The 60,948-nt window shown below is 35.3% G+C and overlaps 7 protein-coding genes and 1 non-coding gene across 10 annotated transcripts; 5 read left to right on the top strand and 3 right to left on the bottom strand.

Moving 5' to 3' along the window:
• Positions 1 to 7,668: 7,668 nt before the first annotated feature.
• Positions 7,669 to 11,929, bottom strand: MLO11 (protein). Its single transcript, NM_001281084.1, is given in 15 exon segments — positions 7,669 to 8,426; positions 8,534 to 8,594; positions 8,699 to 8,766; positions 8,863 to 8,898; positions 9,005 to 9,178; positions 9,276 to 9,316; positions 9,396 to 9,445; positions 9,756 to 9,850; positions 9,946 to 10,020; positions 10,343 to 10,431; positions 10,602 to 10,662; positions 10,887 to 11,003; positions 11,248 to 11,483; positions 11,569 to 11,626; positions 11,734 to 11,929. Coding segments are annotated over 15 exon segments (1,752 nt in total). The 5' UTR covers positions 11,857 to 11,929; the 3' UTR covers positions 7,669 to 7,958.
• A 7,976-nt stretch (positions 11,930 to 19,905) lies between these two features.
• Positions 19,906 to 19,977, bottom strand: TRNAP-AGG (transfer RNA proline (anticodon AGG)). The gene has a single exon. It is a non-coding gene; the product is annotated as a tRNA-Pro (tRNA).
• A 4,182-nt stretch (positions 19,978 to 24,159) lies between these two features.
• LOC100233062 (MLO-like protein 3) lies at positions 24,160 to 28,932 on the top strand. The gene is made up of 16 exons (XM_002275324.3): positions 24,160 to 24,682; positions 24,760 to 24,817; positions 24,914 to 25,019; positions 25,122 to 25,173; positions 25,246 to 25,362; positions 25,550 to 25,610; positions 26,683 to 26,771; positions 26,907 to 26,981; positions 27,078 to 27,166; positions 27,268 to 27,317; positions 27,407 to 27,447; positions 27,530 to 27,703; positions 27,793 to 27,828; positions 27,936 to 28,003; positions 28,106 to 28,166; positions 28,285 to 28,932. Exons 1-16 carry the CDS (start codon positions 24,557 to 24,559, stop codon positions 28,633 to 28,635), a joined length of 1,554 nt encoding a protein of 517 aa, XP_002275360.2. The 5' UTR covers positions 24,160 to 24,556; the 3' UTR covers positions 28,636 to 28,932.
• Positions 28,933 to 30,366: 1,434 nt separating this feature from the next.
• LOC100854914 (uncharacterized) lies at positions 30,367 to 31,635 on the top strand. Of its 2 annotated transcripts, XM_010655243.3 has the most exons (3): positions 30,393 to 30,733; positions 30,809 to 30,882; positions 30,958 to 31,635. In XM_010655243.3, the coding sequence occupies exons 1-3, from the start codon at positions 30,503 to 30,505 to the stop codon at positions 31,379 to 31,381; spliced, it is 729 nt and encodes a 242-aa protein (XP_010653545.1). In that variant the 5' UTR covers positions 30,393 to 30,502; the 3' UTR covers positions 31,382 to 31,635. The 2 variants fall into 2 exon arrangements, with proteins under 2 accessions (XP_019076984.1, XP_010653545.1); XM_019221439.2 differs by having other exon boundaries at positions 30,367 to 30,733; positions 30,809 to 31,635.
• Positions 31,636 to 35,236: 3,601 nt separating this feature from the next.
• LOC100256842 (peroxidase 21) lies at positions 35,237 to 36,695 on the top strand. Its single transcript, XM_002275252.3, has 5 exons — positions 35,237 to 35,316; positions 35,449 to 35,597; positions 35,683 to 35,871; positions 35,950 to 36,115; positions 36,213 to 36,695. The coding sequence occupies exons 1-5, from the start codon at positions 35,238 to 35,240 to the stop codon at positions 36,614 to 36,616; spliced, it is 987 nt and encodes a 328-aa protein (XP_002275288.1). The 5' UTR covers position 35,237; the 3' UTR covers positions 36,617 to 36,695.
• A 1,771-nt stretch (positions 36,696 to 38,466) lies between these two features.
• On the top strand, positions 38,467 to 40,926 carry LOC100267116 (L-type lectin-domain containing receptor kinase VIII.1). The gene has a single exon (XM_002275208.5). It carries the CDS (start codon positions 38,682 to 38,684, stop codon positions 40,809 to 40,811), a length of 2,130 nt encoding a protein of 709 aa, XP_002275244.1. The 5' UTR covers positions 38,467 to 38,681; the 3' UTR covers positions 40,812 to 40,926.
• Positions 40,927 to 47,233: 6,307 nt separating this feature from the next.
• LOC100241470 (DNA-binding protein S1FA) lies at positions 47,234 to 50,052 on the top strand. The gene is made up of 2 exons (XM_002279897.4): positions 47,234 to 47,423; positions 49,518 to 50,052. Exons 1-2 carry the CDS (start codon positions 47,370 to 47,372, stop codon positions 49,731 to 49,733), a joined length of 270 nt encoding a protein of 89 aa, XP_002279933.1. The 5' UTR covers positions 47,234 to 47,369; the 3' UTR covers positions 49,734 to 50,052.
• Positions 50,053 to 50,965: 913 nt separating this feature from the next.
• On the bottom strand, positions 50,966 to 56,351 carry LOC100246592 (cell number regulator 8). Of its 2 annotated transcripts, XM_059739072.1 has the most exons (4): positions 56,219 to 56,351; positions 55,665 to 56,124; positions 54,249 to 54,451; positions 50,966 to 51,360 (listed from the first exon to the last, which is right to left on the bottom strand). In XM_059739072.1, the coding sequence occupies exons 2-4, from the start codon at positions 55,939 to 55,941 to the stop codon at positions 51,118 to 51,120; spliced, it is 723 nt and encodes a 240-aa protein (XP_059595055.1). In that variant the 5' UTR covers positions 55,942 to 56,124; positions 56,219 to 56,351; the 3' UTR covers positions 50,966 to 51,117. The 2 variants fall into 2 exon arrangements, with proteins under 2 accessions (XP_059595055.1, XP_002279879.1); XM_002279843.4 differs by having other exon boundaries at positions 55,665 to 56,220.
• Between the last annotated feature and the right edge of the window lie 4,597 nt (positions 56,352 to 60,948).

Raw genomic sequence — 60,948 nt, forward strand, 5'->3', positions numbered from 1 at the left:
TTCTGCTCCTTTGGCGAAGGGCAGCGGAATAGAACGGCGCTGATTGCCCATTCTGAGACAGCTAAATACATATATAGCTTCTCCTTTGGCATGGGGCTGCTCAAGATGGGCGGATGCATAAGACAGTGTTTAATTCTTTCCAACGCGTTTTGGCAATTGTCCGTCCATCCCTGCGTTCCAGCTTTTCGTATCGCTAAGAAGAAGGGTCGCAACTCGTCAGTGAAGCGGGCTATAAAACGTCCTAACGCAACGAGCTTGCCTGTGAGGCGTTGTAACTCCTTTTTGTTCCTGGGAGGAGGTGTCTCCATGACTGCTTTGACTTGATCCGGGCTGACTTCTATGCCTCTTTGGCTGACCATAAATCCCAGAAATTTGCCAGCACTCACGCCAAAGGCACATTTGGAAGGATTTAGCTTCATGTCATACTTTCGCAAGAGGTAAAATACTTCTTGTAAATGGAGGATATGCTGCTCTCGAGTTTTGCTTTTAACCACGATATCGTCAATGTATACCTCGACCGAGCGGCCTATCAGAGGTTTGAAGATTTTAGTCATCAATCTTTGATACGTGGCGCCAGCGTTTTTGAGTCCGAATGGCATGACTTTGTAGCAATAGAGGCCGTGTGGCGTTATGAATGCTGTTTTTTCTTCGTCATCCGGAGACATGGGAATTTGGTGATAGCCGGAGAAGGCATCCAAGAAAGAGAGCATCCCTTGCCCGGAAGTGGAATCCACAATTTGATCTATCCGCGGTAAGGGAAAACTGTCTTTTGGACATGCATTATTGAGATTGGTGTAATCAACACAGACTCGCCATTTGCCCTCTTTCTTTGGTACCACTACTACATTTGCCAACCAATCCGGATAAGATACCTCTCTGATGAATCCGGCTTCCAACAATTTGTTAATTTCTTCTTGGATAACTCTTTGTCTATCCGGGTGAAATCGTCTAATCTTCTGTCGAATGGGTCTGGCTGCTGGAAAGACGTTAAGCTTGTGAGAGGCGATAGAGGGATGAATTCCCTTCATATCCGAATGTGTCCATGCGAAGATGTCATGGTTACTTCGAAGGATATTCTGTATGCTCTGGGTTTCTTCTTGTGTCATGAGGGAACTGATGTTTGTGAGGTGATCATTCTCTTCTGAGATTTGGATTGTTTGTAAGGGATCTGCTACCGGGGGATCCTTGTCCACCGGACCCAATAATTGCTATTGGTCGCGCGCAATGCTAGGTTCAGGGGGAGATGCATCTTCCTGGTTAGCGACTGCTTCACGTGCTATTTGGTAGCACTGGCGAGCGGCTAACTGGCTGCCATACAAGTCAGTTTGCCCTTCATTGGTGAGGAAACTCACCATTTGATGATATGTGGAGGGGATGGCTTTCATGTAGTGAAGCCATGTGCGTCCCAAGATGATATTGAAGGGTGACAATTCTTGCACCACCGAGAATTGCACGTTGAGAGTGACTGGTCCAGCTCGAACCGGCAGTATAATGTCTCCTAAGGATGTTGTTGATGATCCGTTGAATCCAGATAAGATTCGTCCGGGGTTTTCGAGACCCGCGAGACTGTGTCCCATATGGCCAATGACTGATGCTTGTACTAGATCGGCTGAACTGCCTGGATCAACCAAGATACGTCTTACATCAAAATCTCCTATTTCTAGAGAGAGGATGAGGGCGTCGCGATGTGGCTGTAGCGTCCGGGTGGGATCTACTGGTGGGAAAATGATTGTCCCATCTATGGGGCGAGGGCCCTCTCCAGTAAGACCCGGCCGGATGGAATTAATGCGCTCGCGTATTGACGCGGTCCGCAGCAATTTCTGCCTTTTACGCCTGGAATCGTATTCCTCGTCAGACGGGCCCCCATTGATATAGTTTATCACAGCCTTGGGGGCGACTGGGGCCCTCGGGGCCTCAGAGTTATGATGCTGAGATACGTCCCTTCCTCCAGTATCTGAGCGGAGGTACTGTTTTAAATGTCCTGCTTTGATGAGCCTTTCAACTAGATACTGGAGGGATCGACACGTCTCTGTTGTATGACCATGGTCTTTGTGGAAGGCGCATTTCTTGCTGCGGTCTCTTATGGATGGGTCCGTTTCGAGGGGTCTAGGCCACCTGAAGTCGGACAACCCTTGGATCATTGGGAGAAGTTTTTCGTATGATACGGATAGGGGTGTGGCGGGCGGCCTATTCGGACGACTCGGCCCGTCCTGTCTTCGGTCAACTGGTTTTGGACGGTCTGGAGGCTTGGCATGCCTGTCCGCGTTATCTCTAGAAGCCCGTCCGGCAACCAAAACTTGTTGAGTGGCTGCACGCACGTCATCTTCGAGCATTGAATATTTGTTAGCACGTCTGAACAAATCGTCCATCGTTGTGGGAGGCTTTTTTGCCAGTGATTCAAAAAATGGAGTGCCTGGACAAATGCTTCTCTTGAAGATTTGTAGGACAGCATCCATGCTGCAAACCTCTATTTGGAGTACGGCTTGGCCAAATCGTTTCACAAATTCCCTCAAGGATTCGTTGTCTCTCATTTTTATGTTCTGGAGGGTGCTGATATTCTGCTTGTGTCGAGCAGAGCACAAGTACTGTCCCACGAATGCTTCAGAGAGGTCCCTGAAATTGTCAATAGAGTTAGGAGGTAGGCGATGAAACCATGAGAGGGCCTGCCCTTGAAGGCTGGCAGGGAATACTTTGCATAATAATGCTTCGTTGCCAATATCGAGCGTCATAAGCTGTCGATAGTGCATGATGTGATCGAAGGGATCGTTGGTCCCATCGTATGTGGAAAACTTTGGTACGAGGAATCCTCTTGGGGGCTCGTAATGGGTGATATGAGAGCAAAAGGGCGTGGAGAGCATGTCATCCAGCCTTTTGCTGATGGAGCCAATGGGTGGCTCGTTTGGGAGGTTTCTCCCAGCTGGTCGTTCCGCTAGGTGTGAATGAACGTTCCGCATCGCTAGGGTGACCATGGGGTCACGATGCGGAGGTACGTTCTGCACTATGGGAGCGATCATAGGATCGGGGCGTGGCGCCCGGGTTGTGGCTGCTGGTGGCCTTGATCTCCCAGGCTCTTGTGGGCCTAGTCTTGCGCGCATAGAACTTGACAACTGTGATTTTCTATCACGCTGTCTTTTTGCTGAGAAATGAGTGGAATCTGAGCTTTCCTCACGGGGAGCTCGAGGCATGGGTGTGCGTGGCTCATGGGGCCTTGCGTTGTACGTTCCTGGGATAGCTCCTGTTGACCCAGGATATATTGATTCTGGCTCTGGCTTTGAGTTTGCCACCTGGCCTTTTGAGCGCTGACGACGAGGAGGTCCTGATGTTGAGGCTTGAATGCGTAACACAGCGTTTTCTTCCCTTAACCTCTCCGTCTCCTGGAGGAGAGCTTTTAGCTGTTTTTCGCTTGCCAACTGTCTTTTTTCGATGGCTTGACGCCATTCGTGATTATCTTCTTCCTCTCTACCAGATGATCGACTTTGGGAAGGTGTGGCCATCTTTGCCAGTGACTGAATCAAAATAAAAAGTAAAAGTTTCCCACAGACGGCGCCAATGTTGTCGCCTCGCGTATCCGATGGTCCACGTTGCTGCTATATGGATGGACACGTGATTCTCAACACACAAGGGGTTCTTGATTCAGTGGTTGTACCTGCAAAAGGCATCCGGACAGGGTGTCCGGACGCACCCTCCGATGGTTTTATTAGCCATGGTGAGAAAGAGATATATAAATCAGTTGGCTTTTTTCTAGGTATCAAGAGGTTACCAGGAGATCCCCTTTCTTCTTCGTGCGAAGGTATATATATCCAGCTTCAGGGGTACTGTTCCTCTCATTAATGGTGAGGAGATCTTTTCTGTTGTGATGATGACAATAGGTGTTAGTAGGAGCACTATCATCCTATGAATGGCTGTCAGAGACTATGGTAGGTGATGCGGCCGTCAGAGATCGTGGGAAGCGATTATGCAGAATGATCGTGGGAAGTGACTTGCTGTCACTTCCTCTTGTCTTCTCATTCTGCAGGTGATGGGATGTGGGCCATGGCTGCTTGTTGTGGTTGCGTGTAAGACTCGCTTTACTTTAATTGACCATCCAGAAGATTTATATCCGGATGGCTCATGCTGACTATCCGGATGTGTTGTGGAGACTATCCGGATGTGTACGCTCTGCCAGCGTCGTTTGCTCTTCCTTGGATAGGAGAAGATGAAACGTCGTTTGCCTTTCCTTGAGGCGGTCCGGATAGGATGTCTACACCATGCATATCCTTAGGGGAATCCGGATAATGATGGTCCGGCTGATAACACGTGCCACGCGTCACTATGAGCTGCGTGCCACGTGTTTCCCAAGGGGAGGGGTCCCTACAGGCATGATTAGTAGAAGATTCAGATTGTTCTGTCCTATGAATGGTGCTCTATGCTACTTGCTACCCTCACTAATTCTAAATGTGTTGGAATGATCGGTGGGCCAAAAAATTATTTTGAAAAATATGCTTTTTTCTCTTCTTTTCTGTTCTGGTTTGTATAATTACAGATTATTTAGGCTATAATTGGTTATTGGAAAATGCTGAGGAAAGATGAAAAGTAGCATTTTGCATTTCATCCATTAGGATTTGTGTATCCAAGGAAGGTAGGTTTTTAAGGTGGCCATTGGAAGGATTGCTTCTAATAAAGTAATAATAGGGCAAGTTGTCATCCATTCTGTTGGTGTAAGAAATTATCATATTCGTTTAATTTTTTTCGATTTTTTTTAATTTAATTATTAAAATAAAGTATGATATATAAATAAAGAATATTACAAACATTTATAATTTATTTTTATAAAAAGTAATATTTTATTTAGGTTAAAAAGATTGAAAAATAAAAAAAATCAACTAAAATATTTTTTTATTTGAAATTATTTGTACTTGGGGTGGGATTGGACAAGACAAAGTAATACCCAAACCCACCCCGAATCTGTCTTAAGTTTTTAAAAACACTTAATAAGAGATTTTCTTAAAGGATACTTAATTTACAAAATATTTTTACATACATGTTGTTAAACACACTTTAAGTTTTTTTTTTTAGCATTTACTTCTAGAAACTTAATGCGTTGGTTTGATATATTTTATTTTATGTTTTCATATGTTGTTGTTTTAAGCTATGCTATGACGAGAAATTACTTTAAATTTTTTATTAGCATATCATAAGGTAATTTCATTGAGATTTCTAGAGATTTATCGTAATTACCATTGTTTCAAATTTCTTTAGTTAACACTCCTTATATAAATGTATTTTGTTTATAAAATTTAGTTTTTAGGGAGATTTTAGATAAAAAGATCTAGGTGAATGCATTTAACAATTAAAGACAAAAAAAAAAATTATATATAAAGTATATTTGTAGGGATGGTAAAGGTGTGAATAAAATTAACCATATTTCTATTAGTAAAAAAATATTGTATACAATATTTCTCATATTGTTAATTGAAGTATCTCTAGGGATGCTAACTATGAAATTTGAAATAAGGAGGTGTGAGTGAAATTAAACCATCTTTCTAGTAGTAAAATAATATTATATAAAATATTTTCATAGGGTTCTTTATGAAAGTATTTATATGAATGTATCGAAATAGGCCTCTTTATAGAAGTATTTTTATGAATGTTCTAACAAGAGAAGGAAAAAAAAAAATGAGTAGAGATGATGGTGATGAGATAAATTTCTTTTTGGGTACGTGCTCCTAATGGAACAAATTTAATATAAAAATAAAGATTAAGAGTAAGTTTGATTTTTTTTTTTTAACAGAAAATCTTTGTATGTGATTTTATCTTCATATTATTACATCGACACATTTATGAAATTTTTGTTTACATAATAAGTATTAAAACTTTTCCTTGTAGTTTCAAAGTTTAGGTTGAGATTTATGAAAAAGTCAAAGAGCATGAAAGATTCAAAGATTATAAAAGTAGTTTTGATTAAAAGTAAAATCAATTGTTCTTTAGTTATAACATAATTATGTTAATATAACATGTTGCATACATTTATTGGATTTTAAAAGTGGGAATCATAAAATAATTAAATATAATAAGATTGTGGTGCACTCAAGGGCTGAGCCTGCATAAGGGACAAAGGTATGATGGGACTAAGACATATAACAAAATTATAGCACAAAAGAAATCCATGTCATAAATGCTGTGATTGAGAAGTACGTTAAGTGACTACTTGATTATGATGTATTAAAAGACTTACGTAACAAGATGTATGAAGAAGTCAAATACATAATAGAAACATACCACAAAGAGAAAAAGATTGATTTGATGTATTTTGGTAGAAGGTGGAGTATATAAAATATTTCACGAGCTATTAATTTCTTATAAATATTTTTAAAAAAAAAATAGAAAATATGAAATGTTTTAAAGTAGTATATCGGTAGCGTAATGGAACGATTGCTTGATTAGAATCGAATCTTTCATTTACAAAAAGCGGTAGCGGTAGGAGAGTCAGCACGACAGCTATGGCAATTAATTTGCGGTGCATGGAAAATGGAAAATGATACAACGAGCGTCTACTGAGGGCACCATCCCGCAGCCAGCAAAAAAGGCCGCCCTTAGTGGTTTCTAGTTCCCAAAATTCCACGTCAATGCCCATTTCAATTTTCATCAAACTATTCCCAATCTCTATTGAAAACGATTTGATTACTGTCAAAGCGTTTATTTTTATACAAGTCGTAATATCTAGTCAACGATCCAATGGGAAAATACGAGCCTCTTCCATCACACAGGATAAGCACTCGTGAGTTCGGTCCACCGTGAATCGACCGATCTCTCTGCGACTTTTGGCACCAACAAACGGAAAAAAACCAAAAATACCAACCTGGATTCCACAACTAAGCATATGGTTTTTAGATTGGGAAATTCATGAGAGAGAATAAACTGTAACGTAGAGTTTTTTCTAACCAAACTTCTAGACATGGCCCAGTCCATTCCACGGGATCAAGATTGCACCTGGGTTTTCTAGACCTCAACTCGACTCAATTGCAAAATATTAAAGGTTGTTTGGTAATTATATTTCAACTGTAAAAATATGATTGATTAATTTTGAAGTAAAAATAATTATCGAAAATAAAGTGAAAAATTATTTATAAATATATAGAAATGTCTTCAAAAACCAAGTAGGCGAAACTGATTCTTTAAGAAATATTTTTTAAAATAATATCAAACAAGTCCTTGGTTTTCAAATTTTAAAAATATGGTCAGAAAGGTTACCAAAATAGAAACTGAAAGCTGCCCAAATTTTAAAATAATATCAAACAAGTCTTTGGGTATGGACTTATTTGTTTATAGTTCTAAATTATTATTTTATCATACATTTTGTGGATTGGCAAGGGGTATTATTTTTTATTAGTTCTTCTTTCTTTTTTGTGGTGGTACGAGGCGGCCTTTGTAGAGCATAATCATGTCATTTGAAATCAATTGGCCTTTGGTTTAGTCAAATTATGCCTCCTTTTAAGCTATTCTACATCCCACCAAATCATAAAAAACTGACACAATCTAAAAGTAAGTACAATCCCAAGCTAATATAATTTTAAGAGCTAATACAATCTCAGCAATACATACAATTTCAAGCCACTATTGGGCCCACGAGTGAACACAGGAAGAGATGGTAAGAGCATTTGCTTCATAATATGTTACACGGAGGGACCATGGTGAAAGCATTGGCTTGATTTTGGGCATTTAGTTGATTCTTACACGAGAACTCATGTAAGAATTTGACTGCTCACAATTTATGATATACGGTACAACGAAATTTAAAACTTACAGAACTACAAGAGTTACTTTTCAGAAAAATTCGTTGCCCACAGCTATACGAGTGATCCTCAAAAAAAAAAAAAAATACAAGGCCAAGGTGCAAGTTCAACATTGTATCCACTATACAACCAGGGATGGGTTTTGTTGTCATCTTTGCTTCCTCAATCCAATCTTCATCACTCTATTCAAGTTCTTGCTCTTTTATCGAATGAAAAGTCCATGGGCTGAATGTCAATTTCGTGCTGAGCATTGTCAGCTTGAGGAGCTGGCATGGTACGGGTCAAGATCCTATGATTTGTGTCCCTCCCCTCTTCTTCTGGACCAGGATTTCTATGATGTTCTGACCATGATATATCCTCACGGTGGCGATACTCGTCTGTCTCCGGACCTTCATTGTCAAAATTGGACATTCTAGGAGATGTTTGAACACTGTCGAGCTCACTGCGGTGGTGGCGGAGTAGATGAACAGGGGACATGCCATGTAAGGGGGTGCCTGGCCTACTTGAAAAGGGAGTGCCTGCCCTACTTGATACAGGGGTCACAGCGCTTGATTGCTTGCTCTGTTTTATGTGCTTCCTTGCAGCGTGGTGCCAGTTTCTCAGAGCTTTCGCCACTCTGTCATTGAAGATGGTGGGCTTCATGGTAGATCCCATCTAACATAAAATCCAATGTTGTTAATCTACTAGTCATGAGGAATAAGGGTTTTTGTTTTTGGTACATACAAGAATATAACAAAGCCTTATGTATGTAGTAATCTCACCTGTGTAACCAAGGCATACAGAGGAAGAGTCACATAGCTGCAGAGTATTTGTACTATGACTCTGATAAAATTCAAACATAATTGTATCAGGAAGATCATTCTAGGCACAGACTACAAATTTCAATGAAGACTAGTCGTTTAAAAATTGGGACGGCTTATACTCACCCCATTGATATGCGGATGACCACATCTTCTATCCTTTCGTGGAAACAAGATTTCAAGCCAAACTCATACTGCAAAACAAATATAAAAAAAGAGAAGTGGTCAGATATTGTTGAAGTAAGTAGTCAATCCTTGCAAAAACGACAATGAAGGGCGCAATAATTTACCCAGGTCCATGCAAAGAAGGCAACCTGGAATGCGTTCTGCAGGCCACAAAGAAAAAACAAAATCACAAAACAACTTAGTCATTAATAAACAATATATAGAAATCAATTGTTGGAGAGTTTTACATGTACGTGAGGAACTTACCTGAAAGAGAACAAAGTTAATCAGGTAGAGAATGAGACGTGGCTGGTTGAACCAGAAAAGATCATCACCAGGCTCCACCACTGGGGTTCCTTTTACCACCTCTCCTCTCTCCTGTATTCTCAGCCCCATCTTTGTTATGATAACTTGTAGTTTTGTCCCCACCATCAGGATGATCTACAGTATACCCATTATCAACAACCGTTAGATTTACCTTTCTGGGACCTTTGAAGAATTTTTAAGGGAAGATCCAAGGGTCAGAACTGATGCTTACAATTAGTGGGATAAAGGGTAACCATAGATAAGAATGCCAACCTGTCCAGAAAAAGGACATTATTTTAAGGACATTTCCAAATGAAGTGTTACAAGAATTATATGAGTAACATTGGCTTACCATGGGTGTTGAATAGTAGGAAGAGTACAGCACAGAACCAGATTATTGGACTGCAAATGTGAAAAAAGAATTCATCAACTTTAATATTAACTAACAAATGAAATTGCAAGGTATTTAATTATATTGTATTTTGTAGTTCATGCGCCATTTGGTCAAATTTATTTTTTCTTAGTCTATTTGCTCTTGTAAGAACTTTGTAAATATATGCCAGCTGGTTGCCGCAAGACTCCCAGTCAAGAGATTGGAATGATAAATTATGGGGTCAGGATCGCTAGGAACTCTTTTCCAAAAGAAAAACAAAATCATGAATTTAGAGGCTAGTCCAATAAGTTATAGGCTTAAAAGTTAAAGGGGGCCAACCTGATACCGACTACAACTTTGAAATCCTCCTCGAGTGATCTCTTGATGTATTTCTGGAAATCAAATCTAGTATGACTCTCGGGTGCCAAATGTGCCTGAAAAAAAGTTTATACAGGTGTGAGCGCTAGCTTTCTAATGACCATGATGATGATGATGTTGGCATTACGATTGAATGTTATTGAGGACTCACAATGATAAACCCATGGCGCAAGGTCAAGTAATCAACTTTGGGAACTGATCTGACAAATTGTCTGAAGAAACACACCTGCAAAATTGAGGCAAGAAGATGGAGTACTCTCCCATTAACAACTGTGGGTTGAATATTTCAATTTTATTTTCCAGATGGACATTTAATCTGTAGTTATTTCCATAGCTAATGAGAAGTTGACTAGGTTACTTTAATTTAGGGGCAAAAGCTAAAGCAACAGTGCCCAGAAAGTCTACAATATTTTGATGTAAAGTTGACTATGATGATCAAAAAAGTCTTTGTTTGTGAAGAAGGCTATCTACCAGAGGTATTTGATGATCACTACAAGAACCATGACTAGAAAATACTACCAAATGGTAAGTTAGTTTTCAGTTCTTACAATCCAAAGGAGAACTGGGGAGGTGCTCCAGGAGTGCAAATGCCTTCTCCCAAATGAGGTGTCTCTTGCAAACCTAAATCTCTCTGGATCTGCATGTGAAACGCATGTAATCATTTCTTTTTGTTAGCATTATAGATATGGTGAGAAACATGGAGAGGAAAGAGCCTGCCCTAATTATAACTACATATTAGCTTTTTGACTCTTGAACAGAAGCTACAATTCAGTAGTCGTATCACTAGGCCTAAGAAGTGAAACTAACCGTTTGCGAACCGGTACTCGGCTGTTCTTGTTTCCATTTCCCACGCCTTCCACTTCCTCATCTGCAGCATACAAATTCAATTATTGTCTTCTGATTATTACATTAGTTTTATGTTTGAAATTCTTCATAAAGTTGACCATTTCTAAAGCTTGAGAGATCTAATAATATGTTATTTGATTTTCAACCAAGAAGAAAAATAAAATGTTCAAGCAAGAAAGAAAAAACTAACGTAATTTTTAGTCTTTGATTAGGTAAAAAGATAGTGAGAGAGAGAGAGAGAGACACCTTAGCTCTGCCCAAAGCCAATGTGATTATACAATAAAGTACGTGGAAAACAGCAAGAACGAAGATGAATATGTGAAGTTGGTGGATCCCATAATTGGAGACAAACGGGACTTTACCCTGCAAAGAAAAATGCACCCAAACACACCCTACAGTTAATTAGTTTATTAACGACCAATTACTACAGTATTTTTTACTAATCAGCAATCGACTATTCACCACTAGAAAAGAACAGTACTGCCAAAGAGATGACCTAAATGAGAGTAACTGATTTCTATTTTACCAAAAAAAAATATTGATTTCCTTGTTTGTTTATCCTAACTTCTGTTTTTTTATTATGTAAGCAAATAATAATTGATCATACCTCTCCACATTTGTCATCTCCCGCGGCCGCTAACACACGTCGATTACTTCCATCGGAATCTGAAATTTCAAGAAGCCTTCTCTTGCCATAATCTTCTTCATTAGAAACATACTTGATTTCTTGTTTCTTCCCACATGGGTGCCAGGTTGCTGCAATCTTCTCTGATATGCATATTCCCGCAATAGTTCCTTGTCCTACCGTTAGGAGCAGCGATATGAACCCCAGTAGCATAAGTTCTGTAAATGAAAGAGAGAAATCATAAACCATATCTAATTTAAACTAAAAACAAAATATACATGGCATTATGAGAGAGCCGCCCACCTGACTTAATCTTTTCAAGTGCTTCATAAAGAGCTCGTTTGTTTCTCTTTGTTAGCCACTGCAAAGAGTTTTGAGAATTTATATACATCATGATTAATTCAAAGCGTGATTAAAGAACCCAGCTAAACCACTGCTAAGAGGCTTCATGTGTGTACAAAGCTTTACCTTTCCAATTAAGTGAAGGATGTATTCGATGATAATTGATATCAAAACCAGCACAAAACAGACCACTGCAACCGCCCAAGTCGGTGTTTGCTCCAAAGATCGATCCTTTGATCCCTTAGCCATATCCTTTCTATATGGCCTGCTTCCTAAAAAGTAGTAATTTGCAGTTGTGTCACTCGAAATGATTGTGCAATATGCATATCCCCATAGATTATATCTATATATGCGGAGAGAGGTGTTGAGGGAGGAAGGGAGCCAGTGGTTGTGGTGGCGGAGAAGTGGGTGACTTTGACTTTGGACGTGCTAGGGATATTATTGATGGACGACTGGACGACTGAGATTGGTTGTTTCAGAAGTAGCCTCATATGATTATGGGATTCATACGCAAAGAAAAAATGATTTTTTTTCATATACGCAAATGATTTTAATCGATTTGGTCTCCTTTATATTAAGTAAGAAGAAAGAAATCCTGTATGTTTCTTGGAAATTTTTTTTTTTTTAAATAATAATAATAATAAATAGATTTAAAATTAATAAATTATTTTTATATGTTTATTTAACTTATTTTAAATATATATATATAAAATTTTAATTGATTTTAATATTATATTTTCTTTCGTATATTTTATAATGAAACCTGAGAAAATTATTTTTAAAAATTATTTCTTTTCTTTTTTCTGTACTTTCCATGAACTAAACATCACCTAAAGTTTTTGATAACGAATTTTGTTTACTTTTCCGGCATTACTATATTTCTAAATTTCATTTTCCAAACAATTGGTGACAAAAAAACAAATATGAATACCGAACTTGGAATCTTGGGAATATGTGGGTCTGAATTAGTCCAACCATTTGTTTACAAGTCAGGTTTATCCTGAACCATATATGGTTGATTAAGCTAGGTCACACCCATCTCCCACATCAACTAGAACCACCATATTAAAATTATTTAGGCAGTTCTTGTAGAGATGAGTCATATGATATCACTAACCACCCTATCTTCAGTCACTGTATATATTATAATAACAAAGGATAATTGATGGGGATTGGCCCAGAACATAATGCCGAATCTGTTGGCTCCAACCATATGAAAACAAAGGAGAATTACAATTAGAAGCTGTCCCGTTAGAATTTTTGGGCCTGTCTGCTGCCTAAATAAAATCATATTAACAAAAGAATCATATTTACAAAAATATCCTCAGAAACAACGAATATATACAAGTGACTTTTTTCCTTCCATTCAAACGTCACGGGAAGGGGAAGGGGAAGGCAAAATGGATTAGTTAATGGAAGAATGAAGCACTCATGAACCTTCCTCGGTGCAGGGAAACCAAACATATGGGTGGGAACAGGCCTGTGATGAGGAATTTACGCATCACCAACGCTGTGCTTTTGACTTTGATTTCTACTCTCTGCTGACCTCGTCGTCCTCAAGATTGAACGCATCATCCCTCCCTCCAATTTGTCTCTACAACGTGACCAAGCCAACCCTAGATATATACTCATAAACAGTGACACAAGCTCCCAAAAAAACTTATATTCTTAGCAGACGGTCATGGACAGGCTTTATTTTATGGAAGACAACAGTCGCATAGTGGAGTGCAAGACCCACCGTTGTGGTGGTTTTTCCACCGGAGAGCACATAATTATACTTTTTTATGCCGACCGAGTCTTTTGTCATTTAAGATTGCGTGCTCTAAATTCCTCTCAGTTGTCACTGGTATAACTGTTTTTTTTTGGTCTTTTAAGTGTCATGACTGGGAAAATTATTAGGGATGAAATTAAAGTTTGGTAGGCATTCTTTTCAACTAAAGTATGCGGTGGGCATATTCATTTGTAGAAATTTTATACATTGGGCAGTACGGGCAGCGAGGGAGTCACAAGACTCATAACCCTTTCATAAGGGGTTATGATAAGATTGGACCAGCAAGCCATTGATATGTTTTGTTCCCTAAATGGTGCTATCACCATGCATGAGCCCCAGCCCATTTTTTGAGTGATAACTACCCATGAGTTTGGTGAATTCATGATCTTCTTTGAACAAGCAGATGTTTTCCTAGAATGGAAATAGGCTATGGTATATATATAGATTTTACTCAAATTAATTTGTAGGCATGAGTGGCCCCACCTCATGATCTTATTCTAATGGAATGCTGCCAAGAGGGACCAGCGAATTGCCTACACTGGACCCGATTAAACGAACCCATCCACTTGCATATATGTAATGAAATCCGCCATCAAAGGAATTTGGTTGGTACGGTGCAACTTCTAGAAAGCTCACAGTACTGTATACAATTTCCCTTTTTAATTTGGTTCTAAAAAGACCCAGAAGAAAACAAATTAAGATAAATTAATTGGAGGCTTCTAAGAAGGAAAACTCAAGCCTAGCTCCCATCCCCACCTCTACGTAGAAAAACTGTCTTTTTTTTTTTTTTTACTCTACTGTTTATTATCATCATCATTGCACCATTTTTTGGATTTGTAAAACGTGCCTCTCTTTTACTAGCAGCTTCCAAGAGAATAATCTATGGCTAAGGACCGATGAAGGCCTGCAGCCAATTGTTGGGCTGACTTGATCGTCGGGTCACATTCTTTGCTTAGTAGGCTGAGAATCTCAATTACCTTGCCAGGCACACACCACATTCCTTTGTTTTTTTTTAAAGCCCTTTTATAATATTTTCAAGAGCTAGCTTGTCGCTGCGACTCGGTCTGTGTCTGACTTTCAAGTGCTAATCACCTTTTAATTAATAAAAGCCGTGTCACCCGTTTCAAATGATATTATTCCCTAATCATGATGTTTATATAAAACTTCTCATGCTCTTTGTCTAATTTCATATGCCGTCCTATACCAATATTTTGGGAAGAGGATGACATGTTTGGTCTACAAGGAAAATATAGTCTATCTTAAACAAAGCATGGCACTGAGAATAGCTCTTAAGCCTTTCCCACGACACTTCAATTTTTTTTCCCTGATTCTTTTAAATGGTCGGAAATTCATGGTTGGCTTGGGTGGTAGTCGTATGCTGTGTGGAAATGGGACTACTTCCCTTGTACACATCATATGATTCATCACCACATGTGGCAAGGCCATTGACTACGAAAAATGAAGACATTGCCTAACTAAATCTGATACAAAGGTCGGCATTGGATGGCACGAGAGGGTTGATTTATAATATAAAGCAGTGCGAATGGTAATAAATGCACATCCACGACCCTCTGTATTACTCAACAATGGAAACCACCTCCACCATAGCTGGCCTTTGGCTTTGGAGCAAAAGTCTATTCCATGTAGCCTGCAGGCAGCCACGGAAATGTGACCCCAAAAGTGTTACCATTGCCACCCCACGTGCACCCATTCCTATTCAAAGTCTATTCATTCAAATCCACACTAATAGGACGTAACAAATTAAAACCCCTGTCTCTGTGTTTTGAAAGAATGAAAATTTGATTCCTAAGATAATGACTACTGTTTCGTAATTGTTTTCTAAAATAATTTTTTTATTCTTTAAAATAAAATAAAAATAGAAAAGTTTGTTCGATAATGAAAATTCATAAAATAGTTTATTATTTTAAAAAATAAAAAATTAAATGTTTTCTAATAATATTTTTTAATTGCTTTTAACCACTTTCATTTATTTCTTTTTAAAATATGAAATATGATTAAAAATAAAACATTAAGTATAAAAATTATTTTTTAAAATGTAAAATTAAAAAATTAAAAATATTTTATATTTCAAAAAGAATTTTATTCTATAAAACATCATAACAATTTTCAAAAATTATTTCTCAAATAAAACTTAAATTTTTCAACATATTTAAGAGAGTAGGATGTGAGCAAGGGAAAAGAAAGGTTACCTAAATAACCTTCTTTATTACAAGATAGAACTCCAAACATAGGAGAGGATCCAATCAAGAAGGAAGAGTTAGGAGAATTCCACCAAATTGTCTTCTTTTGCAAAACTTCTTTTTGGCTGAGGAGTTTTATGGCATGTGATTTTTAATTTCTTTCTACAGTTGCATGAGTGAGCCCTTCAATTGATTATTGAGTCGAGGGGTGAAGAACGCGTGCTTGTTAAATAAAATGGATGGCGTACACGGAGGTGGCAATTTCAACTCTTAATGCCTATTGAAATCGTAGGAAGCCGTGTGGGTAGTAACGTCTAACAATTTTGAGACCAAAGAACAACTCTTCATAACTTTGGGTAGACTTTTGGTGTCATCTGTGAGGTGACTTGTATGCATGCCAGCGAAAAACAAGAAAAGCGAAGGTTTATTTCAATGACAATTTAATGAGGGCTTTAAAGCTTGGTAGGTTTTGTCATAGCTTTTTTGTGAACGTTGTGGTGTACAGATTTTAAATTACTTTTGAAAATTCAACCACCATGGACTTGAAAGATTCAATTGGTACAAGTTGAGAGGAAATGATGTTGTTTTCTAATTTTAAAAATATTTTGAAATTTTGTATATGGTATATGCGTGGTATTTTATGATTCCAAAATATAATTTTATTCAATAAAATATTTAAGAATTGTTTTCCCTTTTGCAAATAAACTATTTTTGAAAATATTCTTAAATCAATATCTCATTCCCTGATTTGTTTTTTCAACCACTCATTTTGAAATTAAGGCTATTGAATCGGTTAAAGAAAAGGGAAAAAACATGAAGGGAAGAAGGGAGAATTGTAAAAATAAAAATGTGGTTTGGGATGATAATGATTAAGAAATATCATTTACCTCAAGAATTTTTATAAACGACGAAATTTATCATAGAATAATTTTACTCTTTAAACGTGGTTTTCTGTATTATCTATAAATAACTTTATTACAATGATAATGACAATAAATCAATAATGCATTTCCAAAAAATTATTTAACAAAGTTTTATTTTAAAAAAATAAAATAAAGATAATAATATTATTATAAGAAATTAAATTATTTGAAATATTTTTTTTAAATCAAGATTTTTTTAAAGAACTTAATAAAAAAATTAATTTTAATCTCTCTTAAATAAAAATAGAATGAAATATTATTTTTCATAACCACTCAAATTATATATAAATATTCAATTAAATAACATATAACTATTCAATTGAACAACACATGACTATTCATTTGATAATATAACATGTGAAATTTTTTTTGTGTTTTTTAAAATAGTGCTTTAATTTTAAGAATTTTTTTTTAAATTTTGAAAATTTTTATATGGTATATGCACGGTATTTTATGATTCCAAAATATAATTTTATTCAATAAAATATTTACGAATTGTTTTCCCTTTTGCAAATAAACTATTTTTTAAGAATTATTTTTAAAAATATTCACAAATCAATATCTCGTTGCCCTGATTTGTTTTTTCAACCACTCATTTGAAATTAAGGCTACTGAATTGGTTAAAGATAAGGAAAAAAAAGAGGGGAAATTAAAAAAAAAAAAAAAAAAAAAAGTGGTTTGGGGATGATAATGATTAAGAAATGTCATTTATCTCAAGAATTTTTATGAATAATGAAATTTATCAATTTATCATAAGATAATTTTACCCTTTAAACGTGGTTTTCTGAATTATCTATAAATAACTTTGTTACAATGATAAAGACAATAAATCAATAATGCATTTCCAAAAAATTATTTGACAAAGTTTTATTTAAAAAATAAATAAAATAAAGAAAATAATATTATTATAAAAAATTATTTTATTTGAAATATATCTTTTTTTTTAAATGGAGATTTTTTTAAAGAACTCAATAAAAAAAATTAATTTTAATCTTTCTAAAATAAAAATAGAATGAAATATTATTTTTCATAACTACTTGAATTATATATAAATATTCAATTGAATAACACATAACTATTAATTTGATAATATAATATGTGAAAAATTAAAATTAATTAATTAATTAAATTGTGTTGTAATGTATTGTAACGTTGGTATATTTATATTATAAGTATAATGTATAATGTATTTATATTGTAAGTATAATGCATTTATGTTATACAATAAAAGTAATAATTCTATAAATGCATATTTATACCCTATTAGTATTAGAATTAACACTCCATATCATAATATTAACATCATTCATTTAATGCATTGAAATTGTTTAATTATATTTATATATATATATAAACTACAAGTCTCGTAAATTTAAATTAATACTTCATTTGATTTAAAAAATGATTCATAATATAAGTATATTATGAAATATAGTGTAATAATATAAAACTATCACTTTTATAAATAAATAAAATCAAAATATTCTTAATTAGGTTTTGTTGTAATATAAGTATATTTATATTGTAATTATAATATATTTTTGTTGTACCTATATTTTTTATAATAAATAATTTAAAAAATTAAAAAGTGATTAGACATTCTCCATCATTTTCTTATTCTCGTAGATAATCTAAATAAAAAATTAAATATTCTATTTTTCTTGAACTCAATACAAAAACATGATTTATCAATTTAAAATTCAAATATATATATATATGAAAAATTCATCATACTTATTTCATAAATATGAAACTCGTTTTATTTTTAATAAAAGTAAAAATTAGAATAAAAATAGAAATATGTAGAAAGATACATTAAATGTTATTTTGAAAATATTTTGTAGAAGTATTTTGGTTTTAAATAGCAAATTATATTATCATCATATATAATAATTTGTAAAGGTTAAAACTCAAATTTTTGGTTTAAAAATTGAATGTTAATTATTACAGCTAATGTGGTCATGACCAAAAAAAAAAAGTGAAATGCTTTGAATTTCAAAAAATTTTCGGACATTTATGACATTTCAACCTATTATTATATGAAATGAACTTGGAAAATAATTTTCTCTTTTTTATCCTACCTAAGAATTATCAAAGTAGATGACCATTTCTGGTCATTATCACCCACATTAATTTTCTCTAAAAAAATATTGATATTACAAACTAGATTATTGTCTAATTTTTATAACATTGTAATTCTTTGAGAAAAAAAAAATTATATCCTTATATATTTATAGTGAAAATAATATGGGTGGAATAAAAAAGATGGAAAGAAAAAATGGAAGGAAATTGAAAAAAAATAGAAACAACATTATATATATGTAAGTATGTATGTATGTATGAATGCAATGAAACTTCATCTAGCACTTTTCTAAATGCAACTATCATATTTATATGGATTAATTAATTTTATAATTTTATATATAACTCATATGACATGAGACTATATAAAACTGAAAAACAAGATTGAAAAATTAAATTGATAATAAAGCCAAAAAAATAGTTTAATAAAAAATAAAATCTATGTATCTATATAAAGAGTCACACTTATGGATGACTTTAACATGATATAAAAAAATATTATCTCCAAGGCAAACTTTAATATTTGCATTAAATTAATGTTTTAAAGTTACAATTTTAATAAAATGTATAGAAATCAAAGTCATATGACCTTTTCAAGGCACAGAGTGTCATAAAATAATTTTTGTCGGGTCTTTTTTTAAAATATCTTTAGAATGGTTTTTGTGGTGTCATAGATTTGAAATATTAATTATATTTTATTGTTAAAAAAGAAAAAGAAAAAAAAAAGACTAAGATAGAACCTTGACTCATAACTTTTGACTTTTGAGGCCATTCCATAAAATAAAAAAAATAAAAAAAGTAGTTGATTAAAAGGGTCGGTAAAAACCTATTTTTTTAAAATTTAATCCTTTATTTATTTATTTATTTTTATCTTATTTTGATAAAAATACGTTTATTATTTTCTTATAAAAATAACAATTTAATATATATATATAAATATTTGAAATGATAAAAAAAATTTATGTAAAAAAATAAGTTCAAGTAAAAACATAAGAAGGGTTAGATTTACAATTTGGAGATTAACTATCCTTTTAACCAAGTATTTAAAAAAGAAAAAGAAAAAAAGCTGAACGATATTGCAAAAACATTTGGGCCGGGCTTTATAGGGTTTAGGGCTTGGACTGATCTATGATATATTGTTAGTTAGGCCCAAGAAAAACCAAATGAGTGCCAAGCCCTCATTGAACGTGGGCCTGACATGGGAAGGTAAGTAGACCCAAAGTGCAACATAATTTTGAAGTGGGCCGGAAACCAGGCCAACTGGAGCAGTTTATAGTTTGTACTACACTATTTGCAAAAAACTTCGCAAACTTAAAAAATGGGGGCATTCCGAGAATTGAACTCGGGACCTCTCGCACCCTAAGCGAGAATCATACCACTAGACCAAATGCCCACTTGTGTTTCCAACAGTGCTTTAAAATACCTAAATATTTTACTTTAATTCGTCTAAAATGTAAGTCAAAATTTTAAAAGGAGAAAGTCAATACCAGGTCTCTCAATATGAAAAGGTCCCAAAAATTATTAATTTTTCACGACTATTCGTGCACTCACTTTTTCCCAATCTTCATTTGAAGTAGAAAAGGATGGTTATATACATATAATCACCAAAATCTTGTGTTATCATGACAAATATTATTTTTTTTAATAAAATATATTCAATTATAAAATCATCTTTAATATTTTGTGCCACGCTTGAGCTAATTTTGAGCAGCTAGTAAAAGGTTAACTAGAAGAGGATTGATGTGAATTGAGCTTACTCATATTTCTCAATATATTAACTTTAGTCTTATGAAGAGGCTTTTGGCCATTAGGATATTTTATATCAATGGACAACAACATTTTTAGTTGTTAGAAAAATGTTTCATCAAATAAAATTGGATTACATTCATAAGATTTTAAGGAAAAATGTAATAACATTTTTTTTTAATGTAAATATTATCTGTTTTAGTTTCAATGACACTTATGCTTTTAAAGTATGTTTACATGGTTAAAATAACTCACATCATATAGGATATCAAAATGTAATTAACTCTTTCTTTCTATATGCAATTTTGATAAGAGTTTAGCGAACTCGTTTCTGCCTTGAGGCCAATAACCATTGATGTTTTTGTTAACCACATGTAAAATGTCTTGTGTAATCAGGTAGGCTAACTAGTATATATCTTTTCTTTATTTTAATGTGTAACTAATTTGCATGTTAAGGGCCTTTTTTTTTTCTCTCTTCTTTGCTTTTCCTTCTCTTTAAAGCAAAACTGCTTCTTAGAGTTGGCTTTTGCAATTGCAATTTATCTTTGACTTCTTACTTTGAACTCAAATAAGACCTTTTTGTGGTTAAGCGACTTTGTTCCAAGTCTTCCTATTCCCTTTGCTTCCCCAATTGAAGCCCTTAAAACCTAAGTACTTTTTTTTGTTTGATCAAATGATTGATTTGGATTTAGAATTTCTCTTTACTAGGAAGAGAGTGTGGATCGGGTGTCCTCTTGGATGTTCTTTGTTGTATCATATAAAATTGTGAGATCATTTAGATAGATATGCACTCATACGGAGTCAAATAAAAAATTGCGAGATCATTTAGATAGATAAATACTCCTATGAAGCCAAGTTGTTAGGAAATAAACCTCTCAAAACACCAAATTAATGAAGCAAATAAAAAACAAAATAGTGCAGACAAAATCAACACATGAAATTTATGTGGTTCACCCAAAATAGGCTATGTTCATAGAGCTGTTGCAAATCTTCACTATCTCCCAACCCAAAACTCAATTACACCCAAAAAAAAAAATGATAGTTCTTTAACTCAAGAGAACTTCACTTTTTCACTCAAAGAGTTGTATCACTCTTTTTCTCTCAACTTTGAGATGGAGAGAATGAGGAGAAAGACCTCTATTTATAGGATCCTACTACCACCAAGTTTTCATATAGATCACACACTATTGCCAATATATAAATGATAATATATGATTCAGACTTACCTGTATCCATAATTTCATCTTCCAACATTCTTTATATATATATATCATTCACACACGTATGGTTGTGAAATTCTCTGTGCATATTTTGTGTCCTACAATCAAGGATTTTCTAACCAATACTATTAAGGATTAACTTTAATACTATTTATAATAATTTGTTTCATTTTATATGAATATTATCATTTATGGGTCCAAGAGACTCCATAACTTCAAAACGAGTCTATATAATTAAGAGTAGTCTACTATATATATAATAACATGAACTTCTTCTAAGATAGGATATAAAAAAAAATGTTTTAAAATTCTTCATGTTAGATCTTAAATTTTAACTTTTTGTATAAATAAATTTGTTTGATAAAATATTAGTCATATCATAATCATGCCAAACAAATTTAGAAAACCAACTAACAGGATGATACATATAAAATATGGGCTTGATAACATTTATGCATTTCATGAGAGAACCTCCCTATCTAACCAAAACATAATTCATTTCATACCTCCTCCTCCAGCTTTCCAATAAAACTTTTCAAAACAAATTTGGAGAAAAGAAAAAAGAAAAAGAAAAAGAAAGGAAATTCGTGAAAGAAAATTAATATTTTTTAAAACAACATCCCATTGAAATCTAATTAAAAAATGCTACAATTTTTATTATTTTAGTAAGTTAATTATTTTTAAGTTCTAAAGTCTAACAAGAAACTTGCATGTCACTCAATAGACACCACAAAAGTATGGTAGTTACTCACTTAGTTTTTTATTCTAAATTATTTTTGAAAATTAATAATTTTTTTTTTATATACAAGACGTTAAATTTCAACCGATTTGGAGTTTGTTTGAATAATGACAAAATTCAACGAAGTTATAAGAAATTAATTAGAAGCTAGGCACACTCATAAATATATTACAAAGAAATCAATTACTATTTCAAACAAAATTGAAAAAACTTCTACAAATCAATATTTTTTATCATTCTAATCGGGGTAGAAATAGGATAAAAGTTAGTTTCAAGAAGCAAAAATAAATTAAAAAGCAATGTTTGATTAATCAATTGGTCTATTTCTCTTTTAAAATTAAGGCCATGTGTTCAATTCCTTATTATGTGCCCCTATATATAAGTCCTGGTTGAATCCGCCGGTGATTCTAATTTCTATTTTATTGACATCGTTACGTTAGGTAACAAAATTCCAACACTAAGAAATTAAAAAAAGAGTGCTTTAATAATAGATCCGGCATCTTTTGGGGTCCTTACATGACACTAGTTGATTACAACTTAGAACAGAAAGGAAAGTGACTGCTCCATAAAAAAACAACTGTGATGATAATGAATATATATTTTTTTAATGGGCTTTCTTGACTAGTACGTTTAACCGTTTAAGATTGTCATATCAAAACATGACTTTTTCAAAGTCCTCCGGTTTGCGAGGAGAGGAATCCCAGTTTCTTCATTGCATTAATTTAATTTGGAACCAATATTCATGAGTTCGGGGCCCATTTTTGAAACACGAAAATGGGCGTTTTAACCGAATTCACATTGATTCCTTGTTACATCTTGTGGGACCCGACGTCGTCCAGATATTAGGACGACACCTTGGTTTACTGCATGCACAGTAAACTCCCGGAACGGTCATACAAAGTCTAATAATTATTTTGTTAAGACTTATAAATATATACTTGCCACTGGACTAAATTATTTTCATTTTCTAACCGGACAAAATGTATGGTTAATTGGAGGAACGAATAGAAAATGAGATTGAAGTTAAGACTTAAAATAATTGTTGATATAAAGTAAATTGGAGTCGAATCCTTATTACGTTGTATCTCTCAAAACTTTTGCCTAATGATAGGGAACTAGATGAGTTTCTTCTTTATACAAAGGATGTCAAAACGGGTGATTCAGGCATGTCCATTTGAATATTAAGTTAGACAAAGATATGTCAGGTTCTTTTAAGGAGATAATGAGTAGGCCAGTTTCAACATGCGTACCTTGTTAATATTTCAGGAGGGTTTTTATAGTGTTCAGGAGAAAGCCACTTTAGTGTTAACTAAACACTTTGACATTCTCTGAAATAATGACTGTCCTATAGGTGGCAGAACAATCATTATAACGTTGGGTAATAAGTCTTGAAGATTGATTGGATGGTTATGTCCGTTTAAGGAGTCCGATCCTACTTATTGTCTAGCCTCATGATCGGGATGGAAAACCTCGCATCCGGACATATGTGACACGTGGATTGACACGTGGAGTGGAGCTCCTACGATAATTTCTATATTCTCAAGTCAAGTCAATGACTCTTTCTTTGTAAGGGCACAAATAAAATATATATTTTATATTTTAAAGATGTGTTTTTTATGGTGGAGAATGAGAATCAAAAGAGACAAAATTCCAAGATTGGAACTAAGGGAAGCTGAGGGTGAAGCAAGCTGAGGGTCCCACATTTGTTAGTTCCACATCAATTACGAATAAATGATTCATCAAGTTGTCAGAGATGAATTGTCTGCGTCGGTTTGGTTGGGATTGTAACAGATTGAAACTCAGAGATGATTGTAGGCCGTGGGACTGGTGGATTTTAGTGGCGCGTGGACACTTGATTTCCCTTTGATCGTCAAGACTGTTCCTCACTTCCCCCACCATTGGAACACGGGGGACGCGATGAAGCCATGGTTACACACATAGAAAAAATTTGGCCGTCAGTCTGCACAAAATTTTTATAGGTGAGAGATTTCAGCATTTCACAAACGGGGAAAACTTGACTACCTTCGTGTCAATACAGTTGATTTAATTCCCACTTGGACAGAAGATCACGGCCCTGCATCAAATGGGTCCCATATGAAATGACTGATCGATCAAAACATCCATATGATTGTATGATGATTTCTGTGTCAGAAGCTGACGCCTAGTGTGAATTGCGGAAAGAAAGAAATAGTTTTTCCGGTTTGGTTATATATATATATACACACAAGTTCCCCATGTTGATCGTGTTTTCAGCGTAGGAAATATCCATGGCGACTGGAAACAACTCCGTTCGCTCTCTGGAACACACCCCGACGTGGGCATTGGCGGTTGTCTGCTTCTTCTTCATAGCCATTTCCATTGTTCTTGAGCACTGTATCCATCTTCTCACCAACGTAAGCAATTCAGTTGAAACTTGTTCCTTTTTATTGTTATTTTGTTTGAATTTTCTGCTGATGGGGAGTTGGTGCAGTGGCTTAAGAGACATCGGAAGACTGCGTTGTGCGATGCCGTGGACAGACTCAAATCCGGTGCGGTTCAGATTAGGGATTTTATGTGTTGGCTTAGGTTTTGGTGTGGGGACTGACTGGATTTTGATTTTCTTGTACTGTTTGGATTCGATGCAGAGCTGATGCTTCTGGGGTTCATGTCTCTACTACTAGCAGTAACTCAAGAGCCTATTTCCAAAATCTGCATACCACCCAAGTATGCTGACAAGATGCTTCCCTGTCGGTAAGAGACTGAAATCCAAAATTCAAAAGTACAACAATACCAGCACATGGCAACCCAATTTATTGGAAATTTGTATGATGATGTGTTATGGCAACAATATAGGCGACTGGTTGAAGATCAAAGTGCAAATACTACTGATCCTTGCACGTCTAAGGTATGTATATATGTCTCTAAGAGGGGAATTGGTTTGATGATTGAGTATTGATGACCCAAATGAAATTTTCAGGGTATGGTTTCTATAGTGACCCAAAAAGGGATCCAGCAGCTTCAAATCTTCATCTTTGTGCTGGCTGTCATGCAAATTGTTTATAGTGTTCTCACCATGGCTTTGGGCAGGCTTAAGGTAAAATGCTCATGTTACATGCTGTCTAAATTTAATATTACCAACAATATTCTGGACTTGCAGCTAGGGTTTAGACTCTCTTTCTCCATTTCCAGATTTTCTTTTTCTTCTTTCCATTAGAACACTTTTGTACCATGCTCTCCGTCAAATGTAGAGTTTCTTAATTTTCTCATTTTCATTTCTCTAGATGAGACGTTGGAGTGCTTGGGAGAAAGAAACACAAACAACAGAGTACCTCGTTGCCAACGGTATGTTTAAATCTATTTCGATGCAAATTGTTGGTCGGTTAATGGCTTGATACGCATTCATAATTTGACCACCAAGTAATACAGTATGAATTTTAGTGTAGCGTGCTCCGACCTTCCCAGGAAAACCCGCAAGGTTGCAAGAGCTTCACTTGGGCATATAACCATTAATTAAACTAATGTGTTTCATAAACTCTAAAGTGAAAGCAGAGACTTCATGAACATTTCTAGATCTCTCTTCCACACCAAGAATTTGGAGCCACAATGACAGAAAATGTATGGATCTCTTGTCCTCATATGTATTGAAATCAGAATATGAAGGGGCTGTGGCCATAGAAGTGGACCAGGATATTAAGATTTCTTGTAAAAAATTCCACGGTTCTAGAGGGATGATGTGTGTGTTTGAAAAGCGCTTCTTGGCCCAAAATGATAGCTTAGCTTGACAGGAAAATGGATTCTAGGAATTCCTGAGTCCTAAATGGGGTGCAGTTTTTTTATTCTGATATTTTGTTAATCAGCCCTTACCACGTTTCCAATGCACCGGACCAAATTACTCAACGCCCACAAGTGGGTCACATTTTTTTATTCTGCGAGGGTTATCTAGACTCTAGAGACATAAGAAGGCGCGTGTACTCACGCGCATCGCCACGTGTGATGTTGCCTTTTGAAAACATTTTGCTTGTTTGATTTGATTTTTTTTTTTTTTAATTTTTAAATCCTTTCTTGCTGCCCGTTTCACTAGTTTCGATTTGACTATGACGGTCAGGCTGAGTAGTTCCTCAGGTCAACTCGGTTGCCGGCTCTTTAGGATGTTGAATAAACGAAAACCAATTTATTTGTATTCTATATGATGCATTGACTATTGCGTGTCCGTTGTCCGCGTTCTTTACCTGTATATTTGTTTCTCAATAAAAATTGCTGCGTGTTTAGTACGAAAACTACGTTATTGTCGCATCACTTTCATCAATGTAGAAAGAAAAATCTGAATTTTCATGTTTCTCCAGGGAGAAAATTATGCAAGAACCTACGAATTTTTTGTCTGGGAAGTTTTATAATTCATCTTTGTATTCGTCAGATCCTAATCGATTCAGATTCACGAGGCAAACAACTTTCGGAAGACGGCACATGTCTTCTTGTACAGAAACATCCCTTCAATTGTGGACAGTGAGTTGCACATTCAGCAGAAATGAATTACTAATCAGTTCCTTGAATCTGCAGTAATAAATAGTTTGATAATATAGAAGTTTTAACAACGTACTTCGGATAAAATAATAATAATGAGTGTAATTAATGATGCAGAAATGCTTCTTCAGACAGTTCTTTCGATCAGTGGTAAAGGTGGACTATATCACTCTGAGGCATGGTTTCATCTCGGTAACCATTTCTATGTCTCTCAAATCCTATCTTCCTAATGAATGAAAAGGGAGCTTCATGGATTAACGTCGACCATATGTTTCATGAATATCTCAGGCTCATTTGGCACCCAATAGCAACTTCAATTTCCAAAAGTACATACGACGATCACTGGACGAGGATTTCAAGGTCGTAGTCAGCATCAGGTTGTAGATTTAAATACTAAAATATTTGTGGCCATATCTGCATTTTTCAAATTGCCTTTCTCTAACTCTCATAATGTGTATTTTTGAAAATCCTTTGATAGCCCTCTGATGCGGTTTATTGTGGTTATCTTCTTGCTCCTAGACGTACATGGTAAGTATGGTTGCTTACGTTCAAGACATTTATTATTTGGATATTTTGTAGTATGGTGTCATAAACTCTGTTTGAACTCGATTAACCAGGTTGGCATGTGTATCTCTGGGTGTCCTGCGTTCCTCTTTTGGTAAGAATAAATTGCTGCAATGTAATTTAATTCATCTTTTCTTCAATCTTTCAATCACCAGTCCATTTTGTTGTCTTTGTAGATAGTGCTGATTCTGGGAACCAAACTGGAAGTCATTGTGGAGAGAATGGCCCTTCAGCTAAAACATCAGAACTATGTAATCAAAGGAACTCCTCTGGTTAAGCCCAATGACAATCTCTTCTGGTTTGAGGACCCAAGATTTGTTCTGACTCTTATTCATTACACTCTTTTTACGGTAATTTTTCTCCATAAACCAAGTTCTTTGTCGAATATTGGTGGATCATTATTGAACTAACGCATACTACCTTTACTGGTTTGTTTTAGAATGCATTCGAGCTGGCCTTCTTTATCTGGGTTTCAGTGAGTATTCGTTTGTTCATTTATTCTTTTAAAACTCAATGTATTAGCAATGATTTAATATTCTTCATTAATTTGGTTTAACCTCTGATTATGTCCTTGATCTTCAGATAGAATTTGGGTGGGACTCTTGTTACCATGAGCACACGGTGATCACTGCCATAAGAGTGGCGTTGGCGTAAGGGCTCATTAATTAGCTACTACGTACAGTGTTAATGATTATGTATTGATTTCCAAATTTTAATTTCCAACTACTAATTCCAACGTTTTGACTCCTCAGTGTGACAGTTCAAGTCCTTTGCAGCTATATTACACTTCCCCTGTATGCACTAGTGACACAGGTGAAGCATTCTTGAAATCAGTGGCTTTATCACCACCGCCCGTTCGTGCATATTGTCAATTTTCTCAGTATGAACATAAATTCGATTTTTTTTTTTTTTTTTTTTTTTGGGTTTACAGATGGGATCACAATACAAGGGTAAGGCACTGGAAGAGCAGACGGCCAAAATCATAAAGCAGTGGCACGCGGAGGTAAGGGAAAGGAGGAAGAGGCAAGAACAGTCGTTACAATCTCCTCGGACATCTTGGACGACAGAATGGAGCCCCAGGAGGAGTAGTGTGACTGAATCTTCATCGCTTCTACGACAATGTAGGCTAGGAGGAAGCCCTACTAGCAAAGGAGAAATCGTGGAGGTGGAAGAAGAAGAAAGTGTAAGAAACGAGGCTGCCTGGTCAAGGTTTCGGTCTATGGCACCCATGCTAGAATTGCCAGCAGTGAAGCGAGATGGGAGATGGAAAGAAAGAGAGTAGGAGGAATGGCAGGGAGGTGAGGTTTGTTTGGGATTGGGCAAAAGCGAGCTCATGGCTAAAGCAAGGCATATGCGTGGCTTGGGCGCATCATGGTATTGGGCGTGTTTCTTGGAAATCCATGTACAACAAGGGCAGTGAGTCAAGCCGTGGCTGGGTTTCTCTCTATATCTTTACAAATATGTGTGCATCCATGAATGACATCCATAAACTGTAATAATTATATACACACTATTATTTGATCCTATATATATTAAGACAAAACAAGAACTGATGGTGATGTCATAAGGGATGGTGAAATCTTCCTAGTCTCTATCAATTTTTTTTTTTTTTTTATTTGTGGGGTTTCTCCATTATTCTTGCACTCACACACTTAATATTGTATGAAAAATAATTGATTTGCCAATTTGTCTTCTCCATTATCGTTTTCTAATGAATACCCATTAGCATATGATGTGAATTCTTATACTATATATATATATTTTTTTTCCAGAGGGATATATGGGCGGATTTTACACTTGACTTGAATGCTATTACATGTGGCTGCTACCCCATACCGTAGTAGCTAAGAACTAATAATTTTTTTTATATGTAAGTAATTAAGTTGTATGTAAGCACAATGGGTGACCTATCCCGAACCCGTTCCATTGTTTATGATCTTATTTGTTTTTTTTGTTCTTTAGAATAAAAAATTATTTTTGAAAATAATTATAAAACAAAGCTTAGTTTTTTTTAATTAATAGAATTAATTGTTATATGTCAAGGGTGTAATTAAAAGGGTGTTCGGTAAATAAATTTAATGACTTAATTTAAATCATTAAATAGATTAAATATATTTAATAAAGTAAAACTTTAAGTGAAAAATAACTTTAAATATTAATTCAAAATAATTAACTTATTTTTAATCTCAAACTCTTTTTATCTTATTTAATTATATTTAATAAAAATATGTTTTACAACTACAACTCTACATTCACAACTCATTTTTTATAAAATATATTTTTGTAGTTAACTTATAAAAATATTTAACAAATAAATTTATTACTTAAAATTAGTGAAAATAAAATATTAGTTAAATTAATTAGGATAAATATGTAAATCAAATGAAATATTAAATTAATTTTAACTAACAATCTCAATATTTAAAGTAAAAAAAATCAATGATAAGTTTTAAATTAATAACTTAAGAACAATTTAACTTAAATTAATTTAAATTATTAAGTAATAAGTATTTAATTTTACCAAATACCAATTAAATTATTTTTATAAAAAATATATTTATAAAAATTAAATAGTAAAAAAATATATAAATCTCTAAATAATTTTAATTATCTATATATATATATATATATTTATTATTATTATTTTTTTCTTTCATGCTTTTGGGAATAATCTTTTTGTTTTCCTAATTTTCAGAACTAGTTTAACCTGATGCGGCAATGCCCGGAGGAGTGAGATGGAGTGGCCCCCACATTTGGGCAGCATTGAGGAAGCCTGTTGAACCTTGGGCTCAAATGGCTCATCGCATGTTGGACTGGAGTCGTTTGAGCCCAAACAATTAGACAAAGCACAAAGTCTGCCTGGTCCAGGCCCAAATCTCTTCGTACTTGTCAGTTGTCAGTGATTGGATGCCCCACCAGATGGGGGAGTAGGATCGAAGAATAAGGGCAAAAGAGTAAATTAATACGCAAAAGAAGTGGAAATGAGGAGGAACCTGAGTCATGACCACATCCTCCCACTCTCCAAAGCCTCCCCCACTCACTTTTCATATTCATTCTCTCTCTTCTTTCATCACCACCACAACCATCCTCCTTATATTCACAATTTCATCTCTCTCTCTTCCCCCCTCTCTCCCTCTCTCTCTTTCTCCATGGCCCAGAATCACTCTCTCAGCTTGCTTGTAGCAGCCATGGATGGTCTCTGGTTTAACCAAGTCATTCTTTTCTCGAACCCCATGTCACTACTCAGCCCCACTACCCTCAGAATTGCACCACAAACTACCTCATCAGATTCTCTTTTGTATTGCTTATCCGACCTTTCTGCACCACCTCCTTCAGAAGAAGAAACCTCAGCTTACTTATCCGCAAGCCCTCTTCCACAGGTAATAAAAAGCCACTCGTGTCTCCAAACTTAAATTTGACACTCTTGTTGAATGACGTTTCCTTTTTATATATAGTTAGTAGATGAGGAAGATGATCCCAAGAATCAAGGTGAAGACAAGGAAATGAAGCAGAAGGAAAGACCCAACAGGTTGAATCTTATGACAAGAAAAACCCGCTCATTTTCATCATCACCTGCCACTAAAAAACGTGCTAAAAATCACAGATACTTGGGTGCAGTGACAAGTTTACCCAAAACCATGAGCTGCAAGAGCTTGAGGGAGCTAGAACTTGAAGAAGTGAAGGGGTTCATGGATTTAGGTTTCAAATTCAAAAGAGAACACTTAAGTCCACGGATGATAACCGTAATCCCTGGCTTGCAGAGACTCGGAGGATACAACAATGAACAGGAAACTGAACTATCAGATTCCACTCAATCAGCTAATTATAAAGATGATAAAATCGAAGAAGAAGAAGAGGAGGAGAGAGCTGTAGTGAGGCCGTATCTTTCTGAAGCCTGGTTAATAAAGAGACCTGATTCGCCATTACTAAACCTAAAGATGCCAAGGGTGTCTGCCTCTGCTGACATGAAGAAACATCTATGGCACTGGGCTAGAACTGTGGCATATGTAATTCAGCAGCAATCTTGAAAGTAGTTCATCCTCCCACAGAGAATAACTACAGAGATGCATATGCTCATGCTGTGGAGATCAAACAATCAATCCGGAATCAAGAATCTCTTTCAAACACAGCTGCAATTGTAAAAAGGAATAAAGATCGATGTGAAACAAAGTGTGCAAATGTATTTTTGTTACTGTTTACCTTTCCTTTCCCCTAAAAAGGAACGGAATAGAATGTATTTTTGTAAGTAAAGCAAATCGGAACTTAAACCCCCTTTGTTCTACTTTATCTTGCTTTCCTTCCAAACTTTTAAGCCTCCATTTGAATCTCAGAAACAATGAGAGCAGAAAAAACTAAAATCCATACAAAAGCAATTTCAAGGATTAATTCCTTTGTTCTTTTCCGCCTCTCAGAATCCAAACAGATGAGCATGAAGGGATAAGGCAACAAAAAGAGAACGAACACGTCCACAAGATTAAAGGAGTCCCACCAAGTTGAGGGTGAGAGAAAAAAAAAACACTAAGCTATGATTTACAAGATAGCTTTTAGCACAAGGCAAGCACCCCACGATATAATTCCATGTTGCTTTGTCTCGATGTGGCCGCTGAGAGTGATTCATGTGATGGCAAGAGTTTTGTTGGATTGGGGTACGTAGTGGTAATCATCTTCCAACCAATTGAAGTATGTGATAATAGGGATCACAATTCACAAAGGATGGATGATGAACAACTTGTGTGGGGAGTTGGCACTACCCAAACGTATCCTCGTCCCACCTTATATCACAAGCAATGTTCTTCACAGGTTAGAAATGAGGCCCATATGAAGCCCATCAACTTTTTCTTACTAGAGGTGTTCCTTCCTTCCAACATAATTATCACATCCCCATTCTTACATGTGGCAGGGTCAATTTTTTGCTGGACGTGACCTCCTGTTGCACTGGGCATTCCCACTTAAGCTATAGGACAGAGATGTTTCGAAGCTAGCTTGTGGATTCCGGAGCTTTTCGGCCGTGCTTGGTGTTGAGAGTGGATGACAACTGGAGGTTCGGGTCACACCATCCCAACCCCTCACGTGTATTTATTTCCATCTCCATAAAATAATAATAAAAAAAATAAACAGGGTGGAATTGGCGTAATAAATTCCCATACTCATTCCACTTGCATCATGTAATTTTATTTTTTTTTTCAATTTTTTTATTTTTAAAAGTTTAAATTTTATTAAAAATAAAATAATTAAATATTATAAATATTTATAATTTATTTTTATAAAATCAATATTTTATATATGTAAAAAGGTTTTAAATAATAATACTAATGGGATAAAATTGTATACGACCATTCCAAATCATCCATAGTTTTTTTAAAAAAATTTAAAGTTGTTTCATTTTTATCCTAAACTTTGTAACTCATCCAAAAAATATGTGTGGACCTATATTTTTTTTCATGTATGTTCACTTAGAGGCGAAACTTAATAAAAAATTGAATTTTAAAAAATTAGAATCATCATTTATTTTTATTTATTTAAAAAAAATTAAAATAAAAAATACAATCCTAAGTAACTCTTTTGTAAAAAATAAAAAATAAAAAATGTGAAAAAAAAATCAAAATCCCAAATGCCAGATGTTAGATTATTTATATGAAATGTATCACAAGATAGTTTTTTTTTTTAAGCCCTAATTGTATCTTTATCAAATAAATAGAGGAAATTATCATAATTGATCAATTAATCATGAATATTAAGAGTATAATTCTAATTATTATACATTTAAATATAAATATCTTTAATTTAAAATTTGAATAATTTAATAAATAAATCATTTGCTCATGTTACTCTCATCTAAAGTCGAATGCAATCCCGCCTACGGTTACCTCCGACAGCAAGGCGGATTGATCTGGGCTCGAGAGCTCGGCTTCGGCCCAAAAATTCTCTGACAGGTGGGGACCGGGCTAAACTTACATCTTTACGGCGACAACTCTTCTCTCATTGGGCCGGAGGAAATATCTATTTCACAAAAGACTGATGCTGGGAACACAATGGGCATGCAACCTGCCAAAGCAACATGGACTCAATTATCAGCACAGGATTAAAATTGTGGGCTTAATTTTGGCCTTATTTCTCAATTTTAAAAGGGTTTACCCTCACGAGGGAAAATGGGCCAAAGGACATGGATTTACCTACTTTGAGGATCTGGCCCAATTCGGTTGAACTAAGAATTTTTCATTTCTTGGCCCATCAAATAAAGAACCCAGTGTAATCATAAGTACTGGTAAATTTCTCGAGTTTTAGACTATTTTATCCACTTTAGGGGCAGATGAGGGGCAGATGAGACTTCCCAAAAGCCAAAATGTTGGCGCACCAAAAGAAAATAAAAATGAAAAGCTCCAAGCATTATGGCTAAAATCACATTAAAAATTACAGCAACGAAATGATGCATTGATTGCGTCAATGATTCCCTACTCTACCTTACTGCCCAACGAAGGCCTATCTGATTCACAAAGAATTTCCACCACATCTTAGGTGGAATTGGATGGATTGACCACAAATACACTCCCAAATCCCCACAACTTATCCTTATATTGACTAAATACTGAATCCCCACTAATCTTTCCAAGGGACCAATCCCATCCTATTTCTTGGTCAGCCACATACCAGTAATGGTGCTCCTATCTAATTACAATGAATTCCACTATGCTTTTGGTCCACTAGCAGTGACATGGCACCCCATGTTCAGAGGTTAATATTGCACTAAAATATTTTACTCACTCACCAAATGGCTACTTGCTGTAAAATATTTTGTTCTTTGATAAGGAGATATCAATTAAATATGTAGGCATCTTTTAATTAAAAAAAGATAGGGAAAAGATGGGCAAATTATGACACACTGTCTATGATGATAAACTTCTGATGTTCTCCCCAATCTTTTTGAATGAAGATAGGGAAATGCAAATTACCAATCTGGACCTCATAATATTGAACCATCAATTTTCTGGATATGGCTCAGTATAAATATCACACTTCTTAACATTTTGATCAAATTTTTAAAATTGAATAGAGAATGCTATGGGAGATAATATAGATGATTGAATAAGTAAGTTTGAAAGTCTGAAAGCGTGGAGGAGGAATGGGCTCCAGTGGCAACAAAATGAAGGAATCAATGAACTGTAAGCAAATTTTTTTAATCAATTTTTTTTTTATATGTGGACTCACAATGATTGCAGATTAAAGGCACTGCACCCAAAAAGACAAAAAAACTAAATTTTAAAATTGCTTCTAACTTAAACGAAGTGGCCACCAAGTTTAATGGATTATCAATTATGGTGGAAGTTGACGTCTTTATTTTATTATTGTAAATGCAAGATTCTCTTCCTCTTTTTTTTTCCTTTTTTTTCTTTTGGCAATTATCAGGTGATTCTCATAATTCATGAGAAATTATTAGGAAACCAACAAACTAAAAAATAAAAAGAGAAGATGTATTAGCGTTATATGGTTGGTACTTGGTAGTTAGCTAGCTAGGGCCAAAGGGTGGGGCCAAAGGGGCACCCTGAAAATATTAGAAAAAAAAAACCTCCCCTTCTTAGAGGAGATTCGAACCAAGTCTACTTCTGCTCGTCTTAAATAATTACAACTTTAGCTCAATTTTAAGTGGAAAAATTGTATGTATATGTAAAGTACTAGTTCTACCACTGGCACGCCCAAAAAAGAAGGTTACTTAAATATGATAATGAGCATTTTTTATTTTTGGGTGTAAAAACCGAAAGAAGTGGAGCAACACGCGTGGGTAAAATAGCCGAAAGGTCAAAGAAAGTGGGGCGTAGTGGAGAGGCTTGCACTTGGAAGGCATTCCTATATAAGACTTAGCCTCATTTAGTGAGAGAGCCAAGAGAAATGGCCCGCAACAGGCGTCAACTTAGTGACCCCGGCATCACCTTTCTGTTTCTGGCGTTACTCTTACACTTCTACTCTGGTATCTCATTATATACCTTTACTAAATATGTAATTGAATTTCGCCTTGCAACTCATGCCTACCACATTACATAAGATAGCTCTGGTAATTACCAAAGGTAATATGAGTGGTCTATATTATTTTTTGAAATAGGCACAAGTGTTCTCCAGCTAAATTATTACTCAGAGAGCTGCCCCAGAGCCGAAGAGATCATCAAACAGCAAGTCGTCAACCTCTACCATAAGCATGGAAACACAGCTGTTTCATGGATTAGAAATCTTTTCCACGATTGCATGGTTAAGGTACTACTCTGCTTCAAGTACGTAATTAATAGAATCTCCTATTGGCTAATTAATTATTAATTAATACGTGATTTTTATGATGTAGTCATGCGATGCCTCGCTCTTGCTGGAGACAGCGAGGGGCGTAGAGTCGGAGAAGCTTTCTTCCAGGAGCTTTGGGATGAGAAATTTCAAGTACATCGACACAATAAAAAAGGCTGTCGAGAGTGAGTGCCCACAGACGGTTTCCTGTGCTGATATTGTGGTCCTTTCTGCAAGAGATGGCTTTGAGTTGGTATGTATTTGTTGAAAACAATCGCACAATCAAAAACCAAAACAGCCTTGAACTGAATCATGTGCCTATGTTCTACAGTTAGGAGGACCATACATTGAAATGAAGACCGGGCGACGAGACAGCAAGGAAAGCTATGCAACAGTGGTAGAAGACTCCATCCCTAATCACAATGATTCCATGTCATTAGTCCTCTCCCGCTTTCAATCCATTGGCATCGATGCCGAAGGGACTGTTGCGCTTTTAGGTATGTGATTATCCCAGTCCACTGTATATCCACTATACATTTTAGATTTCGAAGGAGTGCTGTATATGAATCTTTCGATTATGTCCCCATGATCCAGGAGCTCACTCAGTTGGTCGAGTACACTGTGTGAATGTCGTAAATAGGCTCTACCCCACAGTGGACCCAACCTTGGATCCTGAGTATGCTGAATACCTTGAACGCCGGTGCCCTTCGCCGGAACCTGACCCAAAGGCAGTGCAGTATGCAAGGAACGATCTAGAAACGCCAATGGTGCTTGATAATATGTATTACAAGAACATTTTGAGCCACAAGGGACTACTATTAGTTGATCAACAACTCGTTTCAGACCCAACTACATCTCCCTTTGTGGAGAAGATGGCTGATGACAATGGCTACTTCCATGACCAGTTCTCTAGGGCTCTGCTCTTGTTATCTGAGAATAACCCTCTTACCGGAGACGACGGAGAGATTAGGAAGGACTGCCGCTATGTGAATGTATAGTAGTTACAATTCTCCCATAAGTAAAACCAAATGCCAACTTCTCGTATGCTTCAATAAAGTGATATCCTTATATATAGAACAGAGATTGAATGATCAAATCAAAGACCATCATGCATCTTCGGCCCAATCTGGGCTTAATGGGCCTAGATAGGCCCTAACAGAGTATGGTAGAAGCTACTTTCCACATGTGCCTCCTCCTCTTTACCCATGCTTCCTCACTTTTCTCGGACGATGCTTGTTTTAATAGGTGACATATAATTGAATGGCTCATAACTCACTCCTTATCAAGATGTCTGATCAATTATAGGAAGATATTTCAACCTTAAAAGCCAATGGACATGTGCTAGTGGTAGCCCAACTCAACATAACTTGTGTGTAAATATTGTGAAGGGCGTAATCTTTTCATCCAAAATTAGGTAGAAGGGTACGTCTAGACACTACTAAAATATACGAAACAAACAAGTCATGAGTTGGTTTACAAGATAGGGAATGGCAGTGCATGTGTCTGTTGCAGAAGTTTGGCAATTCTAAAAAGTAGAAGACTGCAGGCGCACATAGAAAATAGCTCAATACTTAGATGCCTATGCAGTCAATTCCATAGCAAGGAATCTCATCCAAAGCCAGGAAAGTTATGGGCTGAAGCACCCCACATTTGTTCACCTTTCTATATTCCTTTCCTGCCCCCAAAATTAACGGAACAATTTTGTTAGGGAAAAGCTTAACATAGCCCAAACACGTCCAAAAATTAAAGGTAGAAAAAAAAAAAAAAAAAAACAACAACAACAAAGGGTCTCTTGCCTTATTCTTGTATAGATACCTGACCACTTTTCATTGGCACACTTTGATAGAAACTTTGTTGGTAATTATCCTTTAGGTCACGCATTCTCTTGACTTTGCATACACTTGAATTAACGTCGGACGAGTACATATACCTAACGAAAACAGCTTCTTAAATAGAAATTTATCATAAAAGATATGAATGAAATTAATTACATGTGGCATGAAGGATTGTTCTCAGTTACATTGAAATGCACTCAACCTGCCTATCAACGCACTAGTACCCTCTCATCCAAACAACTCAAACAAAAATGATTGCGTGTAGCCACCATGGCCACCTAACTGTAGGACCCTGTGGGCCCACCACGTGGCAATCATCGGAGTTGCCGAATGGTGACACGTGCCGGCGCAGCAGCAATGATGATGCACAAGGGCCCAAGCCTGATGCTCTCGAAGGTTGGAGAACTCTAAAAATCCAAGAATTCCGATGGCTTACGTGGCAGAAAAGCGCCAAGCGAGGGAGCGTGGCGGTGGTGGTGGTTAGAGGTATGGCGCACTCAGCGTACTATACAATAGACTATAGAGCCGCCTTTGTCACTACTGCACGAGCTTTGGCTGACTAGGTCACGTGCACTCATCATGTTTTATTAAACTGTTCGTCTGCTATTTTAATCCCGCATTTCGTCCCTCGTGGTCCGTGTTCCACGCGCCCTTGCTGATATATGAAGAGCATCACGTGACACAGCATCAGCATTTACTTGAAAATTCAGGCATTATTTGTAAGAAAGAAAAAATGAAAATAATTAAATTGGTATGAAATATGAAGTGTGAGAGATTTTTATTCATTCGATCGAATTTTAAATTATTAGAGGGAGGTGTTTTTCGTTCTTTTAATTTTAGTTTTAAATCCTAATTAAAAGTGGAAATGATAGCGTGAGCCGGCGGATATTGATGAAACGGTGTAGCAGATGAAGTTGCAATCTAAAGTGGAAACCGAAGAGGAAGAAAAAGGTTTCTTTATCACCGAAAATTTAGCCGTTGGGATGAACACGTGTCGATCAACACAACCACCTGTCTTCATCACTATTCTTGGATGCTCACTCCTAGTATTCGTTGTTTGTTTGCTCGGCCTTCTTGTGCTTTTTAAGACGAAAAAATTCCACTATACGAGACTCTCTCTCCATCTCTCTATCCCTAAACCCGAGATTCAATCTCACTTCTCAGTCCTCCGGCGAAACAAATTTTAATCCTTGATTGTGTATGTAATGGGTGGTTGGCAAAACTAGCAATGTTGATTCTTTCAGGCGAATTTTACAGCATTATTTTTCTCTGTTTGCCTCTGCTTCTCTGTTTCTCCGGTGATGTTCTCACCGCCGGCTCGACTGAATTCGACTTCGGGACGTTGACTCTGAGCAGTTTGAGGCTTCTCGGGGACGCTCATTTGAGTAATGGGAGCGTGAGGCTCACACGAGACCTTGCCGTTCCCAACTCCGGCGCCGGGAGGGTTCTGTATAGTAAGCCGGTGAGATTCCGTCAGCCGGACAGTCATGTTACTGCGAGTTTCTCGACTTTCTTCTCCTTCTCTGTCATAAATCTCAACCCATCTTCAATCGGCGGTGGACTCACGTTTCTCATTTCCCCGGACGACGAAGCCGTCGGTGAGGCCGGCGGATTCCTTGGACTCATCGATATGAAGGGTCTCTCCTCGGGCTTCGTTGCAGTAGAATTCGACACTCTCATGGACGTGGAGTTTAAAGACATTAATGGAAATCATGTGGGACTAGATCTGAACAGCATGGTATCTTCGCAGGTTGGCGATTTGGGAGCCATCGGAATCGATCTTAAAAGCGGCGATCTCGTGAACGTGTGGGTCGAATACGACGGGTCAACTCAGTTGTTCAACATATCAGTGTCTTACTCCAATCTCAAACCCAAAGAACCCCTTTTGTCTTTCGATCTTGATCTGGATCAGTACGTGAACGATTTCATGTTTGTTGGGTTCTCCGGGTCGACTCAGGGCAGCACAGAGATTCACAATATCGAGTGGTGGAGCTTCAGTTCATCTTTTGATGTGGTCTCGGCCACTGGGTCATCATCTCCACCACCTCCAACGGCTAGTTTGATGAATCCAACGGCTAATTCAGTGATCCCACCGCCACCACCATCTATGGCTCCTTCTGCTTCTGATTCAGTCTCTCATACGGCTAAGCCGTCTTCATGCCATAACCAGCTATGTAAGCAAGGACCAGGCGCTGTTGCAGGAGTGGTAACAGCGGGAGCTTTTCTTGTTCTGTTTGCTGGTGTTCTTATCTGGGTATTCTCTAAAAAATTCAAACATGTGAAGAAATCCGAGTCTCTGGCGTCAGATGTCATCAAAATGCCTAAAGAATTCACCTACAAGGAGCTCAAGTCTGCAACAAAATGCTTCAATTCGACTAGAATTATCGGGCACGGCGCGTTTGGGACGGTCTATAAGGGTATAATACCGGACACAGGCGACATTATCGCGGTGAAGAGATGTAGCCATAGCACCCAGGGAAAGAACGAATTTTTGTCTGAGTTATCCATAATTGGAAGTCTCAGGCATAGGAATCTCGTCAGGCTTCAAGGTTGGTGCCACGAGAAAGGTGAAATTCTGTTGGTCTATGATTTGATGCTGAATGGGAGTCTTGATAAAGCCCTGTTTGAAGCCAGAACACCTTTGCCATGGTCCCATAGAAGAAAGATCCTAATGGGCGTTGCCTCTGCTCTGGCCTACTTGCACGAAGAATGTGAAAACCAGGTCATCCACAGAGATATCAAGACCAGCAACATAATGTTGGACGAAGGCTTCAATGCCCGGTTAGGAGATTTCGGCTTGGCAAGGCAAATTGAGCACGATAAGTCGCCGGACGCAACAGTCGCAGCCGGAACAATGGGGTACCTGGCCCCTGAGTATCTCCTCACTGGAAGAGCAACTGATAAGACCGACGTGTTCAGCTACGGAGCCGTGGTTCTAGAGGTGGCCAGTGGAAGGCGGCCCATTGAGAAAGACACAAGTGGGGTTGGAAAAAATTTAGTGAGCAGCAATTTGGTGGAATGGGTGTGGAGTTTACACAGAGAAGGAAGGCTGTTGACCGCAGCAGACGCAAGGCTTGGAGGAGAGTTCGAGGAGGGAGAAATGAGGAGGGTGCTGATGGTTGGACTGTCTTGCTCACACCCAGACCCAAACGCTAGACCCACAATGAGGGGCGTGGTCCAGATGCTGGTGGGCGAGGCTGAAGTCCCCATTGTCCCAAGAGCAAAGCCTTCCATGAGTTTCAGCACATCCCATCTCTTGCTGAGCTTGCAGGACAGTGTGTCCGACTTCAATGGCATGATCACTATCTCCACCTCCTCATCTGATCACAGCTTCAACGGAGGTGCGGAACCGGTGTGAGTGAGTGAATTTTCATATATTTATTCATTTTCCTTTTACATAAAAATTCGTTTATTTATGTATGTAATGTAACACACAATAACAGGCAATCTCTATGCAGAGGAATGTTCAGAGAGCCGTGAGAAGTTATTTTATTTTATTTTTCCTTTTGGGGAAGGGTTTTAGCCTTGATTATCATAAATTTTGCTGTTTCTTCGCTTATAAAGTAGTTGTAACTTGTAAGGAGACATTTGGTTTGTGGTGTGTGGATACCGGAGAGAACGAGATACGAGAGTGAGGGTGGGTGGTTGCTTTCACAAGTAATCTCATAGTCAAAAAGCAGACACCAGAGCTTGAGTAGAGGTCTGGTAAAGTATAGTGAAAAAAGGAGTGCGCATTTATTATTGACCTTTTTTAGATTTTTTAATTCCCAATGCATGGGTGGCTTGGATTACGGGACATTGAATTATGGATTCATGAAGTGAGTGATTGTACCCTTGAAATGTCCTTCAATTGCATGTTATGTTGATTCCTATGGATGATGCCCTCCTCTCATTTACCCTTTCCCCATTTAACAACCTACCAACCTACAAACTTATCATATCCACGTGGGTTTCAAAGGAACGGTAACATTTTGTGCCAAGTCACAACTTTAAAAGATAATGCTAAAAATTATTTTATCATTTTTATTTAATATTTAATATTTTTATATTTTACATTTTTTATTACAAACAATTGGCTGATACTAAGATTCCATGTACGCATCAACTTCCCTTTACCAATTGAAATAGAAATAGTATGAGAATCAGAAATTTACAAAGCAAAAGTTAATGTCTCATTGTCCAGAACCCTTAAACGCAGGGCAAGCCGACAAATTCTCTACTCCGAGACGTACCACCTCCAATTTATCAGAGCCACTCGGCACCCACCCACCACATACGCCAACGTTGATGAATTTTCTGGCTAAAATTCAAGTGCAAGTTGCATTTTCCGTTATTAATTATTTTTTAATTACTATCCTTTTTTAAGTAATTTATATTGAAATTAGTGAATAAGTTAGATGGTGTTTGTTTTTTTACTTAATTCTAAATAGAACTTTAATACTATTAAGTTAAATATTATGTTATTTGTTTTTATAGTATTTTATTTTTATTAAGTATTAAAAAGTAAAAATAAAAATTAATATATTATTTTTTTATTTAGAAAAAGTTACATATTTTGGTTTTTTTTATTTAATAAAAAATTTATAATAAGTCATGAAAAAATAGAAAAACAAATAACCCAAAATTTAAAAACAAATTACTTTAAATAAAAAACTAAAAAAAACAAATATCACCTAAATATTTTAGTTTTTTCTATTCAGTAAAATTTTTTTAATAAGTTTGAAAAAAATAGAAAAACAAACAACCTAAATTTTAAAAATAAATTACTTCAACAAAAAGTTCAAAAAACAAGTGGTATTTACTTTTTTACTTAATTCTAAATAGAATCTTAATACTTAATACTATTAAATATCATGTTGTTTGTTTTTGTAGTATTTTATTTCTATTAAGTATTAAAAAGTAAAAAAAAAAACCAATAAAAATAGAAAAACAAACAACTTAAATTCTGAAAATAAATTATTTTTAACAAAAAATTAAAAAAACAAACACCACCGTAGTATTATTCTATTTCTTGTAAAATGGGCCATGGTGAAGTATGCATTACACATTTACACCTACCCTATGTGTTGTATACTTGTATGTTATGAATAGAAAGCTAATAACGTCCAAATTTCCTGCCTTACTTTATAGTATGGGTTTGATATTGGGGGTGGGCTTGAAATTTGTTTTGTACGGATGGAGAATTTGTGAGTGGCGAGAGCTAAGTGTGATTGTATAAAGGGAAATGTGATTGGGCCCCGCACGTTGGGATAATGGTTGCCGACGTATGTACGAGATTTAGACATTGAGGAAAGGAATATTGAGTTTAACGTGTGGTATGTGTGATGGGATTGTAGTGGAGGGACTCATTCAGAGTCCACGTAATTTGTATCATACTTAAATGATAAATCACCAAGGTTATGTTTGTTGAAATGTTGCTTTCAATCACGTGGGTATAAAGTGCTTGAAAATTTTTATCCAAAATGCATTCTTTTTGTTAGGGTACTCTCCTATCCTAATTCCTACCTTCTTAAATTGCTTATGAAATTGAGAACCCATTTTGTAATAATTATAGAAAGCGTGTTTAACTTAAAAAGTGTTTTTTAAAAAATATATGGTGTTTGACAAATTTTAAAAAATATTATTAAAATTCTAAAAAATCATTTATTGTGTTGAAAAATTACTTATAATATTTTTTTGAAGAAACACTTTACGTCATTTAGTAATAATTCTATGAAACGCTTTTAATATTTATAGTATTTGAAATTTTTTATAATTCAAGTGATAGAAATATTAAAACCGTTTTCCTACTAAAAATATTTCATATAAAAATATTGTTAAAAGCATTATAAATTGTAAGGTTTTATATCTTGTATTATGAAATTACTTAGAAAAAGTTGATAGATAGTTTTTTTTTTTAATTTTAGATCAAAAATTAAGTTTTTAATTTTTATTTCATTAGGACATATTCAATTAATAAGATAAAAAGCAATCAATCATATAACGGAAACGTGATAAAATCCTTCAAAGGCTTTGTGAATGTAAAAACTCACAACATTAACAAATGGTAGAATTAATCCACTAATAATAAAAGAGCAAGTATACAAATTTACGAGTAAAACACTACCTCTCCCATAAAATACTTATACTTACATAGGAAGAATGATCTTCCTTCCTTAAAAACATGAAATGTAACCTTTTATCAAAAGAAACAATACCCTTCAATAATTTTTTAATTCATATCACTCATCAAACACTTTTTAAATAAAAAATAAAATAAAATAAAATATCAAAATAAGATTATATGTATGATTTTCAATATATGAAAGTTATTTTTTTTTTTAAATATGGATAGGATATTATTTTACTCATTTTAATCAAATATTTTTCATTTAATTTACCTCTGAAAGAATCTATAAAAATATCGAGGATAATGTAAATCCTAAGAAACATGTAAAGTCAAAAAATAAAATAAAATAAAATGAATTTACCAAACTTATCATGCATGACCAAGTTGACTAACAAAAGTGAAAATATATAATTCTCAAAACATAAACATGGGTGGGTCAAGATGATTGAATTTCTTATCTTCTAAGTTCGACATTCTACCAGCATTAAAACAAAAGTGACACTCATAAAAATCTTTGAATTGCATGCGGCTGGTGGCTAAGCATCATGATAAACGCAATTTCCTCTTGAAAAAGTGCGTAATGACTAATGATAGACGAATAAATTATAAGACTTCAGCACCAAGGCTGCTCCCCACATCCCACACTGCCCTTTAATTGCCTCTTTCTCATTCAGTTCAACACTCTGGTGTCAAACACTATCAACGTTTGTTTGACAGAAACTATAAATCAACACTAACAAATTCCAATCTCATCGCCTATTGGAGCCACATTTTGTACTGAATGTCCTGGGAAAATTCATGCTTAAATCACACTCTTGTCTTTTGGATAGTTTGTGTTGTAGTAAGGGACAATCAAGGTGATTAGATTCTCTACTCTAAAAGGGATTTTTGTCGATAAATTTATATTATTAAAATATGATCATTTGCAAATTATTGTTAACTTTGCGGTGAAAACTATTAAATATTAGCCAAACTCGTTGTTTGAAAAAATGAATTGAAAGTTAAAATAATATATTATTTTAATAATAATAAACTCTCTTTTCAAAAGACGGGTTCATTAAAAAAGATTCATTTATTTTTTGTACGTATTTGCTCTTGGTAGGATTTCAAATAGTATCGAAAATTAAGGTCATAATTAAGAAACAAAACAAGAGCAATTAGGTTATGGGACAATTATATAAATGGGGTAGTTGAAGGTGATAATGATTTTAAAGGGGACAAACTTGAAGGAGCTTCAAGCCCTTTACAATTTAAAAAATAAGTGAAGTACAATTTGTTAGATCAAGGTTTGATTAATTTTATGTTTTAATGATAATAAAGTAAAGTTTGGATCTAAATGGTTAATATTTAAGTATAATAAATAAGAAGATCTCTTTGGAAACATTAAAAAAAGAAGAATTCAAGAAAAAGTTTAAGAGGAGAAAAAAATCCAATAAATGCACAAAGAGTAGTGCCATAGTACAAGAAATTTGAAAAGAAAATTATGAAAAGCAATGTATTGTGTCCAACAAATAAGAGAAAAGAGATTTGAAGTCAATAACTTACAATTTGACATTGAGTTATATTTCAAAACTTGGTAGACTTTCATTTTGAGGTCAATTTCAAATAATCGATCAAAGTTATTTTAGAGCAACTCATATATCAATTTGAAGTTCAGGAAGCCTGAAATCCAAAACTTCAAATAACGTGTGAATCGAAGTTGAAATAAAGAAGTTTGTTTTTAGGCTTTTAACCATTGGAAGTGGAGTGTCCATCTACATAGATGACTACTTACCTTGAGAACGGAGTTTTGGCTACTAAAAGTCATGTGAACATACGCTTGGATGACCACTAGGTGATGTAAACAATCAATTAGCCGTCCATATTTATCCTTTAATCTTCAATATCTCTATACAACTCATTAAATGCTTTAACAATTAGTAAGCAATTGATCAAGTGGATGCTCGATTCTAAGAAACTTATTTCTTATGGCTAGTTTGGTATTTTAACTTTTATATAAAGGCTTTATACTTCATTTACATTTGTAAATGAGAAAAGAGTTCGAAACTATTATTCAATCATCTCTTGAGCCTTACGAAAATATTTTGATTGCATTAAGCTTAAAATTGCATTTCATTCTTAGTGTACCTAATCAATCCTGGTTTTTTTGTATCCTTAAGCAAAAAAATATGTAAACTACAAATTTGTATTGAAAAATTAGTAGGTGGTCTCACACTTATAAGTACTCATGAGAAATAAAAAATCACCATTCACACACAACAATCCAAGTGTTCAAAATATGAACTTTGAGTTAACACATTATGACTTTGTATTTATTTCAATATTCATGAGTGTATTGAGAATAAGTCTAATTCTTATAGATATCTCGTGGTACTCTAAGCATCAAGTGTATGCATCTAAGTCTTGATTAGAAGACTTTTAAAGAAATAGTGAAAAATTTTAAAGGCTTGAAGGAAGCTAGGGAGTATGGATGCGAGCAGGATTTGTTGAACCATGATAAAATCTCTATTTGCACACTTTTTTCCTACTCTTTTGTTGATTATAGCTTTATATTCTTATTTAGGAATGCCAACGAGACGAGTTTAGGACAGATCTATTGTACCCCAAGTCTTGAAACCTTGTTTAGCTTCTTTAATTCTAAATTTGCATCTCATGGTTATGGTACCTAGTATGTGATTTGTAAGACAACAAAAAAACATATAAAAGTTTAATTGGGTGCTTAAGTAAAAATTCAAAATATATCATTGGATATTACTTTTCATTTTCACCCCAAAATTTCATGTTTCTCCTCTATGCATGATACTCTACAGTCTACATGTACATAATCCTTGCTCATGCCTTTGCATGCATAGACCTTTTATGCACAACATATTCTCTATGCATATGCTTATTTTCTCCGATTAAGCTTTCCTTTGTTTGAGTTTCCTTCTATGGTAATACTTACATTGACCCTTGCTCCGAGCCCTTATTCTTTGGGCACACGCTTATTCTCAACTTTTTTTATTCCCTAATTAAGTTTTTTTATTTTATTTTAATTTCCCCTTATAATCTTTGGTTGAGTTTTCCTTTTATTCTAATTTCCTTATGTAATCTTTAGTTCAACTTTCTTTTGTTTCAATTTATTCTTTTAACGAGATTTATATTGTAAACATTTAAGTAAATATTCCTATTTTATATTTTATTGTTTATTTTTTTGTCATTTAAATTGAGTAAAAATATTTACAAAACAAATTTTAAGTATATCAAAATCTAATTTTTAATTTTAATTATTAAATAATAGTTTTTATTGAAAACCATGATAATTGAAATTATTTTTATATGTTATTTGAAACCCATTTCATTTATTTTAAATTTTTTACATAAATATTAAATAATTTTAAAATATATAAAATTTTAATTAATTTTAATTATATTTTATTTTCTTTAATTTTTTTTTTATAATTTGACTGAATAAAAGAAAATCATCTTCTCGACATGTTTTTTCTTTCCATAATATTTTTGAAAAATCAAACAGTCATATAAAGTTTGACCATATCTTCTTCATAAAAAAAATATTTTGATTTATTTAAAATTCAATAAATATTTTAAATTTTCATCTTTAACCCAACGTTGAATGTTAAATAATAAACGTGAACCTATATATAGATGGCAATTTTGATAATATTGCAAACCTTGGCACCCAAATACGTCAATGTGCAACTAATTTCTCCCCTGTTGTTACTTTATTATCCTCACCAATACCACCAACCTCTGAATCATCTGCTGTCGTTTTCCCACCAATTCGTACAGTTGATCCGGGTGGAAGCCATGGACGACGAGTTCGAGTTCGCGGAAAAGGTTCCTCCGTCGTTTGATCGCATGGTATGATTCCCGGTAACACAACTCCATCTCTCTGTTTTCTCTGTTGATTTTTCGGGAATCTGTCGCGATCAATTTGGGTTTTAGGTTCTATAATTCGATGATCTAGGGTTCTTAGTTTTGTCCTGATATGCTCTCGTCACGATCTGTTGCTTCCCTTGTTTTCTTTTACTTGGTTCCTATCATTTTCTTAATCTAATTGTCAATTTTGTAGTGTTTTTCGAGCTTGAATTGATCGATTTCGTCGTGCAATATAGTTAATCGTGTGTTGAGATTTTCTTTCATTGATTTGTATTCTTTGGAAATTCTATGTTGTGATCCAATTGTTTGACTGTTCTTATCTCCTTTAGCCTGGTGTTCTGATAAATTTTTATGAATGGAAATAATTTGTTTGCAAATAGATACTCGGATTTGCTTCTTCTACACATTATGCCATGTTCAGAATCATCGGTTCATTTGGTGTGTTGCGGGAAGCAAATCAGAAGGAATAAAAATATTATTGTCGATTTTTACATTATTGGTTTTTTGCCGTTATGGTCAAGCGCGTGAGATTTGAACGAAACTGACCTTAATTTGGCATTTTTATCCTTTCTCCGGAAAAAACAAAAATAAAAATAAAAATAAATAAATTCAGTTTCATTTACTGAATTAAAATTGTCATTTTATCTAAAAAACCCTTTTACATCTTTAATTATTTTCGGTTTTAGCAGTTTTTAGCTTATCTTGTTCGGTTAATGAGCTCATCACTAAATTATTATGAAAAGAGGGTACATAAGTGAAAGAAAGGAACGGAAATGTAAGAGTTTGCCATCAAAGTAAGCTTTTTTGAAGAAAAAAATATATCAAACTAAATTTGTTTTCAAAATATTCCCTAGAGTAGTGCATCCATACCATGTCAGCATCTACACATTATTATTATTATTTTTTTATGACAAAACCATAGATGTTGACTTTGGTTTTAGCTTTAAGATTAAAACCACGGTCATCAACTGTGGTTTTAACTTTAAAGCTAAAACCACAATTGGTGGCTATGGCTTTGCCATGAAAAAATAATAAAATAAAAGTTGATGTGGCTAGGAGATTAGTTTGGTAAATATTTTGAAAAGTAATCTAGATGTGAATTTTATTTTTAAAAAATGATTACTTTTCCGGTAAACTCAAAAAGTAATCTTAGTCAAGATAAGCTAAAATACATCTTTTGGAATTCTTTTTTATTTTTTTTTAAAGTTGGATTTTACCATGCTTGGGTTCTTGCATGATTGCATCTATGATGAGCTTTTGACAAGAAGAAACAAGAAGATAAAAGGAGAGATACTAAGAAGGTAAATAATCTTTAAAATAGAATCCTACGCCTTTGCTGTGGTAATCTGCATTTCAGTTGCCAGGTAAATAAGTCCAAACAGGATTATTGAGTTTCATTATTTAGTTTCTCATGACATGGATTCAATGTGATACCAATCAAACCTAGAAATGAATAACTTATTTATCTCTTAACTTGGCCTGGGCATATGGACTTTATTACATTTTCAGTCTCTGTTTTTCTGATTAAATAATGTTATAAGCATTTGATGATTTCATTATCTGAAGATAGGATTCTATTATGGAGTCCCTCTTGAGTCTTGACAGGTCACAATTACTTAAGTGCTATTCATCCTTCTTAATATATTTTTCTGAATTTCTTTTGCTTGGGGTCTTTCTCCCTCTCACTCTCTCTCACACGCACTCACATTGGCCTATATAGCATTTGAATGAATGAATTGTGATATTTACCTACTGGTTTTCTTGAAATGTGTATTGCCACCCACATTCGTGTCCATGCCCACCCTATGGTGAAGTAATCTATTTTGAAATTCTAGTATGTTGTGACAATGAAACTACTCAATTTAACCCAAAAGTATTCTAAAATTGATTGGTTATGGCATTGTCAGGGTTTTTCATTTTTATTGTTTAAGTGGTTTGTTTTGGTTGATTGGTTCATTTAGGTTACTGTTTTGAACTAAAACATCAAGTTGTGTGATTTTTCCTATTGTTGTTTACCATCTGATAAGTTGTCGTGACACATGGTTTATATTTGCATCTTCTTTGTTGGATACGCAGGAAAATATGGTCAAAGACGCAGAAGCCAAAGGTTTTAACCCTGGATTGATAGTGCTGCTTCTTGTTGTTGGGGTGCTATTAGTATTCCTTGTTGGGAATTTTCTTCTTTACATGTATGCACAGAAGACCCTTCCTCGGATGAAAAAGAAACCGGTCTCCAAGAAGAAGATGAAGAGGGAGAGACTGAAGCAAGGTGTCTCAGCACCAGGGGAGTAGGCATTTTAAAATTTAAACTTGATATGGATCAGTCCTCCTTGTGCGTAGAATATCATTATCAGCAGATGTGGTCATAGACCCATAATTCTCTTTTCCCAGTGGCCAGTACCATTTGTCACGAGATGGTCGCATTACCATAGTTGCTCTTTTTCTTTTTATTCATACTGAGTAGAAAATTTAGTGTCGTAAAACTCACTTTCTCTGCAGCTCATCTTATACTGTTTATCATATACATTTTTCTTTGTTAGCATCAGTAGGGAAGGGTAATTCTCTTCCCCCCTTCATCTTATAATCGAGTCTCTTTTCTTTGTTTCCATCAGTAAGGAAGTGCAATTCTCTCTCTCCAATTCATCTTAATCTCTTATCCATTTTCTTAATTACCATGAGTAGGGAAAAGAGTAACAATGAAAGCCATCTGTTTAGTTAAATTGAGAATTTTCTTCAATTAAAAGAGGAAGTAACCATACTGGTGCACGACTAAACGGCAATTACAACTGATTTTATTTGCCTGGTCAAACTGAATAATTACCATGTTTAAGCTTGTGGCCATGCATTCAATGGAAGGAGGATATCCACATGCGCTCTTGCCAATCCAAATCGGCTCCAATATATGTGGGGTATCTAGGTGTGCAGGCATTAATGCATGACCAGGATCCATGTGGCTCCTGGAAGTGTATCGATGTCAACAAATGCAATCTGAAGCGCACCTGCTTGCCTCTGTTAGTATGCAGGACATCCTGATCTATCGAGCTACTTTGCAGAAAACCAGACCGTGAAAATCAGTTTCTGAAATTTTCTTTGTTCCAATCAAAACAAAATGACAAGTCCTTTCTTTTTCTTTCACCAGGCAATTACTGTTTGTACCCATGCTTCTGGATTGTTCAATCCAGATCCTGAGACAAAGAAATGAAACAAAAAATTTCAAATAACCCGAATAGACTCTGGACCTGCAATGTTCAGTTGCAGTGTCGCAAAAGTAAGTCCTTCCCATATAAACTGTGCCCCCTCACCCGCTCCATTGGTTGATGATCAAGCATTAGTCGTAATTGACTTTAGCTAAAAAAGCATGCTTTGTTGAATAACCTGGATTTAATTAAGATGGGAATATGACACACTTCCTGGCCCCTTTCCACGTTCATTAATAAATAAGCTTTTTCCTTTCAAGACTTTAACCCATTGCACACACTCTTTTCCAAGAACAAAAAGCAAGATCCATAAGTATCATACGAGTATGTCTCAATTTCAAAGTAGCTTATTTATATCGTGGTCAAGCAAACCAAGCAAAGTTCTCAAATACAACTCAGATACTGCAAATAGAGTTTTAAGAGTCTCGAACATCATACTGATAAGATATACACAGGCTACTATTTCCATGCTGAGATGCTTAGGGCACACTGCGGCCCATGGTCTGCTCTCCCGGAGGGATCATTACCAAGACTGGTTGGGCATTGAAACCAGGATGAGGCAACCTTCGCCTCAGCTCACGACCTTCCTGGCACAGGGCACAGGCATGGCAGAACACATGAGTTGCAAAGTCACAAGCTGTCTCACAATGTTCGCGCTGCAACTCGTCCTCCACAAAGCTTCCACAGCACCCACATGATCTAGCAAATGCCTCACAGCTGCCCTGTTAACATCATTAAAACAAAGGTGACACAAGCATAAGCTCCCTTTTCGACATATTTGTCCATTATTTCCTTGAGCAACTCCAGTTAAATGACTGGAAGACGCTGGAAATTTATAATGCACCACATTGCCAAGGAAAATCAATGGACAAAATAATGTTACAACAATCACTGATCTGATATTAACATCATATCAATATAACTAATAACATCAGGGCAAATAAAATGTGGGGATCTTGGTTATGACATTATAAATATTTTATTGACATTATTGGAGAGGTGAATGTTAATCCATTTGTTAATTCTTTAGACGTTAGATATATTTCAACATACCAAAAGAAATTTAGCACCAGTTTTAAGCACCTAGCTATAGGAATATGAGAAAAGAAGAAAAGCATTCTGATAAGCTGAAAGGGGAACAAAGATGGAGATAAGCGCCCATGCTGTAATGCATGTTGGATCATAGATGAGGCCCTCCTACTCATGGGCACCGTAATATGCCCTTATCCCAAAGTAGTAAATTTAAAATAAATAAATAAAAATGAATGTACTCATGTAAATGCACCTACATTATAACTTGTAATTTTCTAAATATTCTGAAAGTAGAATTTGAACTGAAAGAGAAAAAAATAAAAATAAAAATAAATAATAAAGAAACGAGAATACACACAAGCAAATAAACCAAAAGGCTGCCTCCTTCAAGGTATGTAATTTAAGCTTGATCCTCTGATGATTCTATGTAAAACAAACATTCAATAACCTCAGTTTATATTAGTGATCAAAATACAGTGATATATGACTTTTCAATACCAAAAAATTGTTGAAAACTGTTACTGTAATTACATTAGTTAGCGATTCTGATCACAAGCTTGATTATATCTAGCTCAGTTATCTTGAATCCACTCCCGGACTTCTCGCCCACAAGAGAGCCAAAATCACGTACATTGGTTTGAGGAGAATAGCTTTTCCTTAGGTAAGAGTCATTGTTGGTGTATAAAAGGGTTGTTACCATTGTTTTTGAAAAGCCCAGCTAAAATGTCTATGGTGTGGTTTGGATACTCATTGTATATCAGACAGCTCAAAACTTGGCTAGATATAAAATTCTGTTGTTTCCCAAAGGTGGACTATCATTCCACTAGTTAGATGATTGACAACCTGTAGGAACCAAGGGAAACGAATTGATAGGTTGATTGATAAAGCTGATCAAATGGACCAACTGATCGTAGTTCCAAGTTCCATGTAGCAACATGAAATTTGGTCATCACTCAATTGGTTGATCAATGATCAGTCAATCAATGCCCAAAAATTCACATACCTCTGAGCTATTCTTGAGTTTTTTGATAATGTAACTAACCTATGTATATATATATATTCTCTTTCAATTTTTGGCAAAGATCAAGTAAGCCTTCATAGTTGGGTGAGAAATGAGCTCCAAAATGGGAAATCTTTGTTTGGGAAAGAAAATGGATTTTTTCCAAGGAAATTGATTTTCACCTTGAGTAAGAAACCAGTGCTCAGTTTTGTATGCTTACCTGTTTTTGAAAAATCACCATCTATACTTCTATTTTTGCTTAGTTTTTGGAGTAAAATCCAACTTCTCCTTAATGAGACTTAAAGGAGCAGCTTGTGTTTGTGTTCGGTGTTGACTCGAAGTGAATTACACAAATAAGATGAGGTGGAGCTGAAGAATTGAGATCAAAGTGTGCTAAGCAAGGGGTCTAAGAGTGGACTGAGAGGCTCGGACTAGGTAAAACATTAACTCTTTTCATCTTCATACTCAAGCCCATTGATAACCTTAGACCTGTGGTTTTCCTCTATTCAGAAATTCTCCACGTTAAATCACATGCATCTTCCAGTTTTCTTTTCCCTTTCAACTCTCTTTGATTTCAATGCTCTTTTATTCATATAAATGCTTGAGCCGAATTGAAAAAAATCATGAATTAATCTAGCTTATTTACCTTGCAGTCAAAGCTAATTGTGTTGGGGGAGCATAGAATTTCATGTTGCATGCAATTTTACTGGTAGTTGATTCTATTGTTCATTGAATTGAAGAATTGAACTATACCATACTGTCGGTGAGTGTTGATACATATAATTGCTACTTGTGATCTAAGTTCCGATTCTTCTGAATTGCTAATATTCTTGATCATTGTTGAAATGAATTGCGAAAGTGTTGGCTGATGTCATCTTGCATGTGATTTCTGAGTGTATGCGATGATCTTTAGAAGTGGTTTAAAACAGTGAAGCTTTAAGAAATTTGGAGTGTTTTAAAATAGGCAAGTTTTTAAGAAATTTGCATTATACTAACTGGAGGGTTTAATTAAAACCTATTCATTCCCCCTCTAGGATTTCTACCATATATTGAGATCCACTTTCCCCAACCTCACAAAATCACAACCTATTTTTCCAAAGCTTTGTAATAAACTAAATTGGCATCAAGATAAGTTTAACCTTAGTAGACACATTAAAATATTTCAGGATCAAGATAAAGACCCTTCACAATTTCAACTATTAAAAACAAACCACACCCATCTAAGCATCTAACCCATCCCCAAACACAACAAAACAAAAAATAAAATTAAAAACAAAACCTTGGATAGACTGGTGAAGTACTTAATGTTTTGACAAAAAAGGACAACTTGCAAATAAAGCATAAAACATAAAAGAACCATAGAATAAATAAATAATTTTCAAATAAATGATCATAATCATGCCAATATATAACCCATGAATGCAGGCATATATATATATATATATATATATATATATATAAAGGTTAAATCAACCAGAACGTATAGGTAATCTTATAAATGCATAAAGACCTCAACATTATAAAAAAAAAAAAAAATAGATAAATGGTCAAAGCATGGAAGTGAAGAGAAGAACTTGCCTCTAGATTAAATTTCCGACGGATGGCTGTCCTGCTAGGATATGAAAACCAAGGTGCCAGGCAGTTATAACCAAAAAAGGAATTTCCAATCAGGTATAAACCAGTGTAAGGCAAGCAGTGATTAGCAAAAGATCCGGCCCCAGATCCAAGCCTCTCAGCATTGCCTCCATACAACACACAGGGAGCCATGCTTCCAAGAAGACCTATCCATGCATCATAATTAACATTACTAAAGATTAATGAGAAGCATAATTGTTACAATTGAAAACCAATCATCCTCCATATGGGGGTTGCACAATGGTTGGAACTTCAGCATACAGATAATCCTCCACAAAAGCCCAAATAAAACCCATATATTCAACAATCAACAGATTGACAATGAGTGAGGGCAGGGATCCCAACCGTGAGCCCATCCATGTTCGGTTCTAGGAATCCACGAACAGGAACAAGAATGTGATTCCTATTCCCACCATTCTTGTATTTGATTCACATATATCAGCCTATAGTTTATCAAAAAACATAAACTAAACATTGCAGAATTAATCCAAAAATTTTAAATTTTGACCAAAATTATCTTTTCCAAATTTTAAAAACTGATCAAACTTCAACTCCTATATAAACCAAACATAAAAATGATATTATGCAATTGAATTCCTGGTTTGAGTAGTAATAATAGATTCTTGTGATACCAATTCTAGGAATTTACATCCCTTAAGGTTTAATTTTCCCATTCTCTAGTTTCCGTGAACCAAACAGGAGCTAAGTGATGATAATATAACAAAATTGTTGGACACATTACTCCCCCAATGTAGCATAGAGCCAGGCGTGAAGGGTATAAAGTGGCACAGCCACACCAACACGTGCACAACTAGATTAGCTAACATTTCATTTTACAAAATTATAATCAAAATACAACGAATGGATCTGTCAGCTAAAATAACCATGAAATTTCCCCTAATTTTTTTTTGGAATACGTGGAAATTCTAAAGATTGATTGGTAACAAATCATGGATAGATGGGCAATAATTTACAAAGGAAGAAAAAAGAGATCACAAGAGAGATCTCAGGCAAGAAAATCCTCAAAGAACTTTCAGCTTGGCAGCGATGGATCAGAAAAAATTAAGAAATAGTACTGTGATTTCGTGTTTGATCGGATCAGAGAAATCAACATAAGAACAAGTCATCCCTTGTGCAGGGATCAGCAAATAAAATCCAGTGATAACTCACCCAAAAAACGTGTAATTTCGACCACGATTCAGCAGAAAACGTAACAATAAAATTAAAAACCAGATCCAATTGGGGGCCAAACACAAATGTTACAAAACAAGGAAAAACGGAATGGAACAATTCAATCTTATCCAAAGATCGGAAAATGGAGAATATAAAAATCATAAGAGAAAAAAGGAATTTACTCACAAACTTCAAGATCGCTGCTGCAGAACTCATCGTTACGACCTAGGCAAGCGAAGAGGCTAGAGTCCCACTGAGTCCGCTCCATCGGCTCACCTACCACGCTCCCGTGGCCCAAAGGCAATCCATCGGCGGTCCATCCGAAGCTGGAAGCGCACACCGGCGGCGATGGCTTGGTCGGAGGCAAAGTCTGAGCAAAAGTTTCGGCAGGATTAGGTTTTTTATCATCAGCATTCACTTGCTTGGTGAGAAGAGGGCTTGATTCCTCAGGATCGTTCCCCATTGAAGAAAAACTAAAGGAATCCTACAACTGCGGTCTCCTGAAGAGAGAGGACCGATCTGAAGGGAAGAAATGGACAGTGAGAGAGAGAGAGAGAATATGCCAATACGGCGTCGTTTCCTCCAGACCGACAAACCGCGTCCACAGCGTGATCCTCGCTTCTTACGCCCCGTTGGATGGTGTTACCTGCAATTTCAATTCTACGGTTTGTCAACTGCTCACAATTTACTTATTTACATTTAAAAAATTTTTATTGCATTTCTTCAGTTAAAAAGTCAACCTAAGCTGTCCTTTCAGTAAAAAGAGCCGACCAACAAAATTGGGCCATAAGACTAGCCTCCACCAAAGCCCACTAGGGCCACTACCTCCAAAGGTTATAAATAAATGAGAGAGACATAACCATCAAAATATAGTTGGTAAGTGGTAGCACCTCCACCGCCCAATTTAGCGAGGGATGGGGGCATTCTACATCATCCATCATCCGTTACAACCTGCCAACTGTCAACCTATTTTTTCGACCATTCGAGAGAAGTGGGCATGTGTGTGACTCTGACCAAATTTAATTTAATAATAGCTACACAAGTTTGCGGCTCGTGATTAACTAATATATTTAAAATTATTAAATATGTAGGGTGGTATTCATTTTCAAAGACAACATTACAATTTAAAAGAAGTAAAGAAAATTTTGAAAATTATGGACTCAATGATAAAAAAATATTTATATATAAATATATTTAAGTTCTATTATAATTCAAATTCTATCTTCTACTCTAATGCAAATTTTATATTATACTCTAATTATAAATTAATAAATATTAATAATTAAATTAAGGATAAATACTTAAATTATTTAGTTTTTGAACTTCTGTTAGGGGAGGAGATCCTATCCTTTTCTCAGGCGGTACCATTAAAATCAACTATAATGAAGGAAAGAGTGAAATAAAATGGGTGGTCTAAGGTTGAAATATTTAGACATAGTTTTGATTATATATGTTTTCATGCGAGTTGATAAATGTGTTGAACATAAGCTGAAAGACATAATGAAGAGCTCACAAGTGGAAGAAATCGTCGGGCTTAGCGTGCAATCGATTTTGGAGGATTTCTCTTTTTGTGATCCTGTTAGTCTAAACGAGAATTTCATTAAAATTGAGAACCATTCAACCTTTTATAAATTCTTGACTATGTTTTATAGAAATAAAGTGGTCATTTTGAGGTTGATCATAATGCGAAGAAAGGGTAAGAGGGCGAGACAACTAACGGGTAGTTGTATTTCTTTCTTTTTGAGGCTGATCATGACGCGAAGAAAGGGTAAGTGGGCAGGCAGAGGCTCATTGAGTTTAAAGTATGATAGAGGATGTTCGAGTCTAAATCGGATGTAATCTTGTTCTTTTCGAGAAGATGAGGCCGCAAGATGGAGGTTTGGGAGAAGAGTCCAATCTTGGCTTGAGTGAGAAATCGTACATATAGAAAAAGCTTAGTGAGTACATCAACTAACTGATCTTTGGAAGAGACATGAGTCATACGGAGAGCACCACTTTGACCTTGTTTACAAATAAAGTGATAATCCAATGCAACATGTTTCATGTAGGGATGAAAGACCGGACTAGAGTAAAGATGAGTAACACCAACATTATCACAGTAGATCACAAGTATTTATGGAACATAAACTGCAAGTTCAATAAGAAATGAACATACTCAACGCAATTTTGCAAATATACACATAATAGAACAATATTATGCTTTAATAGAAGAGCATGCAATAGTTTTTTGCTTCTTAGAACTTCACGAGATAGTGTTGCAGCCAAGGTAGACGATATAAGCACTTTGTAGAAGTGAAATCATCTTTAGTATCAACATCAAAAAATGTATGAAAAGAGATAGAAAGTTGTCATAAAGAACTAGACCATGATCAAATGTGCCACAAAGATACCAAAAAGGTGTTTAACAACAATCCAATGATCATTGGTAGGGCGTTGCATAAATTTTGAGAGTTTACTCACCAAAAAAATGATATCAAACCGAGTGAGAGACAAATACTGAAGACTACCAATAACAGTCTGATATTTTGTTAGATTAGAGAGGGCAATACCAATGTAGAGTTCAAGAGTTGGAGATGTAGCAAATGGTATGGTAACTAGTTTAGCATCTGGCATGCAAGTGTGAACTAAAAGATCACACTAATATATCAGTATTGAGAAAAAAATAACACATGATGATGGTGTGTGACTTCAATTCCAAGAAAATAAAAGAGATGCTCGAGATCCTTGAGAGAGAATTGTTAGGCAAGAGTTACGATAAACTTCTACATGATACCATCATTGTCACATGTTATGATAATGTCATCAACATAAATAAAGAGATAGGTCATGATACCACTAATATTGAGGACAAATAGTGATGTGCTAGCATGGGAGTAAATGAAGCCAAAGGTCATAAGAAATTGACAAAGCTCATGATAACAAACACGTGGGATTTGCTTGAGACCATAGATAGGTTTGCAAATTTTGCACACATAATAAGGATAATCACAATCAATAAATCCCAGTGGTTGAACCATGAAAACAATTTCAAACAAGTAACCTTGAAAAAAAACATTATTAACATCAAGTTGACAAATAAACCAACCACAACTGACCACGATATTAAGAACAAGACGTATAGTGGTGGGTTTGACAACAAGATTGAAAGTATCATGATAATCAACATCATATCATTGTTGAAATCATTTGGCAACAAAGTGGGCTTTATACCTATCACAGAACTATCAAGTAAATGTTTAATGCGAAAAATCCACTTACACCCAAGAAGATTGTGCTTTGGTTTCAAGGGAACAAGTTCTCATGTATCATTCCAAACGAGAACATCATACTCTTTTGATTTATATAACTCGACACCATGTGGGATCTTTAAGGGCTTGGGTAGGAACAGTAGGTTCAAGATCATCAAAATATGATATTTGAGCAAAAAGGTAAAGTTTTAATGGGTTTGTGAATGTGGTTTTAGGAGCAAATAATAATAACTCAAGGTGAAAAAGGATGTGAGGATGAAGGAGATGGAGATGGGGATGTAAATGGCTCAATAGACATCAAATGGAGCCAAATGTTGAAACTGCAAGGGTCGATGATGAAGATGACATGTCGAGCACCCAAAAAGGGTAAAATCGTGATACTAAACACAAAATGGGGTCAATCAAATAAGGTGTTTGATTACAAACAATTGAGATGACTCTGAAGAGAATTGAAAGGAAATATATTTTCAACAAATTTGACATGACGAGATGAGTACATTTTGGGGGTAGAATGATCTAAGCAAAGGTAGGCACTTTGGATAAGAGAATATCCAAGGAAGACACATGGTGTAAAGTAAGGTGTTAGTTTGTGTGGAGAGTATGGACAAAGGCAAAGATAATACAAACAACCAAAGACGTGAAGTTTGGAGTAATTTGGTTGAGATACAAAGAGTTTTACATATGGAGAATGAGAAAACAAAGGTTATGCTTAGTTAAGAAAAACACCCAAAATGGGGGGTGAATTGGGTTTTTTAAAATCTTTTCAATCACAACAAATTTAAACAAAATATAAGCAAAGTAAAGAGATAGAGTTTAGAGAATTCAAACTCGGGTTTATAGTGGTTCGGCACTTCCTTGCCTACGTCCACTCTCCTTAACCTCCTAACCGAGTGAGGGTTCCACTAACTTGAAGCTTCAACCAAGTTTCCAATATTCTTACACTTAGATTCCGGCTCCAATGGGTTCTTACACAACCTCTTCAAGATTCAACCCTCTTGAAGGCTTTAACACTCAGATTGTTACAAGATATAATCACTCAACCTAGCTTAAAGATGACTCAAATACAAGACAAAGCTAGGATGACAAACAAGAGTGCACTAAAGGATATGCAAGTGGTGATTTTAATGCACTATGAAAGAAATGAGAGCTTTTTGATCAAAAACAGGTAGGTAGGCTTTGAATGCAAGTGTTCTCTTCTTAATAAATGAAGTGGAGCTCTCAATTTATAGGTTTCTAAGCTCGGGAGTCAAAAACAACAAAAGGTAGCCTCGTCCGGTCGAGCTAGGGGTCAACCAGTTCACTAGCCGTTGGAGCATTTAATGCATGACAGGTTACCGTTACCTCAACCGAACCTCGACCTGACCTCGATCGATAAGGAAATCACCTCGACCGGGAAGAGAAGGCTATTGGAAGAGAGATAAGATTTTTGACCTCCCTCGACCGGTCCTCGACCGGACGACCACAACCGGTCGACCGGTTCCTCAACCGGTTAACCGGTTGGCCATAGCCTCGACCGATTGAGCCTTTTTGGCCCCGAAAACCTTTTTTTTTTATTCCTTTCTTTTCTAACACTTAGGCAAGGTCTTTAGGTAAATTATTAAGTCAATTATAAGACATTTTGCCTAATGTACATTAGTTAAAAACTCGGGTTTTAATGAAATCGACGTTTTAAGGAATAAACCGAGTTTTCAAATATGCATGAAACGTGAAAATCCTAAGTGCACTTATGCATTCATCTTACATTAGTTTTCTATGATCACAAGTCTTCCAAGCGTCTTGATCTTTTATCCATTTGGTCTTTTGATGAATTTTCAAGTTTATACCTGAGATACTTAAACATTTAAACCAATTAGTCACTTAACCATGGTTTGTTATCATCAAAACCCGATTAGGAGAACCCTTGGGCTAACAGAGAAGAAAAGTGATGAGTAGGAGTTGGCATACAATTAATGAGATAGACATCAGTGACAAATGCATATGACTAATATGAAATAAGCATGAAAGCATGAGAGAGAAGAGATAGACCCCTTTCAACCATAAGACGATGACAACATTCAAAATACCTATTATGTTATGGTGTGTGCGGAGGAGTGATGAGATGAGAAATAACATTAGTTGCCATGAATGTACTAAGGGCTTGATATTCCCCACTATTGTTGGAGTAGAGTGTAATGATTTTCCAATTAAATATTTTTTTTCACAAGTGCTTTAAATCGAATAAA

Source organism: Vitis vinifera, chromosome 8, assembly GCF_030704535.1.
Source record: "Vitis vinifera cultivar Pinot Noir 40024 chromosome 8, ASM3070453v1".
In the NCBI taxonomy this organism is placed as follows: Eukaryota; Viridiplantae; Streptophyta; class Magnoliopsida; order Vitales; family Vitaceae; genus Vitis; species Vitis vinifera.

What these genes read in the sequence shown, in the direction of transcription:
- LOC100256842 (XM_002275252.3), top strand. Translation starts at nt 35,238, where the DNA reads ATGGCCCGCAACAGGCGTCAACTTAGTGACCCCGGCATCACCTTTCTG. An exon ending in ACTCTTACACTTCTACTCTG is followed by an intron (nt 35,317 to 35,448) that starts GTATCTCATTAT and finishes TTTTTGAAATAG; the next exon opens with GCACAAGTGTTCTCCAGCTA. An exon ending in TCCACGATTGCATGGTTAAG is followed by an intron (nt 35,598 to 35,682) that starts GTACTACTCTGC and finishes TTTATGATGTAG; the next exon opens with TCATGCGATGCCTCGCTCTT.
- LOC100854914 (XM_019221439.2), top strand. Translation starts at nt 30,503, where the DNA reads ATGGCCCAGAATCACTCTCTCAGCTTGCTTGTAGCAGCCATGGATGGT. An exon ending in CCGCAAGCCCTCTTCCACAG is followed by an intron (nt 30,734 to 30,808) that starts GTAATAAAAAGC and finishes TTTTATATATAG; the next exon opens with TTAGTAGATGAGGAAGATGA.
- LOC100241470 (XM_002279897.4), top strand. Translation starts at nt 47,370, where the DNA reads ATGGACGACGAGTTCGAGTTCGCGGAAAAGGTTCCTCCGTCGTTTGAT. An exon ending in CTCCGTCGTTTGATCGCATG is followed by an intron (nt 47,424 to 49,517) that starts GTATGATTCCCG and finishes TTGGATACGCAG; the next exon opens with GAAAATATGGTCAAAGACGC.
- LOC100246592 (XM_059739072.1), bottom strand. Translation starts at nt 55,941, where the DNA reads ATGGGGAACGATCCTGAGGAATCAAGCCCTCTTCTCACCAAGCAAGTG. An exon ending in CAGCAGCGATCTTGAAGTTT is followed by an intron (nt 54,452 to 55,664) that starts GTGAGTAAATTC and finishes ATGCATGGATAG; the next exon opens with GTCTTCTTGGAAGCATGGCT. An exon ending in GTCGGAAATTTAATCTAGAG is followed by an intron (nt 51,361 to 54,248) that starts GCAAGTTCTTCT and finishes TGATGTTAACAG; the next exon opens with GGCAGCTGTGAGGCATTTGC.
- LOC100233062 (XM_002275324.3), top strand. Translation starts at nt 24,557, where the DNA reads ATGGCGACTGGAAACAACTCCGTTCGCTCTCTGGAACACACCCCGACG. An exon ending in TGGCTTTGGGCAGGCTTAAG is followed by an intron (nt 25,363 to 25,549) that starts GTAAAATGCTCA and finishes TCATTTCTCTAG; the next exon opens with ATGAGACGTTGGAGTGCTTG. An exon ending in TGAGGCATGGTTTCATCTCG is followed by an intron (nt 26,982 to 27,077) that starts GTAACCATTTCT and finishes TGAATATCTCAG; the next exon opens with GCTCATTTGGCACCCAATAG.
- LOC100267116 (XM_002275208.5), top strand. Translation starts at nt 38,682, where the DNA reads ATGTTGATTCTTTCAGGCGAATTTTACAGCATTATTTTTCTCTGTTTG.